This window comes from Grus americana, chromosome 26 (genome assembly GCF_028858705.1).
Source record: "Grus americana isolate bGruAme1 chromosome 26, bGruAme1.mat, whole genome shotgun sequence".
Classification (NCBI taxonomy): Eukaryota; Metazoa; Chordata; class Aves; order Gruiformes; family Gruidae; genus Grus; species Grus americana.
The window spans coordinates 2,142,262-2,203,209 of NC_072877.1; the positions used below are offsets into that span (position 1 = coordinate 2,142,262).

General features: G+C 53.0%; 4 protein-coding genes and 1 long non-coding RNA gene across 10 annotated transcripts in view; 3 read left to right on the forward strand and 2 right to left on the reverse strand.

Moving 5' to 3' along the window:
- Positions 1-3,557, forward strand: part of STC1 (stanniocalcin 1) — an 8,576-nt gene extending 5,019 nt beyond the window's left edge. Inside the window, 1 exon segment of the mRNA XM_054804392.1 lies at positions 2,417-3,557. Coding sequence (XP_054660367.1) covers positions 2,417-2,687 — 271 coding nt within the window. The 3' untranslated portion in view covers positions 2,688-3,557.
- Positions 3,558-20,633: 17,076 nt separating this feature from the next.
- Positions 20,634-22,808, forward strand: NKX2-6 (NK2 homeobox 6). The gene is made up of 2 exons (XM_054804355.1): positions 20,634-20,766; positions 22,216-22,808. Exons 1-2 carry the CDS (start codon positions 20,634-20,636, stop codon positions 22,806-22,808), a joined length of 726 nt encoding a protein of 241 aa, XP_054660330.1.
- A 4,151-nt stretch (positions 22,809-26,959) lies between these two features.
- NKX3-1 (NK3 homeobox 1) lies at positions 26,960-30,243 on the forward strand. The gene is made up of 2 exons (XM_054804393.1): positions 26,960-27,909; positions 29,808-30,243. Exons 1-2 carry the CDS (start codon positions 27,342-27,344, stop codon positions 30,215-30,217), a joined length of 978 nt encoding a protein of 325 aa, XP_054660368.1. The 5' UTR covers positions 26,960-27,341; the 3' UTR covers positions 30,218-30,243.
- Positions 30,244-42,437: 12,194 nt separating this feature from the next.
- On the reverse strand, positions 42,438-56,371 carry SLC25A37 (solute carrier family 25 member 37). 6 transcript variants are annotated; one of them, XM_054804618.1, is made up of 4 exons: positions 56,103-56,371; positions 48,627-48,855; positions 47,064-47,120; positions 42,438-45,946 (listed from the first exon to the last, which is right to left on the reverse strand). In XM_054804618.1, the coding sequence occupies exons 1-4, from the start codon at positions 56,307-56,309 to the stop codon at positions 45,426-45,428; spliced, it is 1,014 nt and encodes a 337-aa protein (XP_054660593.1). In that variant the 5' UTR covers positions 56,310-56,371; the 3' UTR covers positions 42,438-45,425. The 6 variants fall into 6 exon arrangements, with proteins under 6 accessions (XP_054660593.1, XP_054660599.1, XP_054660594.1 ...); XM_054804624.1 differs by lacking the exon at positions 56,103-56,371 and adding an exon at positions 54,265-54,461; XM_054804619.1 differs by lacking the exon at positions 56,103-56,371 and adding an exon at positions 52,923-54,249.
- A 1,284-nt stretch (positions 56,372-57,655) lies between these two features.
- On the reverse strand, positions 57,656-59,740 carry LOC129196789 (uncharacterized). The gene is made up of 3 exons (XR_008574225.1): positions 58,777-59,740; positions 58,372-58,553; positions 57,656-58,273 (listed from the first exon to the last, which is right to left on the reverse strand). It is a non-coding gene; the product is annotated as an uncharacterized LOC129196789 (long non-coding RNA).
- Between the last annotated feature and the right edge of the window lie 1,208 nt (positions 59,741-60,948).

Consider the following 60,948-nt stretch of genomic DNA (forward strand, 5'->3'; position numbering starts at 1 on the left):
ACCAAGCTGCAATTTAACGTGTTGGCTGGCTGCGGCGAATGCCACAGCTCCTCTGGGGTGGCTGTTTGACTCGATCTAGAAGCATCTCACACCTCCAGACCTATCCTAGGACAGGAATGCAAGTGATATATAGATGTTGCGTCTCTGACCAGCATAAATTTATTATAGAAAACTCTATTGTAGATATTGTATCCAGAAAATCATGCTTGTGGGAAGGCAAAAATTACACTTGTGTGTCTTTCCCCTCTTCCCCCAAGCAAATTTGGAAGAGGCTTGCTTGAGCGTTCCCCGAGGGCTGGGACGAGGAGCCGGCAGCACTGTGGCATCAGTGTTTTACAGGCAGAAAGAGCAGTTTGGGTTAATACGCTGGACTGTAGAGTTAAACAGCCCTTGGCGGGGCTGTGGGGGCATTGGGGTGAAGGGAGGACGTGCGGACACGTGAGCGAGGGAGGACGCAGCGACAGCGGCAGCGGTGTTATACGTGTTGGGGATGTTCCTCTCCAGGGGACTGAGCCTGAACCGGAGCCGCTGTCTGCCGAGGCAGAGGGAACTCCTCCCCCACAGCCGCCAACCCTTGTCGAAGCCAAAGGATATTATGACATGTTGAGTAACAAAAGCAGCAGGATTTCCCAGCTAATAGTTTACATTGAGGTCTCCTAAAGCATCCTGCTTTCCCAGCCCCTGTCCCAACATAGCCACAGAATAAGAATGTGCCACTTGGCCTGGGACACTGAGAGGAAGTAGTTAAAGGTCATAGCATCTTCCTGTGATTTAATCTCATGGCAGGAGCAGGAGGAGAGGAAAGCCTTGCTGCCTTTGCTTGCCGTCTAGCTGCTGAAAGGCACTAGCGAGCTGTTTGATTGCAGCTCCAGCTATGGAAACCACCAAGCTGTGTTTGTCTGACGGAGGCGTAGGCAGCGCAGCAGAGGAAGGTAGGTAGGGTCTGTTCCTCCTGTCCTCTTGCTCTGGGACTGATTTAAGCTGGATGCGTGGCTTGCACAGATGTATTCATCATCAACTACTGTGCACGCTTCAGACCTTAATATTAGCACTGCGGAGTTGTGCTTGCACTGTGCTCCACCGTGCCAAAGCCTGGTCCTTTTGTACTTCAAGTGCGGCAGAAACTTTAACCTCACCTGACCTCCACTGGCTGCTCTAAAGGCCAGAGCTGAGAGTTAGGAAAGGAGTTTGAATGTGAACTCTCATTTCCCTCTTCCTTCCCCTCCTCCACCTGCAGGTTATTCTCTTCTGTGCTCCTGTGGAAAAATGTCATGGTGACCTTAAAGGCTTAAAATAAGTTCCCCGACGTCCTTTCAGGCAGAAGTAGCCCAGCAAACATGGGACTGCTCCTCTTTTCCCAACTGTCTCTCCCTAGGCAGATGTTCTCTCGTACAGCGAGGTCCCGCTTGCCAGCTTTGCTCTCCCCGCCCGAGCCAGCCGTGCGCGCGGGGCTGTGCCGATTTTGCCTTAGCCCTGCGGAGGATCGTTCCTTTGAGCACTGTTCTCCGCTCGGCTCAAGCAGCGCTGGGGAAACAGATCAGCACATTTTCCTGGCTCCCTCCTCGAGCAAGGAACGCGTACTCGAGGCTGCTGGAAGGCAAAAATGCAGCGGCAGGCTGTAGAGGAGGCAGGCACAGGCGACAGGGCAGAGCATAAGGTCCTCACTCGTGATTTAATGCATGGTCAGCTTGTTGGAAGTGACAACTGATTGTGTGTCCTAAAGATCTGTCCCCAGGGAATACGTGCATCTGTCAGGCTCTGACTTGGACTGAGCTTGCTTCTCGCTCTTCGGGTCCCTTGCTAAAGGCTGTGCGCGGAGGGGAAGGGAGAGGGACAAAAGGGAACGGTGCCACAGGGATGGACACGTTCACAGGAAGGGTCGTGCTGGCTCGGACCGGTGGTCTGGTTAGTCTGTTATCCTGTCTGGTGACGGGCAGTATCTGTCTGTTAGACAGATGCAATTATTTTTCTTCCTAAAGCTCTAGAAACTCGGGTTGTTTAGCAGAGAGTAAAACACGCGCTTAAGCCAATTACCGCATCGTCTTAGCTCCTCGTTCTCACCTCCTTCCCGATCCGCCAAGGTAACACCCAAATCACTTGTGCTTCCAGCCTTACCTTTCGGAGCTGGAGCAGCTGCTCGTTTAGGACGACTAAATTAGCAATTTGACGGGTTGTGTTCCTTCCGAGCATCACGGGCACAGCATCTCCAGGTCCAGGGCGTTTGTTAGATGCAGTGAGAACACACACATCGTGCACCATCGAAAATCAGTTTCAAACACACCCTGAATGACTTAAAATTCTGATTCTCGTAGTTTTATCGCTTGGACTGGTCTTCTGGCTTGAGGTCAGCTCTTACCTCGTTTCTTTGGTGTTGCGGGGAGATGCCTTGGAATAACGGCTGGTAACTCTCATGCAGGTATTACAACAAGCTGGTGAGAAGCTTATTGGAGTGCGATGAAGAGACTGTCAGCACCATCAAGGACAGCTTGATGGAGAAGATCGGGCCCAACATGGCAAGCCTCTTCCACCTGCTGCAGACAGATCACTGCGCCCAAGGCCACCCGCGCGCAGACTTCACCAGGAGACGCATCACCGAGCCGCAGAAGCTCAAGCTCTACTTCAGGAACCTGCGAGGTGAGGGGTCCGTCCCGGCCCACGCAAAGCGCAGCTCCGCCGAAAGCGCGTAACGCCTCTGGGGAGCGACAATGGGTGTGTAAGGGATGCTAAGCACTACCAAAGCTGAAGTCTCTCTTCTAGAAGAGTAATGCACCCAAACCAAGTGTACTGTAGCTAGTTTTAATAACGACTAGGAACTGGTTTTAGATTTAGTCATTAATATTTTCTATTCCTCTCGAACAAAACTTTTGCATGGATCTGTGTTCGGTGTCTCAGCTTTCCTGCCGTCAAAATGTCTGCGTCTCTTTTTTTTTTTCCCCACAAAAAGATACCCCGAACGATCTTAGTCTTAAATACAACCGTACAGTAGTCAGGCCTTCAGACACCAAACTCTAAACGTACTGTAGCGCTAACACCATTGAAGTCTGAAGATTTGGCACCAAGGAAAATAGCTTATTCTCTCTTGTAGTAAGCTGGTAGGCGACGATAGATGCACTAATAACTATTGCACATCCTAAAGATGTCAATGGAATTCGTGTTATGAATCTGTGCTGGCCATGGACGAATATGAATGTCATATTCCTGGTCTCTTAGTGTCATACAGTCCTAATCCTTCCCACACAGCTCCCTTAACCCCTCGATTTACCAAACTCGCTAGCTGTGGGTGATTCTAGTTACCGTGACCTGGCACCACAGTGCAAAATGAGTTAAAGCTGCCCCCCCCCCGACACACACCGAATCAGGAAAGGAACATTTTGTACTACGGAAATGATTAAAAGAGGTGCCAGTCTATGGTTGAAGCTAGTCAGAAGGTTACATAATCTTGCATTGTATTTAAAAGCTAACATCTATGTACTGTATTTAACTGTCTAAAGCTTTAAAAGAAATCTAACAAAAACAAACCCTGTCTTAAGACTAGAGTATTAAAGGTCTTGCTCTAACTGTGGTATAAATAGTTTTAAAATCTGTCATGTACTGTACATAAATTCCACGAGAGTCTGCTTAAAAGGAGCAGAATATAATAACTTTATTGCATAAACTTAGTTTTGTAAGTTAGCTATTTCTTTTTTCCTGGAAACAGTATCTCTGTCATATTCAAGAGTTCACGTTCTACTCTGTGGCCTTTTTATAATGGAAGAGAGAAAATGTTTAGGACAGAAATTATTAAGACAGGGCCAGAAACAAGCCTCTCTTCTCATAGTTAAAAATGGGGGGAAAAAAAAAAAAAGAAAAAAAAAAGAGTTCAGACTGGCCAGTGCTATCTCCCCAGAGCTGCTGTGAGACGTGGCTCTAGCCAAGGCAGGAGCGCTGCTGGAGAGCTGGTCGGGGAATTACCGGGTGGCTGACGGAAAGCTGCTTTGGGATCTCGTAGCTGCCACAGGGTAAAACTTCCTGTAGAAAGTTGATTTCTGGGGAAAGGCAGGAAAAAATCCTTGCATCCTCTTAAGCTTCAGAAGTAAAGCAACGTGCCTGCCTTTGAGAAGACACACGCGGTAATGCTCTCGGATCTGCTTTTCCCCCCGTCCACCTCTTCGGCAGCCTCCGCGAACAGGAGCGGAGCAGCCGGTCCCGTGGCGGTAGCCGGGGGCCTCCCCCAAACGCCGCTCTCCGCACAGTAGTCCGGCCCGGCTTCCGTGAGCCAAAAAAAGCCACATTGTGGCACGCGATCAACAAGGCCAGTTCCACGCTCCAAATCTATCCCGTGAAGAGTCCGTCTGCAGAGTGGATGACTCTTGCTCAACTAGCTAGAGAGCTAATAAAGGAGGGATCTATTTTTCTTTTCAAAATCTAAAGCAATATAACTTTTTTTTTTTTTAAACCACAAAGCCTTTAAACAATAACTTGCTGCTAATATATTGAAACCAGATGCAGTGGCAGTATTTCTAATATTGCTGTCTTCATTAAATGTAGCCCAAAAGTGCTGTCATAAAATTGTAAGCGGCAAAAAATGTTGCTGACGGTAGAGGGTTGTTTTTTGTTTTTGTTTTCTTTTTAAATACTCTGAATCGTGCCGTCCAGGGCAAGCAAGATGCAATATTGCTCGTTCTTAAATCACAGTCAGGTATATAGAGTCCAACACAAACAAGTTTTGCAAGGTGAAAACCAAAGGCCCCTTGAATATCCTGACCCTAAAAGTTCGACTTATGCTTAGGAGCTGATCCCAGAACTGCGCTCGTGCGACTCTCCACCCTGCAGCGTTACACCTGGGAGGTGGGGATTACTGAACAGAGTCTGCTGAGGTTTGCGTATCGAGTGCGTGCTGCTGTTTGGGGGAATAGTTACAAAAAGGCCTTTGCCTGGCTCGCAGCAGCGTCCGAACAACGGCCGGGAAGCAGGGTGCTGTTCTGGGTACCCCACTCCGTGGGCTCGCACCAGCAGAGCTCGCTGCGGACATCTAGCAGCCACGATTTGCCATGGAGATGCCACTAATGGCAAGTGGCTTCTCTGCTCCTTCGTGCATCCATTTCCATAAATCCCAAAGAAGGAGGTTTATGAAGTCGATTTGGGGCTGGGGAGGAGGGTTACGGTTACCCCAAACCCTTTGTCTTTGGGTTGCCATCACTGACTTTCTTTTTCCAGTAGGAATTTAAACTTGTCCCCTTAGTATGGGTGGGAAGATGACTGGGAAAATAATTCCCCCCGACTCGATTTGCTCTGGTATCACGGGCAAACACCCCCCGTGCAAACCAAAGCTCTGCCCGCCCGCACGGGCGCTCACCCACCCCACGCCCCGCGTCGGGGAGAGCCTCAGCTCCGCCACGAGATTTTTGAGCTGCTTTAATACGTCACTTTTTTTTTTTTTCTTACGCTAAAGTAGTAAGGAAGCCGCACGCACGCATCCGTGAAGTCCAAAGGCCTGGGGCTCACCTTGCCTGACTTTCCATCGAGCCCAAGCTGGTCGCTTAAAGCTCGCTCTTATCAGGGGAGGGGGACGTGGAGATGGGGAGGGTGCCTGATTTTAGGTGGTGTGACTCAGGTGAGAGAGGTCCCCCTGGGGATGGGGAATGATTCTCAATATCGAGTCCAGCTATTTCACGTTTTATTTAATCTCTAATGCTTTATTTTTTTTTATTTTTTTTTTTTAAATCTTGCGTTCATTGCAAAATGATTTCTCTTGGGGGCGGGGAGGGGCTTATCTAGAAATGTTTGCATGATTCTCATTGTGATTTGTTTGCACTTTAGATGTTTTGTGCCATTATAAATTTGCATTATGTATTTATAATTTAAAGATACTTAGAAGGGGGAGAGAGTTTGGGTTTTTTGTTTTTTGCTGAGTACTGGAATAAACAGTGAGCATATCTGGTATATGTCATTATTTATTGTTTAAATTACATTTTTAAAGCTCAGTGTGTTCATATAAAGGTTATTTGAAACATATCATAGTAATGAGAAAGATGCAAGTTATTTTCTTTGCTTATTTTTATAATTAAAGATGCATAACATAATGAGGCCTATGTTGGATTTTTCTTCTGCAATGAAATAAAATGTCAAATTTAAGGGGTTTTAGTGTCTGACTCTTTTGTTGAACCTTCCTGTGACCACCAATGACGGTGCTGCCAACGAACAAGTTGTTACGCTTACCTTCGAGCAGCGTAGCTTTTACGTCTGTTCCGGATGCCGAATATCTCGGGTTCAGATCCTGCGGCGGGGTGAAGTCAGAGGTTCAGCTCCCAAACTCTTCGTCTCTTGATGCCGCTCAGCGGGGAGGCTGGAGAAAAATCCTCTGGGTACGTTTGGTCTGACCAAACCCTTCGGTCCTGGGCCGCACGATGTCCGAGAGCAGCTGTGAGTCCCAGCACGAGTAAAGCTGTAGTAGTGGTTCTCTTTTCCAATGGCCTGACCTTGTAAATTGTATCTTATTTAACCTGATAACAAAATCAAGGCAGAACCATTTTTTAACGAACGCATCCAAAACAGCATTGCAGGAAAAAGAAAATACTTTGATTTTTGGCTTTGATGTATGTGGAAATGTGCATTTACACTTCATTCAGGAAATCTTTAATTGCCAGTGGAAGATCAAAAAAAGTTTAATACTCAGAGTTTAATAATCAGAGGAAGACTGGCAGACTAATTCAGACTCACTGCTCCAAAAACTACTGCAAAGCTTAAAAAACTATTTCCTCCCATCACAGTAGAGTAAGACTTGTCCAGGAGAACCAAAGAAGAAATATTAGCAATACAGGTGGATTAAAAAACCCCCTCTTCCTTCTTGTTTTGCCCAGCAACGTCGAAATTACTTTCAAACGGGACTTTTGTTGAAACCCCTTTTTACTCGAAAGCTAAGTTCGTAATAAGGCACAGCAACTTACTGAACTCGGAATTCAGCGTTCTTTGCAAGAAATAAGCTGCTGTTGGTCACAGCACTGAGGGCTGATGAGCCAGAGCGACGCTTGTTCCCCACGTTACGAAGGAGCACAAAACCGGTTCCCACCTATAAACACGAGCCCCTGAGCCCTCCGACGTGCCGCAGGTCTCAGAAACGGATGTCACCCTCTGATTTTTTTTAATTTGCTTCTCCGCGAGCAGGAATCCCCAAAGCGCTTGCTGAACACGTGCATCCGCGCGCCCACCTGTAAATCACCGGCTGCTCGGGAGCCAAAGCAGCCGAGGGAACGGCGTTCCCTTAGGAACGACAACAGTTTTAGGGATGAGGAGTGAATTATATGTTGCTTGAAACACGGCCAGTTACATTTCTGCTCTTGCAAAAAGTGCCTTGGAACTAGTGCAGATGCCGCGCTTCCAAAAGCTGGCCCTCCCAGCTATTTTGTAATTAATAACCACTATAAAATAATGACTGGCAATACAATGTACTATTCACATGAAATCTTCATAACTCTCAGCCTGTACGGCTTCCTTGTCAGCAAACCCCATCCCTGAAGGGAAATTGCTCTTCAAGAACTGGAGGATTTTGCTGCCCCAACGCATGGAGTCCCTTAGAAATCATAATCCATAATAATTCTCCACAAGAAATTCTGTTTGAAACCCTGCTAATTCTGGGTTGGTTTGGGGTTTTGTTTTTTTTTTTTTTCTTTCTCCCCTTAGCTCCCCCCCGAGTGCTAAAAACCTGAAAGGAGTAAATGACACGAGAACGCTCCAGCGAGATCAACGGTGCTCCTCCAGAGAGAGCAGCATTGTAATACAAGTTGTCCTTCCTCCTCCCAAATTCAGGACTGACCTCATGGTGGGGATTATGGATCCTAGAGGTAAAAATGTCAAAAATTCATTTACATAGCATGTAAAGCAGGCAATGCGAGTCAAGTGAAGTCCTTTAAAAAGTACAACGGTATTAATCAGGCTGTTTGGAGGGTAGTAGTATTAGTAGTATTCTTATTATTGGTATTATTATTGGTGGTATTATTATTATTATTATTGGAATTTTCATGGGAATTTTTTACCTGCCCTCCCCAACTGAGACAGTATTTCTGAAGTGCAACAGCTCCTCAAGAGTTACAAAAAAAAAAAAACACCCCACAAAACCCCCCGACATGTTTAGACCGGTGCTGGTAACTAGGGGCTTGATTTCCGAAAAGCTGGCAGCAGCGGGAGTCTCATCAAAACAGGCACCGGACCGGCCAGACTGGGCAGAAAACAGCTCCTAGAAAAGGAAATCTCGGCTCGGTGCAGAGCTCGGAGTGCATTAAAGTCCTGGTTATCATCTTCAACTGGAACAAACAGCCCAGGAGTTAATTTGGTTTGGCCGAAGCCCAAAGTACATGATTGACTGATGGTCTTGTCTTGTCCTTTTTTTTTTTTTTTTTTTAAAGTTTCATTACAAAACAAGGGGAAAATCATTTCAGATTTTCCTGGTCCTCACCCTTCCTGCTTGCTTGGCTGTTCTGAGCAACGGGGGGAGAGAGAGAAAGAGCGAGAGCGGGAGAGGAGGAGTGTGATCTTTGGCGCTTCAAATGACCCTGGGCAAAGCAATGGGAGTGAAATTTGGGAACAGGCTTCGCTTCCTGCCTCCCGTGAACTTAGAAAAATAAAAAAAAAAAAGCAGAAAAAAAACACCCCACCAACCCTTCCACAATATAATAAAGGACATTGTCTTTGCCATCGTGATTCAGCCAGTACAACCGGGAATGTGAAAGAAGTTTTAAAAAAAAAACACAAACCCCACACAAAAAGTGACGTAGGATGCTAAAAATATAATTAAAGTGCAAACAAATCGACTCCGCAGTGGTCGTTCCCATCGCCTGTGGTTCAATGGGAGAGATGCAAAAGGCAAAGGCAGAAGAAATGCGAAAGGCAGCAGCCTTTGCCGTGTTATAAACTGGGGAAGTTGCAGGACACCAAGCTAGACAAATGCAATCGAGATTTTTTTTTTTTTTTTTTTCATATATTTCAGTGTAAAGCAATGGCCAAAAATTATACGGATGGATGGGGGGGTAATACCACTCGAAATCCCTCTCCTTCCAAGGCCTGATCGGAGGGAGGGATACTTGGCACGTACGGAAAGCTGACAGACGATACTGCGCGACACCGTAAGCCATTCACCAAAATCACTTTCTTTCACCAAATCAGCATTTTCCAAGGACACGACTCTTCCTCGCCTCGGTCACGACATACAAACGTGCATTTTCAAAGGCTGGGCTCCTCCTCGCAAAGGCCAAGTCAGGCACTGGAGATCACGTCCGATAATTTCAGCTGTAAATTCCCCTTATCTCGGCGATGGAGAGGGATCCACGTCGCAGGCAGCTGGAGAACCTTAGGCAGAAAATACCTGCGAGAGACACGGGGGTTTTATTCCAGACGACAGCTGGAAAAACAAGTAAAACCTGTATGAGCTCATGGGGGGGGGGGGGAAATTATTTTCAAATAGATGGGTTTGTTGGTTTTGGGGTTTTTTTTTGTCTTTTGTTTTTATTTTTAAGCAGACTGAGATGCCAGGACAGCCCAGATTGATCCCTGTTACCTGCGCCATCCCGCTCCCCCCCGGCTGGGACAGACGCTGCGGGTCCAGGCACACACAAACCCAGCCGGTCATAATGGTTATTTAAAGAGAAAAATCATTTTATGGAAACTGTGTTCCCTGTATTCTCAAGCTGGGAGAAAATTCCAGTTGGTTCCTTTGAATTTCCTTCAGGGTTATTTTTCATCTGCAGGCTTGGAGCGTTTCGTGCTGCGAAAACAAATCCCTGCTCTTCTCTCGATGTGCTGTTTGGCTTGGAGTAATCAACCGGGCTCAATAAAATCATCAGCCATCTCCAGCCAGTCGTACGAAACCCTAGCACGATTTTGCTCTCAACCGGGGAATTTAGACAGTCCGAACCAGCAGAAAGCGCCCAGCTATTTATTTTTATTACTGTGCTGATAATTAATCCTAGAAGTTTTTTCAGGACTTTAAAAAAAGTCTTCTTCTGAGCTGTTGTTTGCTTAACTGTTTCACATATGTGTCTTAGAATCACTTTTATTCACTGGCCATGATTTTCATGGGAATGAGGTGTCTGTCTGTGGGATTCGAGTTCACATTCGTGGCTAATTATCTGAAAAAAAGTCCCTTTGATCTTTTCCTAAATATGCCTTTATTCCTACAGCCACAACGAAGAGCGCAGCCCCCACAGGGTCGACTCTAGAGAAGCCGCAAGCATGAAAATTTAAAAAAAAAAAATAAAATTAACTGAATCTGAACAATAAGAGAGGAATACAGATGTTTTCTTGGGTTTATCACTCCTCCATCACATCTGCTCGCCCCACAAGTTCACGCGAGCATCGCTCAACTCCCTGCCCCGCCAACCTTCCCCTTCGCCCTCCGGCTCCAGCCACGCGGCCGTGAATCTTTCCTGCCCGAGGTAAATCTTTCCTTCCTTTGGGCAAAGACACCGTCCTCAGGAAGAAGGCGGGAGGAGGCTGAGAGTCCCGGCGGCTCACGGCAAAGTGCGTGGCTGGCTAGGTGGAGCTGCCATCGGTGAGTCAAGAGAGCCCCAACGACGCACGAGCGTTTTCCTCCTCGTCACTCGCACGGGCGCCGGTGGGGACGGACACCCGAGCCCCGCTGACACGGTTAAAGCTCTGATTGATGGGGCTGGAGCGGGCAGATGTTTTATCGCTGCATCAGAGGAAAGGGCTCCGGGCAGATCCACCCAGGGAGCCCCCAGGGAGATGCACCAGCCCCGGAGCTGGATTCCCAGGTCAGGGAGCAAACTTCCCTTAAGGATGGGGAGTGGTACGCTCTGGCCGAAAAAATGAGATTACCAGAAGGACAATATTGGTTTTTCCTCTGGTGTGGAAAGGCGTTCTGCTCTGCTCCCAGCATTGTGCGGCTTAATTCTTCCTAGGGGTGTATTTGGAGTTCACGGAGCCTGACGCTCACCCCGTCGTTAGTCGCTAATCGGAGTCAAGTACGAGGGACCTTTCGCTTGAAGCCTCGGGGCCCCTCGGTGCTCCGGGGAAGACCAGCATCCCGAGGAATTTTCTACAAATACTCTGGATTTTCCAGGCATCCCCTTTTGGGGCCGCTCGGGACACTTTGACAAAGCCGTGGTTTCGGCTCCCGGGTATTCAGCAAGGCTGAGAAAGCAGCTCGCCACCAGCTGAGACAATCCCGGCCCCGAACATCAGCCCTTCTCCCGCGCAACGGGCCACAGCCACCACCCACGTCCCATTTACGTGCCATTGAGTTGCCAGGAGCATCTGGCTGCGACGGCTCCCAAATTTCACATCCAAGCACAGCTAAAAAAAGTCACGTTAAGTGTCGTAGAAATCCTGCACGCATCGGTGCCCGGCTCAGCTTCACAATGTCCTGCTCAATTTTGCAGCAGCTAAAGGGTTTCATCTGCCGTCAGAATAGCAAATATCCCCCTGCTCTGATATTCAACCTGCTGGAAAAAGCTCGTCATTCGCCATACAGAGAGCAAAATCTTCCCTATAACCTGAATTTCCAGCAATTTGCTAAGAAGACACCGACCAAAAGGCCGGTGGAAGCCGCACGCATCGCTCTGTGTGGCCGGGCTCTGGCAAGATGCACCACGTTGGTTTGTTTTCCCTGATATTCAGCTGATGGGCACGATATGAAAGAATGAATGAATAATACAGTGGGGTGGGTTGTTTTTTTTTTTTTCTAAATTACATGTGTGCTCAGAGAGGTCTGATGGGCTCTGGCTGCTTGTCACGCAGGCGGCAGTTCCTCGCCGAGGTTGTAAATGTTGTTTTAATGCGGTAATAAGTTTCTCGCACGCTGAGTGAAGGATTAGCCACGTTGATTGCCCCTAAATGCCTTAAAAGAAATGAGCCAACCGTCCCAGCTTACTGCCACCTCCGACGTTGCAATGCCCGGCTGAGATTTGAGCTCCCAAAAAGTCCCGTGTGCCCTGGGAAAAGTCTAACCAAGCCAAACCGAGGATGGGTTTGGTTTAAGCAATAACAGGAAAGAAAACACGGAGATGCTCTCTTCTGGCAAGGCATTGCGGGCTTCCGGCTCAGCTGCAATTTGATTTTAAGACAATTATTGATGAACCCTCAAGAAGTTTGGGATTCGGTCATCGTGGCAAAGGGCAAAGCTCGATGTTACTCCCTACCGACCCCCCCCCCCCATCTGCCCTGCTGGGAACGGGGCGAAAGCTGCGTCAGCCCTTGCACAGCATCACTCCGGAGGATTTCTCATGCAGCTCTGGGGCTGTCAGGAAGTGATTAAGAAAGCAAAGGAAATAAAAGCAAGTCAAAGAGTTTTGATCCCGTTCACCCTCTCCCCCCCACGGCGTTGACACCGGAGAGCAGGATTATTCAGGGTGCCCTTTGAAGCCGTGCTTGCGTCAAAGGACGGCACCTGAAAACGGGGAATCGTCTCGATTCCAGCCTGGATTCAGTGGCAGAGAGGAGCGGGGGCTGATTTGGGGCAGAGCCTCATCTCTGCAAACTGTTGCGTGGTTTGTTCAGCCGCTGCCGCCCCAGCGCAGCCGCCTCTAACACGGCGCGTTTCCCAGTGCTGCTGCGGGGGTTGCACTGGGCAGCAAGAAAACCAAAGCCGGTCCGCGCGCTTTCCCCCAAGCTGGGCTTAGAGCACGTCACGGCTGAGCCAGCAAAGCGCATCGTGATCCGCATCCCCATCCCAGCCGGGGAACGCAGCCCCACCGCGTTCAACCGCTCCCGAAAAACTGCTCTCGAGTGTCACAAAAAGACGCGTTTCAGAGCAAACGGGCAACCAAAAGGTTGATTTCTCCAAAGCCACCCAAAAAGCCAGGGGTATTATTTGCTTTCCTCCCCGCTCTCCTCCCGGGAGCCTCTGATGTGTTTTCAGCTGGTTCGGCCGCCCCCGGAGCCGGCGCGCAGCCTGACGTCACCCCCCCGCGCTGCACCTCCAGCTCCCATTTATGCTGGCAGCGCTCTAAAGATAGATCCGAGCAAAGATTATCAGCCCGAGCGGTATTAATAGGAGGCAGCTGCTCTATAAAGAAGCTTTTAAATAATGTAAAGAAACTTCATCGTATTTTTAAAAGCCTTTCGAGCGAGCCAAGCTACCCCTCCTCTTCTCGTGCACCCCCCCTGAGCCCACGTGCACCCGCACCCGGGCGATGTGGTGGCCCGGGAGGGTCCCGATTTGTCACCCTCTTGCTCAAAAGCAGCTCTGCCATCGGTGGGGGCCGGGGACACGGCTCCATCCTTGCTTCAGCCCAAAGGGAGGGTGGCAGCAGGTTTGCGGGGCCGGGAAAGGGTGTGCTGACCCCCCCCCTGCTGCAGCGCTGGGCCAGCTTAGAGCAGCGACCTCTCAAAAAAAGCCCTCAGCAGAGCTGGTTTCAAGGAAAACACAGTGAGATGCCTGAAGCAGCACCGAGCAGAGCAAAATGCATCCCCGCGGGTCAGCGGGGCTGTGCCCAGGCTCTTCCCCTGGCTCTGCAGCGGGGCCGTGCGTGCCGGACGGCCACGAGCCTTGGGGTGGGCTCCTGAGAGGGGACGGCGTCCCGCTGCCGTGTCTGCTGGCCCTTTGAACGGCACGAAGGGAAATAACACCAGAGCTTGGTCTTTCCCCCAGCCGGCGCTGGTTCCCGGGCCATTTCTGAGCCAACTAAATGGCTCCCAAGCGCAACAACAGCCGGCGAAAACTGTGAAAGGCAAAAAATAAATATTGTGAAACTCGCGGCTGTAGAAACCAGCTGCCGATCGCCACATCTGGCCACCGGGGCAGGACCCGCTCGGAGGTCCGAGCGGACAGAGGCAGCGTCTCCCCCGCGCTCCCCGGGTACCCCTTGGCAGGAGCCGTGCGGTCCCCGCAGCATCGCCGTCCCTCTGCTCGGTAACCTCATCTCCCTGTTAACCGAATAATGGAGCGAAACCTTAGCTGCGCTGCTCTCAGCCTGAAAATAAAACAGACAGTGCAGATTCCTGCTAAACGCTGCACCGGGAGGGCAGTGGGTACCATGGAGATGCCATCTTTATATAAAGCCGGTGGGCGTCCGTGTGATGCCCAGCGCAAAAGGGTCTGGGTTTGGGCTGGGGCAGGAGGGAAACGCGGCAGCAGGGGCACCAACGTGCTGCTCTGAGCCCACAAGAGCTGCAGGGAGGACGCCGGCCTCTCCCCGCCGTGCCCGCGGGCAGCAGATGCCTGTGGTTGTTAGATGCCTGCAGCATGCCGTTACTTTTAAAGGCCAAACCAGGGCAAAATTTATTGCCGTGATGTGAAACCAGATGAGAGCAAATCCTATCGGAGTGGAATAAACGCTGCTCCCTGCGCAAACGCAGGCAGCAAGGCTGGACAGGCGCAAACGAGAAGCGGAGAGTGGGCACGGCCGCGACCCGCCGGCATCTCGGCTGCCTCCGCCTGACGCAGGGGGACGTGTCCGGGTTTGGGACTGGGCTCTCAGGAGGCTCCAGCTCTCCTGGCCCTCAGGCCAAGTCCCGTGGAGGAGTTTCTAACCCTCGGCAGGCACAATTCACACACTTGGGTTTTTAAGGAGGCTCTTCCTTTTGGCAGCCTTTCAGTCGAAAGCGGAAAGTTACACAGCTCACCCTTGGAGCTGATGGCCGTATCGTTAAGCATGATTTTTTTTTTTTTTTCTTAAATTAAATTCCAAAGAGGACGCCGCAAACGCCAGAACCAAAGGGGCTGCTTGGGTTGACCTCCGACTGCTTCGGCACGTATTTCACTCAGGCTCAGGAAGTTGCTCACGGCCAGTTTATATATTTTAAGGGCGGGTAGATTGACAAATAGGAAATCTATGACATGTAATAGCTGATAATGCATGATGCATTTCCCCCCTGCCCTGTGAATTATTTGAGGCTGCGTTTTATTTAAATATTATCACGCCTAGGATTTCAGTGTATGGCGTCCACAGATGACATCAGAGAGAAAAATATTAAGCAATTCTCCTTATTTTAGGAGCTTATTTAGTCCAGATATTTTAAGTTACATTTTTGGCCCAGTATCCAAGCGATCTTTCTTCAATCTAAACAAATGTCTCCCATTAAAAAAAAAAAAAAAAGCAAAACAAAACAAAACAAAACCCAAACCCAACAGATGTGGCGAGCCCCGCAGTTGTTCCAAAGCAGAAAGCAAACCCAAGCACGTTTGCCAGGCCCCGTCCGCCCACTTAACCGAGCCTGTCAAAACCAATAATAAAGAACACTTGTGCAGTGCTTGATGTTTGCAAACCACAGGGCAGCCTGCGATGGGGACAGAAGGAGAGCACGGGGCCAAGGAGCAACCCCCTTTTTTTAAGTGAGGATGTTGAGGTTTGGGGTTCGGGGAGGTGAAATTGGGAGGTCGGGGGGGGGGGGTAACCGAGCTCAGCTTTTCCCCCATCCCGCACACCGCAGCTTGTGGGCATTTTCATAACACCTCTCTCCTGCGGCTCAGAGGATGATGGAGGATTTTACACCCCGCTTGCACGGCTGGAAGGCGGGGGGCACACCGCTGCAATGCATTCAGCACGCCGCTTTGCACACGGAGCATCGAGGAGGCACCGACCAGATTCCCCGGGGAGCAGTTGTATCCCAAACACCCCAGACATTTCCCATCGTGTCTCATCCCTGTTTTCCTTGCCATAGCCAGGGGTTGGTTGGTTTTTTTTTTGGCTTGCCACCGTGCTCACAAACCCCCTCAGGCCCTCGCTCTTGGGGGGCTAACGACCCCCTCGGCTCCCTCCCGAATAACCCAGCCGGGAGCACCGCAGCCTCGCTGCCCAGCCAAGCAGCAGGATGGAGCTGCAGGAAGCCGGAGGATGAGTTTGGGATGCTCCAAGCCTAACAGCGGAGCTGCTGGTGGGACAGATGCTAGACCGGGCTGCTGCTGGGACTCCCTGGGAGCTGCGGAGGAGGCTGGAAGGGACCAGCGTCGGTCGCCCGCGTTGCCTCCCGCTCTACCCTCGCTGCTCAGCGAGCTGCAGGGTGATGCACTTTTTTTTTTTTTTTCCCCCAATTATTTTTTTTCCCAGCAGCTCTGCTCCCTGCCCACGGCGCTCAGCCACGGCTCTTGTGCCATCTGCCGACCGAAGGCCGCCGGCTCCGTGGCCCCGCCACGCCGCAGCACCCAGCACCCAGCACCCAGCACCCACTCGGCCTGCCCGCACCCATCCTCTCCCCTCCGGCAGCCGCAGGTGCGTCCTGCCCTCTCCTCGCTCCCGCCGCCACCTCCTGCCCAGCCCTGACTTGAAAGCATCCCCAGGAATTTGCCTAAATCCCAGAAACACCCAAAGATGTGAAAATTCTGCTCCATGACCATCCCCCTGGGCGGCACGGAGGGCAGGGGACGGGGCAAGGCTGCACCCCGGCTGCTGTCAGACCTGCTTTTGCAGAGGGCAGAACCAGGAAGGGTCTGCCCAAAATGTCCAGGTATAGAATCATAGAGTCATTTAGGTTGGAAAAGACCTTTAAGATCATCGAGTCCAACCGTAAACCTGACACTGCCAAGTCCAAATGCTGGGAAGTCTCCGCGGGGAGACTCTGCACCTCAGATGCTCAGCATCTCCAGCCCAGGCGCTGCCACCGGCCCCGGCAATCGTCCCCAGCCCTGCGCATCGATGCTGCAGCAGGCAGAAATGCAGCAATCTGTACGCCCGCTGCAACCCAGGGGATCGCACTCTTCGTCCTGGAGATACACGGGGGAAGGAGCCAGGTAGCCCCGGTGGTCTCATGAAGGATGCTCCCTGCAGCTCTCTGGTCAGAAAAAGTGACAGACAAGTACCCAGAATGTAATTTTGTGAGGTCACATTTCCTCCAGCTGCTGGGGGGGGGGGGACGGACACTGAATTATTCATGACGTTTCACCAAAATAATCCCTTTTAAAAATAACTCCCCTGCTTAAAAGATGGCGAGAGCACTTTTAGCACTGACCGGTATTTTTATCTCCCGAGCGTGACACAGCAAAGCCCCAAACCTCAGCAATTCCCAGCCCGTACCCACTGCTGACCCATTCCCTCTGTAACAGCGGGGGTGAAGGAGCACGGGGGGATTTTTCCACCCCCCCACCCCCCCTTTTCAGTGCTCAGCTTTGGCGTTTTGAGGAGCAGCAAAGCTGCACATCTCCGGTGTCCAAGCAGAGGGCACTGCTGGCTAATGCTTTGGGCCAAAGTCCTGGCACAGAAAAACCTCTCCCGGAGCAGATACCGCTGTAGCAGCAGCTGAGAAACCCTCTCTCCATTTAATCCCCTTGATTTCAACAGGTTTCCCCCAAAATCCAGAAATAATAGATAGAAAAATGGTCATAAAGTGCAGTCCAACAGAGCGGAGCGCCAGGGAAGTGCTGCCTTGTCTCCAAAGAGATGCCTAAAATGGGGCAAAAAAGAGATAACTAGAGGGCAGGGGACGACAGCCGGCCCCAGTTGGGGCCGTTCAGCCTTGTGCCTGAACTGCCTGCGCTTCATCAAGTCAGGATGGCCTTCCACCCTGCCTGCACCCTGCCCGCGCGCTGCCCTCACCCACTGCCTGCCTCTGCCAGCGCGGCAGAGACGTGGCCTTCGTCGTGGAGCCAGGCAGAAAGCAGATTCTCCGTGAACACTTGCTAAAGTTTCAAAGTTATTTTTATCCTACAAATCCTGAAAAGCAGCACATTTTTCTGGTTGGTTTCCTCCCCCCCCAATGTTTATTAGAAAGCTTTGGAGAGGGAATCTGCTTTCCCTCACCCGCCTACCGCTCGCTCTCTGCCATCACTTCCATTTTCTCTGCTTTTTGTTTTACTTCACTGATGAAAAAGGACAGAAAGTAGCTGGGGAAAAGAAGAAGATGTAGAAAACCCTTTTAAGTTTAATTTCAGCTGCATCACAGCATTTGCGAACTCCTTAGAGATGTCTACACACGTGCTCTGTGCTTGCAACCCCCGCCCCGTCCATCCACCTCACTCATTATTCCCTTTATTCCCATTATATCCCCATTATTCCCGTTATTCCCTCGTTCTGAGCGCTTTAAAAACAAAACCTTCTGGCAGGGCAGGAGTGCCTCGGGAGGGCTGGCTGCCCCATCGCGCTCCAGCAGACAGAGTCAGGTTTCCAGGGCCTCGGATGCTCCTCCGACGGCACATCGGGATCCTGATGCATCCCAGCGATAGCTGCCAGAAATCGGATACTTTGGGAGCCGCCGTGGTGCTACTGCCATAGAAATCCTCCCGTTTAAACGCCCGACGGCGGCTAGAAGCAGCTTTCTCCTGATTTCATCTAACCTAGTTAAAAAGAGGAGTAATGTCCCTGGAGAGTTGTAATAAAATTAACTTGCCAGTCAAAAAGAAGCTGGTGATTTATGACGGCTTGTGATAGATCCTCTTAGTCTCCTTCCCAGAAACCCCCCAGTGGCCTCTCGCTGCCAAAAGAGGCCGAGAGCCGCGGTCCATCGCCGGCACCGCGGGAAGGGCCCGAGCCCTTGCCAGTGCCGATGTCCGCGGCACCGGGCGAGCTCCCGGGCACCGGGCAGGGAGCGGGGCCAGGGCTGGGCAGGCTCGGCAGCGGGTTTTGGCAGGGCAGCACCTGCGGAGATGATTTACAAGCCTCATCCAAGCTTCCGGATGCTTCGGAGGCCGTTGCGGCTCTGCAAGCGAGGGAGGGCTGGATGCGGCTTATGGGGGCACACGGAGTGGGATGGGGAGCAGCCAGTGCAGCCCCCCGGCTGTCGCAGGGCACTAATCCTTCCCTGCTGCCCTGTGCTAAGCTCCGTTTTCCTTTGCTCTCCCCCAACTCAACCCACCCGGTGCCTCATCTCTCTGCAGATCCTGCGAGCCAAACTCCAGCCTCTCCATTAATCTTGGCCGCCCCGAGTCATTAGGGGCGGATAAAGCTACTTACCCCAATTCCTTCCTGCTCGTCTTGATCCCAGCCAAGCATTTTACCTTGGCGCCGGCTGCCTCCCGCCATCAACAAGCCAAGGTGTAATGTTACTGCCTGTTTGCTCTCGCCTTTTGGTGTTTCGAGTCCCAAACAAGCCATTTAGACGTGGCAATGAATCCGGCTGGGGACTGGGAAGGGGCTTTGGGAACGGGGCACAGCCTGGACTTGGAGAATGGGTTTGCAGGAGATAATCTTGTCCGCGGGGACGATGACGACGACGACGGGCTGCAGGGAGCACACAGCCGCTGCGGTGGCCGGCACGGGGAAGAAGCTGCAGCTGGAGGAGTCTGGGCTGGTTGAAGTGCTGCAGTGTCATCCCTGCATGGGATTGGAAATCTTGGGGTCTGGGAAGCAAGTGCAACAGCCAAAAAAGAGCAAAATAATCCCTCCAGGTATCCTCTCAGCGTGTGAGTCACACTGAAAAATTCACACTCTTACCAAGTGTGAGGAGAGTAGGACGAGGCCCGCAGCAAGGGATGGCAGGACTTAAAACCATCTCAGAGGAGAGTGAGTGCTCCTTGGGAGGGCAGCCCAAAGGAAACTGCTGGAGCAGGGCCTGAGCTTTACCCCCACCAAAGGGATTTAGCAGATGCTGAAGGAGGGCCGCGCCGCGGGCCTGCAAAGGCATCGCCACACGCTGCGAAACCCTCCCAGGGAAGGTGAGTTCGGTGTTTCTCACAATGTGTTTGGTCACAATTCCTACTTTACGCTAGAAAATAAGGCACGGTGTGCAGGGATCTCACGGACCACAGGAGCCGGGAATGAACCTGTGCATTACACAGAACCGAGGACCGACCTGTGGAGCCGTGAGCACTTTTCTCCCCAAGCCACTGTATTTATTTTCCCTCCTGTTCCAGCCCCTCACTTCCTTGCCTGCATTTGGGTAGTTTATTTATTCAGCCTGCCCTAACAGTCTGGTTTGGCTATTTCGGTGGTGCGAGAGATACCGACCCAACCCAGACAAAAACTAGCTCTACTCTGTCAGGGCTATCAGCAAACACCAGCCCCTGAGGCCGGCCAGGAATTTTAATTGAAATAGCCGGTCACTGGGCCCAGATAAGGCCCAGCATCACCCCACGGCCAGTGGGGCTCCCCACTGCCCCACGGGGCTACCAGGACACGGTCCCGCTCCCCAAATTCATGCGAGGGGCCCCGGTCCCATTCCATGCCCCAGTGGGGGGTCTGCCAGCTCGGTGCCCACCCACCAAGGCAGCACTGGGACAGACTGGAAGGGAACTGGGGCCCAGAGCTGCTCTCGGTGGGCAGCCCATGCTGGTGGGGGCTCTCACAGCATCCTACCCCCCCCCCCCCGCCCGCAGGAGCTAGGTGGTCTGCGCTCCTTATCAGCCGTTATCTCCCGAAGTCGCTCGCTAATGTGACCTTAATGGAGCTAAAATCGACTCGGTTTGTTTTATTGCAGCTTAGCCCAGATTCCCCCCCCCCCCCGCTTCTCGCTTCCCCTTGTTTTGGAAATAGAGAGGGGAAGGGGTCTGGCTCCTTCCTCGGGAGCTGAAAGGGGGCAGCACATGGGGAGCCGTGTCCGGGCCGGAGCATCCCGGGCGGCTCCCCCGGGGACCGACCCGCCTTCCCCTGCTCCCCCCAACCCCCGGGGACACCCCCCCCGGAGCCCGGCCCGACGGCGGGGGCCGGGGGTGGTGCCTGGCCCGGCGGCGGCAGGAGGGTCAGAGCCGGGGAGCGGGTCCCGGAGCGCAGAGCCCCGCTGCGGGCACGGCGGCTGGGGCGGCCCCCCCACCCCCCACGCCCGGGCCCTGGAAGATGCTGCCCACCCCCTTCTCGGTGAAGGACATCCTCAACCTGGAGCGGCCGGGAGCTGCCGGGGGACCCCGCACCGCCCCCGGCCCCCGGGGTGTCCGCAGCCCCGGCGGGGAGGACGAGCCGCCGCCGCCGCGTAAGTGACCCGCGGGGCCGGGGGACAGCGGGGCCGGGGGAGCCCCGCGGAGCCGCTTTCGTTCCCCTGGGCTGGAAAACCGAGGGCAGCGGAGCCGTCCGTTGTATCCTCGCACCCTCCAACCACGATCCCGCCGGAGCCCACGTTCCGTGCTGCGGCCGTGGCGAGTTTCCTCCTTCCCCCCCCCTTTTTTTTTACCCCAGCGTTTGGGTTTTGGGGGTTATTTGGGGCATTTTCCGGGTCCCGGCAAAACCGCGCATCCCTCCCCGTGCGCCCCCGCCGCTCCGGCTGCCCTCGGGGAAACGAAGCGGCCCGGGCGAGGTGGATATAACCGCGGGGTTTTTTTCTTACGAAAGGCACAAATCGCCACCGCTTTCGATGACACAAAACCCCGTTTCGATGCTCTGTAAATTGTCCCCGCTGAGGACGGGGACCGCCGCGGCACGACCGGCCCCGGGGGCGCGGAGCCGGCAGCGGGGATGCGGCTCCGGAGCGGCCCCCGAGGGGGAAATCGGACGGGCCCCCTCTTCTCCCCCCGGCTAAAAATCCGACAGTTTCCTTCGCTCCTGTTTCCCTAATGCCCGTCGGCTGCAGAGCGGAGAAACGGGGAAACCAGTAGGAGCAGAGCCTGAGCACTGGGCGGCACTGGGATACAGAGCTAGAGAGCCGGAGAAGGCGAGAGGAGCCCGGGGAGGACTCTCCGTCAGCTTCACAACTGCAGACGGAGCCCTCCAGCACCCCATTTCCCCGCAGCCCCCCCTCAAATTCCCTGAGCCCCCGCTGTGGCTGCCAGGGTGCGGAGCGCATCCCAGCACCTGGGGAGCGGTCGCTGTGCGAGACCCCCGACGAGCTCGCCTGCAACACAAAACGCCAGCAACTTAAAAAAACAAACCCTACAATTACTTTGCGTCTTCTCTCACATCTAACAATTTTTCCTCCTTCGTTCCCAGCCCCTTCGTTATTCTGGTTTTGCTTAAATTTGGAGAGCTGCGGAATTCCCCTTTCCTCGGGCGCTGGAGGTAAATCCTGCCAGAGCTCTGACTGCCATCACTTCCATCCCTCCGGAGCAAGACTGTGGGGAAGGGGATTTGTGGTTTGGGGTACTCAAACCTACAGCGTACCCCACTTTCCCTGGGCCCCTCCAGGCTGGGGCTGCCGCGGTGGCAGCACCCACAGCAGCACAGGCGCCGTTAGGAGGGACGGAAAGGAGGCATTATCCAAAATTCATGTAACAGCCAGGCTTCTCATTCCACCAAAAAAAAGGGAATTTTCTTGAATTCCCATTAAACACCACAGAAAAGTTCATATTAAACTTGTCAACTATCAACCCTACTTCATCTTATTCCCAAGGGGCCCCATTCCCAATTTGATCCCTCCTTTGGAAACAACCCTCGCTGGGAACAGAACAGGACTTCGGTCTCACTTCGCTTTGGGTTTTTCTTGCTGCAGGAAAATGTTTGCTCGCTCACCCTTTTGAAGCAGATGAGAAGCAAGCCGACTCCTGCCACCATCCCAAGCAGCGACAGCGGAGAAAACCCCGAGTTTTATTCTCCCAAGCTCAGGTATTTGAACTGGAGCAGCGATTTAAGCAACAGAAATACCTCTCCGCTCCGGAAAGGGAGCACCTCGCCAACGTGCTCAAGCTCACCTCCACGCAGGTGAAAATCTGGTTCCAAAACCGGAGGTACAAGTGCAAGAGGCAAAGGCAGGATAAATCCCTGGAGCTGGCTGCCCACCCGCTGCCCCCACGGAGGGTGGCAGTGCCCGTGCTGGTCAGGGACGGCAAACCCTGTCTTGGGGGCTCCCAGCCTTATCCAGCCCCATACGGCATCACCGCCAGCCCTTACTCCTATAGCTCCTACTACAGTGCCTATAGCAGCAGCCCGTACGGTGCCAGCTATGGGGGGGGCTACACCGGGGTGCCCCCCAGTGCCACCCCCAGCAGCCACACTGTGAACGTGAGCTTGGGCATGGCCAGCGCTGCTCAGCACCAGCCCGCGTGCTTGCAAGCCACTGTGCAAGCGGGGATCAGGGCTTGGTAGATGGGCATGGAGGTCAGGACCGCCTGAAAAGCGCTGAGGAAAGCCGCCCTCCGCTCCAGAGCCCAGCCGTCGTCAGGACAGGAGCTGAATCCAGAGGGTTTCTGCTGCCTCGGACAGTGGGACGTCTCCAGAGCATCCGTCCCCTCCAGGCAGCTCGTGTGGTCACATCTCTGCAAAGGCAGGTCAGGAGAGAGGGGGACGCTGCCGCTCCAGCACTGCGACTTTGGGGACCTAATGGCTGAGGGCATTTATTTATTTAAACACAAATGTTTTGGAGTCTGGCCCTTCCTGCTCCCAGAGGGTTTGATCTTCCAGGATGCCAGTGCACGGCCGTCACGAGGGCATGAACGCTGGTCTTCTTCCTAAGGACAACTGGAAAACAGGGTCTGTGCACATCGCTGGGCGTTCACTTTTTTATGAACACTATTTAAAGCTTTGAGTTCCTCTAATCTTTTGAGATACATTTCTGATTTATATTTCTTAATATCTCCCAGCACAGGTGTTAATTTCTGTCTTTATCATTATTATTATTTGCAAATAAACAAATTGATGAAGTTGAGTGTTTTCACTCTCTCACCATTCCCCACTTAGTATTTTGACTTTTCCTATCCACGGCTTGCATTCGAGCATAAAAATCTGATCCAAAGGAAAAAAAAAAAATCAATCTTAATACTAATAATTAACCCAGAAAGATAATTGCCTTGTAGTCCAAGCTTGGGGAGCTCCCAAGGTTTAACCCCCTCCCTAACTCTTGGCAAGTGTTCTCGGCTCTCTGTTGCTATTCCCTCCCTGGTAAAATGGGTTTGCAGGTTCGTGGTGGGGCAGCTCCGCGGTTACAGGATCACACCGTGCGTTGGTGCCACCTGAATCACACCAGCACCACCGGTGCTGAACCAAGAGGTGCAGGATCCCCCAAATCAGGATCCATCGGCACCAAGGGCTTTGCCGATCAAAGGACTGTACGTATATCTGTATCTATGTATCTGTCTCTATATATTTATGATATAGAAGGGGTGAATGCTGCTGCAACGTCCTGGGGCAGATCGAAGGGGAGCACAGCCACATCCCCAACAGGCGGCACGAATCCACAGCCTCACACTTGGACAATAAACCCAGTGAGACCTCGTTAGAGCGACCCACGCATCGGGCTGCCCCTGGCCTCCCAGTGCAGGCTTTACTCGTATCGGGGAGGGGGGGAAAACCACACAGAGGTCAATGCCTGATGCACGATACTGGTTTAACAGAGATCTTTCCACTACAACGCCAAGAGATCCCCCGGGCGGAGCCAGACAGCAACCCGCACACAACTCCCACCGCACGGGACAGGGAAAATGTCCCCTCGCAACCTCCGTCCCCCCTCCAGGCTGCTGCCCCCTCCTCCCCGCTCCTTTCCCCACAGTGTCTTATCCTCCCGGCGTTTGGTGAAAAGAGTCTTGCAGGAGGCAATTAAGCTTTTATCTCTAATCCCACTCAGCCCCATCGCTCCGGCTTTCACTTGCTTCCCAAAAGGGACATCCCTGACATCCAAATCAAACCAGAAAAACGCTCTCGGCGAGACAGCTTGCTCGCCGTCCTGCCACTCCGAGGCTTTGCAGCCCCACCGAGATCCTGGAAACGACCGGGTAAGGTGACAGCTACTCTGGGTGCTGCCCCTTCTCCTCCCCCTCGTCCATCCGCACTCACTCAGGGCTATCTCCCAAAATCAGCTGGGTCTTGGGTCTCTGTCCTGGCTTTGGAGCAGCCAGGGGACACGACAGGGTCCTTGCACCAGGAAATGCTGCTGGCATCGGGGAAAGCCCCGGCAAACAGCAGCATCCCCAATGCATGGGCTCACCTGCAAGTCTTAACAACACTGAGAGTTTTTTCCTTTGAGGTTCAGCGACAAAATGAGGCAAATCACATAAAACTCCCCCCAAATAAGCACAGAAAGCAAAGAAGGAAATTGCTTAGAAAAAAGAAAAAAAAAACAACCTGAAAATGGGAATCACGAGCACCAAAGGCATCGTTTATGTCCCTCCATATGTTTTGGAGGGGCTTCCCGAAGTTCCCCGTAGGGATACCCTGAAAACCCTGGTGCTGGCCAGAGCCCCTCTGTCGCCTGCCTCTCCGCGGCACATGCCGGGGCCGTTGCTTTAAACCTCCCGTTTCCAGCCCAAATCAGAAATTACCCGCTACACCAACCGCTGCCAAAACGAGCTTTCCCAAACGCACACACGAACCAGCCCACGTTTCCTCAAAGCCTTCTCCTGGCCCAAAACTCCTGTCCCGGGCCAAATTACTCACTGCTCATCAGCTACGAGTTATTTTCACCGAGCGAGCAGAGGATGCGGGCGCTGGAGGTGCAGGGACGAGATGCTTGACCACGAAAGAGCCGTGGCATGAGGCTGCCCAGGACAGACCCACGGACGGAGGGGTCAAGCACAGGGACAGCACCAGGAGCTTGCACTAATGGTTGTGGTAAAGCTCTGGCTGCAAAGCAGAGGTGTAACAGCCCACGCTCTATTTGCAGGAAAATGCTGAATTGAAGTGAAATGATCCTCCTGGAAGGAAGGGAATCGCCTGGCTTCTGGGAAGAGGAGCCCTTCTGCTGGGTCTTATGTTCGTGAATTTGTGCCAGAGCCCAAAATAGTTATGGACGCACAACAGGCTGAGCGCCTGGGCGTGCAGGCACGTGCCGATCCCTGCCAGCACCACGGGCAGCTGAACATCAGCAGGGGTGGGGTCTCTGCAGGGGGAAAATCGCCTCCCGAATTCAGCACGGAGTGTCCCCGGGGAGCAGCACGGCTTCCTGACCCGAGCGAGCATCCCCGCATGGCGCTGCACCCACAGTCACGCCGACGTGCCCTCGGCAAGCCCAGCGGGGTGCGTGCTGAGCCCCAGTCCTGCCAGGGGACCCACCGGTGCCCCTCGGGGCTCCCCATCATCCCGAGCCCCCCCCGGGCAGCACAGTGGCATCCGGCTCAAGCACCGGAGCGGGTGGGCAGGGAGCCGTGGGGCAGCCCCCCACCCACAGCGGCACCTCACGCCGGTTCCCAATTTGCTCTCCAGAAGCGAGGCCGGGGGGTTAGAGGGCCGGCGGCCAGGGCACGGCTGCAATAATACTCTTGGGATCCAATTGCTTCATAAATCTTTCCAAATTCCCTTTCTCAGACTATAGGAGGTTAATGAGGCTGAAGTATTGAAGCTACTGGAGTTTTCCAAGCATCCGGTGAATACAGGGGGAATTTTCTAAGCCAGGAGCGTCAGCAGGTTAAAATCAGGGTTTGGGGCACGTCCGCCCAACCTGCTCTGGGCTGTGGGCTGCTGTAACCAAACACCCTCCTGTAAAATCAACAAAGTCCTCAGGGGATTTCAAGCAAATCTATTGTTTCCCCTTTTTAAAGTTAAGAAAAAAAAAAACCCATGCCCGGGCTTTTCGGCTGAGGAAGAGGGGCTGAGTTTGAGTGGAGGCTTTAGGAACAGAAGAGCTGATTAGCGCTACGTTATTTCAACAGCAAAAGGAGTTTGCAGGCAAAGGGGCTATAGGGGGTGACTATATATACATACGTGGGTCAGAGGGTGCCTGCAGTCCCCGGGGATGCTGCTCATCTGCACCCACAGAGCCAAATCCTGCTCCCACCAGATTGCTTTGCCTTATGATGGGGCAAGGTGATTTTTTAATCACGCGCTGCCCCCATCCGAGGGCGTTTCGCGGCTGTTTGTGTGGCGAGCAGGGAGTTGTTTTCCAAACAGAAACTCTAGAAGAACAACTACAAATAGATACTCAGGAAAAAAAAAAATCTGTTAGAACAGAGCTGGACTCATGGTTTTTCTTGGAATCGGGAAAGTTTTGCTCCTTTCGGGTGCCTTTGAACACAGGGCCTTGCAGGATGGCGTATAAAGGCACTACGGCTGCTTAAATAAATGCCGTCCCATTCCACAGCTGGTGCAGGAATGAGTCTGAGGTTTAGGCTTAAATTTTCATGCGAACCCTCTGCCCCTTTCTGTGCAAGCATCTGCCTCTGGATCCGCCCTCCCTGTTGCATCTCAACTTCCATTTTAGAGCCCTCGTTAGAGCAGCTTCGCAAAGCTGATGAAAATGTCTTTGACATTCCCCCCCTGTTTTTCAACAAACTGAAAGTGCATCAAAGTGGAAGGTTTAGAAGAAAACCCTCAAAGCCGTCAAAATAAAAAAAACCACAAACCAAAACACAATCCTTTTATTGTCTTCACTTTTTTCCCCTGAAAACAGCATTTCCCCAAAGAGCTCTAGGGATTACTCTGGGACGTAAATCATTTCCTTAAGTAGGAACAAGCAGAGCATCAGCTCGTTGGAGCTGGGGTGGCGGATGCAGAAGCGGTCCCCTCGCAGAGCATCCCTCCAAGGCAGCGATGCTGCTCCCCGTTCCTCCTGCCAAAACCCCCACCCTGGGAGCATTTTGATCCTAAAAAGGAGGAACTCACTTAGGCATCCTTCTCTCATCGTAACAGCTCGGGGGGGGATTTGCCAGCAAAGGAGCAAGCGGGGGGCACGGAGGAGGCTGAGGTTTGGCCATGACCCCGTGGATCCGTGGGGAAGGGCGTCCTGAGCGAGAGGGAGAAGCAAGCAGCCAGAAAACTCGTGGGAGCCAAGACACAACCGAAGGGCGTAGACTCCTGCCAGGGATCTCCAATCAGGCCCGGGGAGGCTTGGCTGCCTGCCCTATAAATGCAGAGCCGGGAGGGTGGGAAGCCAGCGTGCCTCTGGGCAGGGAGAGGAAGAGGAGGATGAGTGCCGGGGTGCTCCCCGCAAGGAGGCAGAGAGCACCCAGCAGCACCCCAGCAGGGATGAGCCGGACCCCGATGGCAGCCCAGCAGACCGTGCCGGTCTCCTCCAGGCCCCGGACATCCTTCCTCATCCAAGACATCCTCTGGGACGGGGCAGAGCGGGGAGCACGGCCGGAGCGGGGCAAGAGCGGCGGGTTTGGCAGCCCGGAGGACGGGGAGCCGGGGGCAGGCACGGCGCAGGGCAGCGAGGGCAGTTTGGCCCCGGGGGCTACCCCAGGGCACCCCCCCGGGAGCCCTCGTCCCCCAGGAGCATCGCCAGCCCAGGTCCGAGGAACACCCCACGAGGCGGACGCAGGTAAGGGGGTGGAAGCTCCTGGCTGAGCCCGTTGGCCGGGGAATGGATCAGCAATGTCTACGCTTGGGTCAACCGAGGGGCAGGATCCAGACCCAGCCGCCTCGAGCACCCCAGAGCCAAATAATCCGTGCTTTAAATGCCAGGGAGTAGCTGTGCTCTAGCAGCGGGAAAGCAAGAGAAATAGCAACTGCGTGCAAACCTTTCGCCAGGCGCTTCAAATAACTCAAAGGCCTGGATCTGCCTAAAATGACATTTTGAAAAAAAACAAACCAGTCAATGGATTTCTGCGATATCGTGGGAAATAAAGTTCCCTCTTCATGCAGAAGGTCCCCAGCGAGGGCACCTTAGGGCTGCCAGCTCAGAGAGGCAGTTTGTGCCCGTCCTTCAGCGCCGCGATGCTGCCGCAGCCGAGCTCATCGGCGCCTCCGGTCCGGGGATATTTGGAAAGTCCCCATGTTGAATTTGTGCCGTTTGCAGCAGGGCTCAACTTTCCCACGTGCCCAGCAGTGTGTTCCTGCCTGTACCGCTGCACATCGCCTGCTTTATTCATAACGATCCTGCTCCTCTTGCCCCAGCATCCCTTTCTAGCATGCAACCCCTAAATTCATTGCAGGCAATGACGTTTCAGAAGCAACATACCGAAAATCACACTCAGAAACAAATTTTTTTGACCAGCGCCTCTCTGATTGTAGCAGCGCGAGCGCGGCCGGGGCTGGGGAAGGGCTCAGCCTCTCCCTGCCCAAGCAGTCCTGGGCTGAGCTGCAATAGCCAAAAAGGCAATTTGGAACTCTCTAGCGACCGGCTCTCGCTTGCTAAGAGCCCTTGCCAGGGGAATTTTGGCTTTACGTTTCAATTCTATTAAAAGAAGCTTCTGTATAAAAGCAAGTTCAGAAACAGCCTCCAGGCTGATTATTACAAAAATCATTAAAAGCCGTACCAAATCCCGCAGAAAGTGGCTAGTGTAAATCAGCGCGGCTCTGGGGATTTTGGTGGCACTACCATGACTTACACAAGCTGGGAATTAAGCCCGTTGTTTCTATCTTGAGCATTATGTTCACATCTTAAGAAAACATACTAAGAAATGACTAAAGGAAAAAAAAAAAAAAAAAGCCTATTTCCATCCCAAGCTGGGTAATACACAAAAAGGAACTAACTGCATAAATAAATTGACTTGAGAAGTTTTAACAGTTATAGGTGACGCTGCCCAGGGAGCTCAGCACCTTCCTGGGTTGTGGCTCAGGCGACCGAGTGGTGCCACGAGAAATAAGTTGGAGGCAAACACCGAGACGCGGCTTTGGAGTTGTGATCCCAATCCAGGTTGCAGCTTTATGCCAGGCCTGAAGTTTTAAAAATCCACCCCAAAATTTCTTGGCATTGCCTTGGAGTCGTGAAAGAGAAAAGAGAGGAATTTACTTCTGATGCTTTCTAACTGCAGCCTGCTTTCGGCTGCACTGATTTCCCATTTCTGAGTCCATAGCTTGAGGACAGAAACTTATTTTCTCAGGGGACTGGGATTTTTCCACAGACAGAGGAGGACATTTCAAAGAAGTGCCTAATAATACGAATTCTGCAATAAAAATCTCAAGAGCTGTCAATGCCATAATGTGTGTAACAATAGTACCTTGAGGTTTTAGGCAGACCTTCACCAGCATTGCAAAATATCCCTTTGTATTATTTTAGTCCCTTGAATGTATGTGCATATTGAATGCATGCTGATATGAATTAAGAAAGTGTGATTTAGGAAGAAAAAAATTTCCTTATATGACTTTAAGACAGTGTTCACTCCATTAAATGAAAATATTTCCGAGATAATATGAATATTCTGCTCTCTGGAAGGGAAAAAGCAAGGGATTCGGGCAATTTCCAAGCGGGTAATTCTCAGCTCTTTCCTCCTGCAGATGTCACGGCGGAGACCTACCTGTCAGACTGCGACCCCCCCCTGCAACCCCTGCCCATCGCCCAGCGCCCCCCCAAGCAGGCGAAGCGTTCTCGGGCAGCGTTCTCCCACACCCAAGTCATCGAACTGGAGCGGAAATTCAGCCACCAAAAATACCTCTCTGCCCCCGAGCGAGCCCACCTGGCCAAAAACCTGCAGCTTACCGAGACCCAGGTGAAAATCTGGTTCCAGAACAGGAGGTACAAAACCAAGAGGAAACAGGTCGCCTCCGAAATCAGCAGACTGGACACGCGTCTGGCGGGGCAGAAAGCGGCCGAGCTCCCCGGAGCATCGCTGCTCGCTCTGCGGGGCGGCTGGCAGTACCTGCCTTGCCTCTACTACTTGAACGGCTGGAGTCCCTCCTGGTGGTAACCGCTTTTTTAAGCAGAAAGCATCTTTTTCTCTCTCTCTCTCTTTTTTTTTTTTTTTTAATACTGTGTCGCTCTTTCTAGCGCTAATTAGGGGAGGGAGACCCCATTCGCAGTAACGATCAGCATCCTGTAGTTGCCGCGCAAGCCTCTCTCATCGCTAACAGTAAAAACAAAACAAAACAAAACAAAACAAAAAAAGCCCAAGATTTTCAAAGCGTGTAATTCAGCACACGTGATAGCACTGCTCTGGGGTCGATCTGCAGCTGTAAAATATCGCAGGCTCTTTTGGGGGCAGAAAGGGATGGTCCAGCCCCGGAGACGGCGATCGCCCCTCTCTGCCCCTCCTAAGCCGCCTGTGCCCCCCTGGAGCCTTCACCCCTCACTGCGAGCAAGCGGGCAAAGAGTGAACTGCTGATCCCGTGCTGGCACCAATACGACCCCAGCACGGCCGCTTCAGCCACCAGATGCCATATGACCTAAAAATTAGGCTTAAAAAAAAAAAAGGCAAAAAAAATGTGCATTTCTGCCATTGATACCAGAATTGCTAATGGTCCCAGAGGGGGCTTAGACCCCCCCTGAGATTTCTGCGTGCTGTTGGGCAGCACCACAGCCTCCACCTGGGACAAAATGCTTTCAGGGAGAATTAATCCCCTTTTTGCCACGAGCGACGACAACCCGAAGTGCCTGACGGTCACGGAGCTGCAGCCGGGAACCAGGTTTGCCGGGACGTGAGCGAAGGCGGCCGCCCCAGCCGGGACGGAGCCGTGCCAGTTCCCCCCACCCAAACCCGTCCCTCTGCCCTGCCACGGCCGAGACGCCAACCGCTGGTGCCTTAACAGCCTTGAGAAGCTGAACCAGAAAGCCTCGGGAACACGGACAATAGCGCAATGACAGATGAGTTTTGCATATCCGGGTGTTGATGCTGTTTGAACATTCCCATGTAAGCTATTTAAAACAGCAACAGCTCAAAGAGTTCGGCGCTGCCGTCAGCTTTCAAAGCGGCAAACTCTCTGCAAGTGAAATCAGTCCAAGTCCCAGCACCGAGGCATCAGGGCAGGAAGAGGATGATACCTTTACAACTGATTTTTTAGTGAGATGACAACTATTTGCACTAGCAGAGTAGCAAAGATTTTTTTATTTTTTTTTAACTAAGCATACTTAAAACTTTAGATGCCACTAAGTCCATGGGAGAAAGTGTAGAAATTAAGGAGATTTCCAAGAGAGGAAACACATCAACTGCCTTTTCTCAGCTAGTGTAAATCAGCATAGTTCTGCTGGAACAAATTTAATCTTCTGAAACAACGATACACGGAGGCTTCTTCCCTGCGAACCCCCAGAAATGCTCCCGAGGTGCCTGTTAGAATTAAAAATCACAGCGCTCCAATTCCCTCCCGCAGCAGGGAAACACAGACAGTAAGGTAACGTTAAGGAACTGCTTAGATCTGTCCCTTTGAACAACATCACTTGGAAACTGATCTTCCGCCTTGCCGATAGATCCGGATCTTGCGAGCTCGCAGGCGCAGCAAAGGCGAAGCTGGTGGGGGGTACGGGGACGCAGCAAACCTCCGGGGGAGGGAGGGCAGGGAGGGGAGAACGCGCAAACCCTTTGCAGCAGATACTCAGTTGCTCTTGCTATCACAGCTGTTTGCCCAGTTTGGAGGACAACCAGTTGCTTTCTAATTGTCTGAAAGTAACCCCTAATATCTTGAGATAACATTTTTCTTCCAGCTCCTGCTCTCAGATGCTGCATATCCCCCCCAGCCCGTTCTCCCGCAGCCGGCGCTCGGGAAAGAAGGCCATCTCCCCTGCGCTGTTGCAATGTGTTTCAAACCCAGCCCTGCTGCTTATCCACCTTGCACTCTGCTTATCCACCGCTTGGAACAAAAAACAAACCAAAAAAAAAAAAAAGCCCTTATGGCCTCGAAGCCAAGCCCCCGCAGGGCACGCATCCCTCCTGATGGCATCTCCAAGGGGAGAAAGTCCTGCTGAAATCCCGTGGGCTCACCCACACCCGCACCCTTGGGATGCTGCTCCAGTCAATGCAGAGACACTCTGTTTGCACTAAATACGCTGGCGTAGCAGATTTGACCGTCCTGGCGCTGCCCCTGAACAGGGATCGCGGGGTGTGCTTTGCACAGACGGTGGGAGAGCAGCAGGGACGGGCACGTTACGCTGGGAAGGACTGAACTGGGCTGGGAAAATTAGATATAAACTGAAAATTAGATATAAACTGAAAATTAGATATAAACTGAACTTCTTGGACGCTTCTTTGGGAAAATGTTTGTGTTGTAGCTACTTTTTTTTCCCCCCGCTCATGGTTTACAACCAGTAAAATGTCCTTATTGCTTCAGTACCCAGCTGCTCATACTTAACTTTGCTGGTATAAAGCGAGTCCAGTGCAAATAGTCGCTATTTTTGTACATATTTTTTTATACTATTTTATCTGGTGTGCATTGTCCTGTGGAATAAAGAGTGCAGAGTCTTTATTAAAAACAAGCTGCCTCTGTGGGTTCTTTGCTCTGGGTTCAGGTTTTCTTTTAATCGCCGTTTCTGTCACGAAATGACCCCGGGCGTCCCACCAGCACCGGCTTCCCACACAAACAACTTGTTGCAGATGCTGCACTCGAGTGAGTTTTGTGCAATGAATTGCCCCAAGCACCAGCTCACAAGGTTTTGCAGGTGGTAAATCACCGTTCATCACTATTTCTAGACGCTCGGCACCAAATGCTGCTCCATCGCTCAGCCAGCCAGGTACTGAGCACCACCGAGCATCCTCTAATCCCATTTACTGTCCGATGAGCATGAAACAGGCGACCGTTGCCCCAAAAGTAAGAGCTTATATAGCAAAGGACTTTCTTTATCACCCCCAAACTACCCGTAATCCCACAATTTAAGCACAATCCCGGTGGCCTCCAGAGTTTTGCACTACAAGCACTGGTCCCAGTTTGTATTTCTGCCCCTGCCTTCCAGTCCTGCAACCACATCAGCGCACTCAGGGGCAGCGGTGGGCTCCGTAGGACCGTACGAAGACGAATTCATCCTGGGAGCTGTCAGCGTGAACGCTTCCCCCTCGTACGGAGGCAGAGGGACTGACCTTGGGTCCCAGCCGGCCCGTCCACACGCTCCCTCCCCTCTGCAGCAGTGACTTTTCCCAAATGGAAAGCAAGCAATAACTCCCAACTTAATTTTGTATTCAAGTAGCTTTAAAAGAAAAAAAAAAAAAGCCAAAGCAGGCATCAAGATGGCAAAACGAGATCTCAGGGGAGCTCCTGTCGCCTTAGGAGGCTGGGGCTGGAGCCTCAGCAGCCAAATCCTCCGGCAGATGCAGCTCGCCGGGCTCCGCCGCCTTCACCCGGCTATTTCGTGGAAGGGAGCAAGAGCTCCCGTCCGCGGGTGACCGTTTGTCACAGGCAGTGACAAGCAGCGGTCCCCACAGCCAGGGCTGGAAGTCGGGTCTCCTCCCCCTGCACTGATCCTGCCGGCGGCGTGGTCCTGCTTACAGGCTCTGCCTTGTTCACAACCCAGACCAAAAAGCTATTGCACGCCAAAGCTTGCTGCACCACCGGCACCGTAAAGCGCTTTTTTTGCAGCGCGGGCATCTGCCAGAGCAGGTTCTGGGTCCGACATGGGTGCCGGTCGCAGGCAGGGATGGATGCAGGCAGCAGCTCCGGCTTCTGCACAGCCTCTGCCGTGGAGAAACATCTCGGCTGACTCAGCCCCGCGGTGAGCGCTGCCCTCCCTCCTCTCCTTCCCAACCCTTTGCTCTGCAACCCACAAGTGGTTTCTTTATGGGCAGAAGATAGACTTCCAGTTGGGTTTTCCTTTTTTTTTTTTTTTTTTGCCAAGCACAAAGCACGAGGACAAAAAGAAGGGCTGTGCCGTTTGGATAACCAAATCATCCGAGAGTGTTAAAGCATTAATCACAACAAGGGGAATGACATGGCAGGCTTTCCCGGTGATAAATATCCTCTTGATTAATACAGAAAAGAAAAATCACACCCTAACTATGGAGACGTGGAGTTTTAATCAGTCTTAACGAAGCAGAACTCCTGTTTGTACGCAACTAGAAACAGAAAGCATCATTTAATGTCTGTCAATTAGTGTCACGCTCCGCCGCTAACATATCCATCAAGATTAAATAGTGTCTAACGCTGACATAACATTTACACTTCTTTGGGCCAAATCATTTATTTAAAGCTAAAAAAAAAAAAAAAGAAAAGAGGCTGTCTTTGGATAATGTAACTGTTGACTAACATTTGCATGCAATAAACCACATACTTGGCAAGGACTCGCAGGACTGAAGCCAAGAGAAATCTTCAACTTGACCTACACAACATTTGCAAACCAGAGCAGTGGGAACAAGTTCGCTACATGGAGCTAAATAGGGGGTGGAAAATGCAAGGACACGCAAAGTGCCAGGCTGCACCAGACCGGTGTTTCCCCCCGGTTTTGGTACCAGTTATTACAAAGATGCTGTGGAGGGAAGCGCGGAAAAACTTTTGGCGACGCGCGCTAGGATGCATCTTTGGGGATGTGTGGATGCTTCCCAAGGAGAGAGGCAAGCTAAGCCATAAAGCACAAGGCTTAAAAACCCTTCAGGATTTTCAATATTTACTATTCTTATTCTGGATGCTCTTGTCATCCACAGAAACACTCCATCCCTGTCTGACCCTGCGGCGGGGAGTCGCACAGCCCGTTTCGAGGTGCTGAACCGCCCGCCTTGAGCCATCCTGGCAGCAGCCGTGCCAAAAGGGGGTCAGGGAAGCACGAGAAAAGCCGAGCGGCACAGTCATCGAGGCAGATTTTCACCACGATGGACAGCCGACTGGGAAAGAAAAGGAAAGGGGAGAAAAAAAAGAAAAGATAAAATAATGTACTTTGGAGATGTGGCAAAACGCAGCTTTGCAGATTGGCATTCCCATGGGAAACTCCTTCGCTGCCTCTCACAAAAATCCAAGGCACATTCCTCCTCTTTCTTCTGTTATGGTCTGGGCACCATTTATTAAGAGCAGCCAAAGGCGGAGAGAAATCTGCAGCGAATAGCCCTGGAAGTGCTTCCAAAGCCGTCTGCCTGCAGTAATTTATGGCAGCCCACTCGCAGAAGGGAAAGTCAAGAGATAAGACAAGTATTTTTACAGGAAAAGGAGTTAGGAGCGAAGCATATATGGGTGGGTTTTGTGTTGAAATGCTCTGGTCTTGGAAGAAAAAGGAAACGGGGCAAAGAAAAAGGCTTTTGGAGTCAGGCACCGGGTGTCTGAGCAGACGGACTCAGGCTCGTTGCTTTATCCCCCGGCCCAAAATAGGAAAGTCAGGGGGGTGCGTGTAAAAGGGGCACCATGTGTGTCACCCGCGGTCGCCTCACCGCAGCCATGGACCCCCCAGCGATGCCCTTCCGGGGGGCAGGGGGGAGCGAGAGGCACAGAAGGGAGCTGCAGCCTCCGGGCTCTGCCTCCAGCTGCGCTGCACGGGGGAGTCGGCCTTTCCCTCCGCTCCGAAAGCTGGCAGGGAGAGCAAGGACACGAGGGAGGCTCCGGCCACGGCGGGACATTCCCACTGGATGGTGCCGGAGCAGGGGGGTAACGCCGCAGAGTCAGCAGGGGAGGATGCTCACCGTGCTGCAGCTGTTGGGTTTGCCCAATTCTGTTCTCACCGAGGGCTTTTTCCAGCACGAGCCCTTGGGTTTCCAAGAGATACCAGCCACGCACGGTCTCCCCAGCTCTACTTTTCATCCAGAGCCTTTTGGGGCAACCAGATTTCCAGAAAAGCGCTTTTTTTTTTTTTCCCCCCAGACTCGAGTAGGTATAACCTTTGAGCGAGGCCAGCCTCGCCTCGGCCGTGCACATCCACGTCGAGCTCTGGCTGCTCCCCCTGAGCCTCCCAGAGATATATTCCCAGCTTTTAAGACTGAGTTCCCAACGCAGTTTGATTTTACATCCTCTGTGTCTAACAGTTTGCATCGCCGGAGCCTGGCGATGCTGGATCAGGGGGCTCAGCAGTGACAGTGCGAAGGAGGAGAGAGGGACCCCGTGTTAGCGAGAGGAGGTAAAGCCAGGGACGTGGGCTGTTCGGCAAAGCCTCCCGCGGTACTTTTCCACCGGTCGGTGGATCGCCCAGCCCAGGCGGCACAACGGGGTCCTGCTCGCGCCGCACCGGAAAGCGAAGGGATTAGCACAAGTCTCTCTGCAAACAGAGCTTGGGTGGGGGCACCCAGGGCTCCTTGCCACTCCCCTGAGAATAAATGGTTGGGTTAACTGGGAAAACGCGCCGGCCGAGCTCGAGCGAAGCAATTTTTCATTTGGAGCCACTTTCTCATGGGAGATGGCAGCGCGCAGGCTTCTGGGTTGGAGCTTTGCAGGATTTACACAGGACAGAGTAACGCTGGGGTACACCCAGAATAACTTCCTCCGCAGAAGGATGTCCAAATGCTTTACAAACATCGTCCCAACGGCCGCGCTGCTCGGTTGGGGCTGGGACAAAGCTCCCACAGGGCTGGGGCTGTCAGAGGAGAGAGCAGCCCAGAGGCTGCTGCAAATGCCAGATGTTCCCCTCGATCGTGCGCAGATGTTTTCCCCACCAGCCGGGTCTGAAGCAAGCAGAACGTGGGCTCCCTTTGTACCAGCTAGATAATATTAATCCTTTTTCTAGACTCTGAGCGCTGCGACGGCCGGGAGCTCTGCCAGCATCTATCGGATTTGTTTGCTGCTAGGTATCGTCACGTACGAGGCGGGGGGATGCAGATTGCTCAGCTCCCAGGCAAGTTTCCATGATGAAACCGAGTTTCTCCCAAATACCAGTGTTTTAGTCTGGATATCCATGCTGTTCCCCAGCAAGTAGCTACCTGCATTAACTGTGCCCCCCCGGAATGGTACTTCCACATTACAGCCTTTATCCTTCTGCCCTTTAAAAAAGGGGAATGAAGACAAACCTACAAGTCGGCACCAATCCTGCATCGCTCCTGCGGCAGGTCCCCAGGAAAGCCCAAGCATCCGTATAAAACCACCATGGGGACTCCGTTCCCTGCTCCCCAGAAACACGATGTATTTGATGACACGAGCATGAAAAAGCACCGAATCCAGAATGATTTGGGTCGTTTCCCATCGCAGGTCAAGAGTCAGCCACTCAGCCTAATTAACGGAGGGGATGGTGATGGTCACCACTAAAGCCAGCAGCAAAACTTCCCAGGCCCAGGACTGCACCCCTAAGCCACAGTCCATGTCAGCACAGACAATGTGGAAACAGTGGGGTTTTTCATGCCAACGAATAGGCAAATGGAGAATTTTAGGGCTCCTCCTGGAGCAGGACCTGGGGAGCCTTCAAGATGTCTTTGCAAGATCTGACTCAACACAAGGCAGCCCCACGCCTGGGCACCAGAGAGCAAGCAAAGCACCAGAGCATCATCTAAATCCAGGATCTGGCGCTCTCAGGCTTCACAAGAGGGACCAAGGAACTAATTTTATTTATGACCTACTCAATTTTCACCCCGATTTTGCAATCAGCTGGAGACGGGGGGCACTCCTTGCTCTCCACAGCTTTCCCACAGGTCTCCCCATTCCCAGCCCCAACGGCCTCTTGGGCATCATTTAGCAAACGACCAATATTTCACCCCTCCCTGCCAAGCAGCTTTTTGCTGGGTGTCAATGACACATCAACCCTCCTCATCCTCTATTTGCGCTGGTGAAAGGAGGAATTACCGCAGTATTTATCTACCACACTCTCTTTCACCAGGAGCCTGCTCATCTCCTTTGCAAAGCAGCCCCGGGGGCACCCATCGCTGCACGCTTCTCCTACCACTTGCAAAAACATCGCAGGGGGCAAAGCTTTAAAGCAAATAAAATAATAGAAAATTGTAAATGAAGGTGATTAACGTACTTGGAAGATCTGATTGACCAGTGGTTGTGTCTGGGCTGCGCTGGCTGTTGCAGACCTGCATCTCTGGGCAGGTTTTGGGGGTTCGGTTTCCTCCAGGCAACGGCAAATGGACTTTTGCTGTGCAAATCGTAGCAGGTGAAAAAGAAAACGGGGGGAAAGCCTGGCTTTCCTCATCCCACCAAAATGACTACTGTCGGGGCCTCTGTGCTGGCAGCAAAGCAGGCGGTGAGCGAAGCAAAGGGGAGGATGCTGCACTGGGGATGAATATGCATATTGGGGGTAGGGGATCTGCTTAGTTCCGGGACCAAAAGGCTCACGCCCCAACATCGGCAATATTTAGGGCTGGAATTACATTCCCTTCCTCCACAGCTGCCTGCAGCCAGGGCTTGGCCATGCTGCAACGCTCCGCGAAGGATTTACACCTGCAGAGCCCGGCAGAAAACACTTACCTGTTCTACAAACAGATCCCTTGTCTTTTAAAAGGAATTAAATCTTGTGGATAAATACAAATGTTTTTATTCCCTTTGTGGACAGTTGTGGCAGAATAAGATAGCAGGTTAAGGTGTGGCCGGAAAACCTTTCACTTCGTGGACTGCATCTTGTCATCCAAGGTAAACACGCAGCTTAATGAACTTTCAAGAGGGAAAAGGTGAGATATTTGCCTTTATGTTCATTACCCTTTAAAGCAGAAACAATATTTGAAGAGAAACAAAGAATCGGGCAAACTAGATAATAATCATATGCGGTGAACAAACACAGCCTAGATCCTGGATTAATCAAATGACTTAAATAAAAATCCAAATGCCAGGACTTTGGCGGCTCAGGGGAGAGCACCTGCGTCCCGCGGGGCACGTAGCCCTTGCACCCCCCACCGTCCCTAACGTCGCTGCCAGAAGGTCCCCCCGGACGGCATCCCCTGGCGCCGTCCCCGCGATGTGGCCATCACCATCGTCACCATGTCCCAGGGAGCGTTCGTGCCCCGGCGTCCCACGGTACTCAGGACCGACGCTCAGGGTGCACCTTCCACCCTCCGGCAGAGCCCTCGGTCACTATTTCTCCTTTCACCCACACGAGTTTGAGATATTACAGCTGTTACTTCATTTTTTTTTTTCCCCTCTTCTGCTTGTCTTGTATACTTACAGAGCCCTAGGAAAAACACCAGTTGGGCAGTTTATAAACGACGGGCTGCACAGAGAAGGGAATTTATTTGTTGGTACCAACCCCAGAGTCCAAAATACGAACAAGTGCTGAACTCAGCAAAGCAAACACCCACCGCCACATAGACCTTCGTTGCAGGAAATCCTGCGAGTTCAAGGAGTCGCTACGGTCTGCTGGATAAATAAGACGCATTAAAAAAATACCCTCACGAGATATTTACACAATAACCTGTACCGGTTCCAAAGAAACCATTAGTGTCAATTAGAAAATCGGATGTTCCCAGGGCAAAACGCCACCCAGCCCAGAGGGAGAAGGGGACATCGGCGTGTCACGGCTCTCGGCAAGTGCCACATGCCCACGGGAGGCACCTCCAGCAGCTCATTCCTCCTCCCGGAGAACCATCCCGAAAGCTGGGGGGTGATGGAGGAGCTGGGGTGATGCCCTTGGGCTTTGCTTGCTCTGCTGCTTCCCGCTGCGGCTCTGCGTACCCGGACGCCCGGGGGATGCGTCCCCTCCCGCTCGGCTGCAGGAATTCCCCATTTCCACTTCACGGCCATCAGCGAGCCAGGCAGATACCAGAGGTTTAAAGCAGAAAGGAGGGAGAAGAGATAACCATCGACGTGATATTTTGCAGAGGTTCTTCAGCCTTTCTAGTAATCTCAGCCAGCCTCTCCATCCAGGGAAAAAACATCCCCTTTCCCGACCGCAGCCTTTTCCCGCTGGGAAAACTGGGGCTCAGCCCAGGCGTTCTCGGCTCTGCAGCCACCTCATGCTTTCCCAACGAAAAATACCTTTTTTTTTTTTCTTTTTTCTCCTCAATCATCAGCCACATTTTCCATTATTATTTGCAGCACCAGTAGGACGCGGCACAAAATAAGCATTTAACGAAGTCAGACAACTTTCAGGCAAACCAAAAGCGGAGCAAACATAAGAAAAGTTTAAATTACTCACCAGGCAAACGGAGGGAGAGCAGCCTGAAGTCCTCAGAGATGCCAGGGCCAAAGGACATCAGTCACGTCTCCCTCTTGGGCAGGCGAGGAAAGCGTCTTGCAAGGGCACGGAGTCTCGTTCTGTCAGTTTTTAGTTTTTCTGGGTGTTTTTCCTTTATTTCAGTAGACTTAATTCAGAGCTCGGACAGCCTTGAGTAATTCAGGGGTAAAAATCCCTTACTTCCCCTGGGTCTAACAGAGAGGACCTGGGTGGACAGGAGTCGGTGTTACCAGCAATTTAGCTGCAAGTTTCATCTCGTAATTTGTGTCCCGTGTAACCACGCACCATCCGAGCACAAAAGCTCCCTCCTGTGCAGACACATACTAGGGGCATTTCTCACTTCTTGGGGAATTACTGGAGATAAGATGGGGCGGAACGGTGACTACAATAAAGAGGAAGGTAGGAGTCCTCACCAGCCTTCACATAAACCCAGCATTTAGTGTTTAAGAGGTCGGCATGAAGTGTGTTACACACCTCACCCTTCAGGACTACACACGTTTACTACACAGGGGGAAGGGGAGTTAAATATTTGCTCTACAACGCAAACAGAAATATAAACCTGTCAAAAACATTTTGCTGAGTATAAAGAGCACTTTATCTTTTGATCTTGTCTCTTAAGCTCATTAGCCAGGCGAGGCAGCCTGTTCTCCACCCCAGCACATGGACAGGCCGTTGCACCTCCTTGATTTTTCATTGAAGATTAAAAAAAAAAAAAAAAAAACAAAACAAAACAAAAAAACCAAACACCCAAACAACAAGGAAGAGAGAAAGGGCAGAAGAGCTGAGGAAAGGGAAGTCCTTTTTCCTTCAGGGTGGACCAAGGACAGCAGCATCTTGGAGTATAATCCTTCAGAGCCACCTCCAGGTTTTTAAGGCTGGGGAGTCACAACAAGGAGTTCCAGACTCTTCCTTTGACATCAGGGATGCACAGTGCTTGGTAAGCCGAAATGTTATTGTAAGATAACCTGGTTCTCATGCTAGATTTGGAGCAAGGACCATGCAGTTCTGCCAGGTTTATTAGAGGTGAAAAGGAGGAAAAAACTGCAAGAACCCCAGATTCTCCTGACAGCATTGGAGAGAGTCGAATTTAGAAGTACGGTGTGGTAGACTTTGGCCCCAACGAGACCCACCATCACCAAAAGAGGTGAGGAATTCCGAGCGTTCGCAAAGTCCGTGGCACAAACTGGCTGCTGGGGCACACCCCCCCCCCCCCCCCCCGTTATCCCACCCCACAGCGATGCCGCTCCACTTGCTGAACCCTCACCCTCCTGCAGCAGCGAAGATAACAAATACAGTCGATTTATCATCTCAGCCGGACAAGAGCAAAGCTACCTGCATCAGACACGAGGCCAGAACCCAAAACCCTCCTGTGGAGCGACCTCACAGCCAGAAACATTTTCCACCTGGAGCTGAAACAGTCACTCCATGCTGGAGATTTCATAATCAAAAGGTTTTGGTTAAGCTTCACTTCCCCCCCCCCCCCCCCCCTTTAGAGCCCCCACTTTGGCCAAGCCCCGGGGGTCTCATCGACCCTGGGCAGCTCAGCAGCTCCGATTAACCCAACGTTGCTGAGCTCAGCTTTAACAGCAGCGTTCCTCCCCCAGCACCAGCGCTGTGCAGAAGCCGTACCAACGAGTGTGGGCTTTTTCCCTTTTTATTGAAGGGAAAGGTAAGCTCTAAAGCAGCTTAACATCTTTCTGAGGTTTTTCCCTTCCAATTATGCAGCAAACGCTATCGAAACCTCAGCAAACGAGCAGTTTCCCAGGGCCTTCACCCCATGCGTTCCTCCAGGTGGGAAGAAATCCCAGTTTGGGAAGAAATTTGCTGCTGAACAAGCCACAGTCTGGGTTTGCTTTGCACGCCTCAGGAGCCAAGCCACTGCCAAGAGGACTACGTTGCAAAACTCTGCAGCGGCTCCTAGAGGAGTGCGAGCCCAGGATACAGATACCAGCTCCTGCCAAAACCCCTCCCAGAACTCTTTTCTTCCTCCAGCCTGATGACGAAGGGCTTTATCTGACTCAGCCGGTGAGGTGCTGAGCCTGCCAAGTGCTCAGGCAGCACTAGAAGGCACCATTCCTCCAGAGATCAGCCCGCCCGGCTGCCACCGCGCAGAGCCATCGACACCCTCCTGCTGCTCAGCCCCAGCCGGATCCAGCTCGATGCCCAACCACACAGCTAAGGAAAGCCACAAACATGAGCCTAAAAAGGACAAAAATCAGAATATTTTATTTCCTTGAGCTCCAGTGATACAACTGTAGCAGCATTTCACAAATGAACTCCTGCATTGTTAAATATACATTTAAGGAAACACATTAAATTCCAAGGCAGGCAAAAAAAAAATAAAAATTAAGAACTGCGGACAAAGTTACTCATCCTCCCCCTTAAATATGTGCGTTTGTTGCAGACAAAGCAGCAGTACATGTTTCACATACCAGGTTACAATAAAACTTCAGACTCGCAGCAAAACTCTCAAATGCAAACCTAGAAGAGAGAAGGAGCAACGGCTTTGGTGCAGGGGCTTTCACCTGGGGATCCAGCATTACGTACAGCAGGAAAGATTTTAAACATACAAGACCTCTGCAATTATTAGACCAACTGGGCACGTTCCCAGCTGCAGAATGGAAATTCTGGTTTTATCGGGTACCCGGGGTAATCTGTAAAGAGCTCTATAAACGTACAAGTGCTCCTCATCCACTCTCAGCTCAAGACGGAGCAAGTTCCCAAGAAAACTTGGGTTATAATTATTTACGTGCTCAAAACTCAGGACACACTCGCATTTTTCCAGCTAGCAACCGAAATGAGATGCTACCTCCCCCTCCAAGTACGATGCTCAGCTGGCCAAAACCACAATCGCCCTCCCAATCGCTCCACGGCCGCGGACTCTGTTCCTCGGGCAAGTCCATCCTTCATGTCCCAGCTACTCACAGGTTACTCCCAACATGAGATGAAGTTCTCCCAGAACAGCCACGGTGAAGTCAGAAGTATTAAAGCTAAGCGACCAGAGGAAGAGGATGACGCACTGGGGACCGCTTGCCAAGTATGACTCCTAGCTACTGAAGTCACACTGAAAGCTGTCGCCTTCCACATTATGCTACAGTTTGCCTCTTTAATATTAAAGTGACCCAAAATTTTCATCTAAGTGTTTATGCCCATCTCCGATGGAAATATTTTGTGCAGTTCTGGTTCCTGTTAGTGACTCTCCAGTTTCTAAAGTCAATAGGAAAAGACATCCAAGGCTGACAGACAGCTCAAAGACCTCCAGCCTCGAGGATCTCTGTGCAGAGAGCGCTGAGGGCTTTCTCCAGCCGCTCCACCGAGACCGGTGGCCTCAAGCTTACAACTTTTTACACTTTTAAGACACAGGGTGCATTTGACACAGTGATTCATTCAGTTTAAATGACAAAAAGGCATCAAGAAGCTCATTTCATCATTGCCAGTGGTACAAGGTTAATTTGCACAAGGCACACGCACCACCCCCCAGAGAGGTGCTCTTTGATTTACCTTCTCCAAAGAACGGACCAAAAGGATCAGCTCTGCTTAGTGTCATCCTATGCAAGGCACCCGGCTGACGGGACACGTCCAGCGACACGTGCCAGCCCAAAAGCTGCCCTCCACTTCGCAGCTCTTCCCCCCCAGACCCCACAGCGAGCTGAAGCCACTTCTCCACAAGCTGTCCCATGTGCCAGCTCGAGACATCAGCCGCTGCCAGCGCAAGTTCCAGGGAGGAGGGAGATTTGTCAGTTGGTGTCCTGTAACGTATATTAACACATCCAGGTCCCTAAAATCCCTCATTAGCTACTGATCACCCACATAACTGGCTAAAGAACGCATTTTGGTTTGGAAAAGCCATTCCTAGGAGGAGCGGGGCGTGCAGCGAGGCTGCCACCCGCCCCGAGCAGGCACAGCTTTGCTGGCCACTGCAGCGCTCAGCATCCCGCAGCAGCAAAACCAAACCCGCTGCATGAGGAACCTCTCTAGGTTAGGTTTTGGGGTTTGGTTTTTTTTTCCCCCCCCTCCCCAAGAGAGATGAGCAGCAGCTTATTGTCAAGCACCGGCTGGGAGGTGGCTCCGGTTTGGCAGGGAAGACTTTCCCAAGGCTTTTGCCGTCCGCTGCTGGTTCGGTGCTGCCAGGATGCGACCCTTGCGATGCAGTAGCCGAACTGTAAACAGAAGCTCTGATCTCCCCCCTCCGGGAGCAGAGCAGCTCCGTGCACCCCGCTTCGACCCTGCAAGCGATGGAGACGTGCACGGCCGCTCCTGAGAGAGGGATCAGGGCCTTAGTGAAAAAGTATGAATAAATTAAGGGAGGATGAAGGCTGTTCAGCTATCACACCATAAAAATGTACCTTTAAGAAAAGTGTTTGCAAAAAAAAATACTATTCTTTAAAATCTACAGGGTTTTTTTAAGGATTTCCTTGTAAAAAAATGGAATTGATAGTTTCCCTCTCCCCCCCCAAAGTGACCAGGTATTTTTGGGGTGTCCCTCCTTGGTGTCCTACAGTTTCCCAAAGCGCATCTCCATTCCTCCTTCCCCCACCCCAGCAAGTCTCACAGACCACCAAGTACCATGACACCCACATGAGAATCCAGGCCACTGTTTGGGGGCTAAATGCTGTATAATTAAAGCCAATCTGGCTATAAAAATAAATGCTTTTGTCTTCCTTATACAGGATAGAAGAATTTAGCCCTTTTTAAACAGCTCAGCATCTAGCTGTAATAGCATTTAAAAAACAAACCAAATGCCTACATAGAAAAATAAAGGATAAACATTATCCATCTATTTTATATTTATATAAAAACTAAGTTCTGTGACAGGATATTTTGCTTCTTCACTGTAAAAAAACCCCAGCCTAGGCCGTATAACCTAAGCCTTCCGGTGAGAAGTAAACTACATCTTCAAACTTACTCAGAGAAAAATATCAGCTAGCAATTTCACTTCTCCAAAATAAAGTTATTAAATATATATATTATTATAAGTCTTTATAAACTATTTCATTGTTTAAGCAAGGAGGGGAACACGTGACTGAGGACCACTTTAACCCCCTCCTTCCCTGGGGAGGCAGAAGCGGACATCAGCTGTGAATCCAGCAGAAACCTGGCACGTTCCTTAGCAGAGACCCAGAGCTCGCTGGCTTGCAGGCACACGGACACGCACGGAGGGGACACGGGGGCTTCCACTCACTCTAAGTCCTTCACAAGGACGTTCTTTTTTCCAGCCTGTGCTTTGTGAGAAAGTACTTGAAGAATTCATACACCGACCAGGCGATGGCCGTTGAAGGCATCTGGTATATGACACGTGCCTGCACCCCTCTGAAATACCCCGCAATGCCCCCCAGCTGATAGACAGTCTTGAAGGCGTTCACCATGCCCGAGAGATGTCCGCTGATGTTCACCGAGCTCAAGGCCATGTTCTCCTGGGTGTTGAGCAGGGTCTTGCAGACATCCAGAGGAGTGGTGGCGGCGGCGGCCACGGCCCCCGCAACGGCACCGGAGACGATGTGGGAGCGAGGGTTATACTCCCGGTGTGGGTTGATCTGCTCCTGCATGAACTCGTAGGTGATGAAGTGAATGGCCTGGAAGGGGACGTTCATGGTGAGCTGGGTGGTGTAGCTGCGGTAGAAGGCACCGAACCCCTCCGTCCTCTGCACTGTCCTTATGCATGCCAGGACGGACTTGTAGGGGGAGTTGAACATCTGCATCCGCTGCTTCACCACTGGTCCAGGCGACGGCCGCAGGGAGGCAGGCAGGGCAGGCAGCACCAGGCAGGACAGGGAGATAAAAAAAGATCTATTGGCCAAGGCACATGGCTCCTGGTCATCACAGCACCCAGACTGAACCCTGCTCCAAGTCCCAACCATCCAGACCCAACCTCCCCTTCAAGTCCAAAGTGACAGGACATAAACCTGGCATTTCTGTAGCCATGAGCTCCTTATCTGCAGGCTTTCACCAAAAGGCTGCATGTGTCCTCTGCTTCCCCCAAACTGCCCAGTGCCCCCAAAAAACCCAACGCAACAAGTGAGGGAAGCGGGTCCGAGCTCAGCCCCAGTTCAACAGCTCTCCAATTCCATGGGCTAACGCGCTTCTCAAGCTTAATTAAGGAACCTTTACTTCTAGCTAGAATGGCATTGAGACAGCCTGATAAGGACCCTCAGATGCATCGGTGAGGATGCAGAGCTGTCACGCTGAAACACTGACATACCAAGAGGACAAGGGCAGGAAGGGGGTTAAATAACTGTACGTGACCTGGGAAGTGTAACTTGTGTAACATTGACTTAAGCAAAAGGCCAATTAATTTAATTTGTTTCAGCAGGATTTAATTAAAGGCATTTTAAACACTAGAGACAGTTTCCCCTCCAGAAAAACCTGTCTTTGGACCAACACATTAATTGTCTTCATTTTAGTCGCATTTCACTGTTAGTCCCCCTCGTGCCAGACTCTACCTACCCGGGACGGCTACGCAACGGTCCCACCGGCTGCTGTGCTTGTCTAACATGAGGGAGCTCAGCTGTGTTTGGGTAGTCCAAAGGTTGCGATAAACCATAACCACTTCGATAAAGATGCACTAGCAGCGTAGTAACAGCATTGTGCTAGTAAAAGTGACACCAGTTTTCCTGGAAAGTCACGATATGCCATGTAGATGCCGTGCAACTCCCTGGCCGGCAAGGGAAAACAGCCAGGCAGAATTTATCCCTTTACACTGGTCTGAGCTCATGAAAACCTGGGCAGAGTCACTAAAGCAAAGGGTTTGAGCTGCTGAGATGGCTCAGGGTGTCCTCGGTGCCTTCCCCAGCTAATGGGGTGCAGCACTTCCCACCAGCACGGGGCATTACCTTCAGCGGGATTCATCACTGCGTCGTGGAGCAGCGTGGCCACGCTCCCAGCTATACCTGCAAGACACAAAAGCACCATTAAATAAAAAAAAGGATCAGGAGGCCAGGGGCTTGCACAGGCGGTGCCACCCGCAGAGGCAGCAGCCGACGTTGCAGGCAGCCCGCGCAGCGCCGAGCTAAACCCAGCTCTGCAACGAGCCCGGGGGTGGATCCAGCAACACGGCTCCTTCCCGGTGCGGAAAAACCCATCCAGAGCAGCCTGACAGAATCCAGGATCCGTTCAGAGGATCGCAGCCATCGGCTTTGCCGTTCCCTACGACAACTCACGAGGCTTTGCCTACACAAGACGCCAGCAGCTCGCTCAGCCTGCGCTGCGCAATGAGCGGTGTTTAGAACTGGCTCAGCGCATCCATAATTAGGTGTTTTCATCCATTTACTCAGTCTAGTTTTAAACACTAATTGCACAGATTCTGCAAACATCCAGCCAGCCATTAACGATTCTGCAGCTGGCTCTAGGACAGGCCTCTCGAACCACACCTTCTCCTTTGATGTAGGTTTCCATCTCCAATTCTCTCTTGCCCAAATGACTTTTGGTCATTTCTCATTAACACAGCACTTCGGTTTTCCCGCTGGTACTGAAAACCTGTAGCTACTTGAAAGGTAAACACAGGAAGCACATTACTAGCAAAAAGCAGCAAGCCAGCAAGATGTTATACACCCTCGACTGAGCTGGTTAAGTCAACGACTGCCACAGCGGATTCCTACCGTCGCGTCATGTCAAGGACCGGGCAGAAACGTCTTCTGCACAAACCCTTTTGTGACGCCCCTGGCTGCTCGCTTAGAGGCTTTCTGCTGTTACAGCGGTATTGCTGGACCTAAACGCAAAAGCCTTCCTGGTAGAAGCAAAATCTTTAACAAAGCACGCGAGCACAGAGCGCGCTTGACCACGCCGGAGCTCCAAGGGAGACGACATGGAACAACCTGTACTTCTTCAAACAAAGCCAGAAACGGCAGCCTGCCGCTGCGTCTGAACAACTCTTGTCCAGCGTATTGGAAGCCAGAATCATTTGAGATTAAAGGGCAGTGCAGAAATCTAGATGAGACTAAGGCTTCGGAGGGTGCACAGCATCGCCATCGGGGGTCTCAGGCCAGGAAGGGCTTCTCCGCTCTGGTGCTGCCAGCCAGCCCAGCCCCCCCCGCCCTGCGGAAGGGAGATCTACCGAGGGGTCAGGCGTCCTAAGACAGGGCACAGGTTTCAGAGGGGCACGGTGACCAGCATGGAGCACTCGGCTAGAAGGTAGGTGCCACACTTGCCTGCCTGCCCCCCCCCCCCCCCCGGCACTCCCAAAGCGGGTGCCGAGACCCACAAGCCTGGGGTTACGTTGGCACCTCGCATCCTCCCAGGTGGGTATTTACAGGGTCGGTCTGAACGCAGGCTGCCTACAGCAGATCTTCCAGGAGCAGAGCACGGTGAAGGATGCCAGGCTAAGCGTGTGAAGCAAGCAAGGGACAAAGCTGTTAACTGCAAGCTTTTTTTTTTTGTGCGCAAAAAACCAAAAATACCATTGGCCAAGTGGCTGTTTCCTCCATGCTGGATAGTATCGCTTAGAGACTTTTTCATTTTTTCATAGCAGGCAAAGTACATTGCGTGGGCAGGGCCAGCCCCCAGCATGGTGACATTAATTCCACGTAAAGGCCTCCAGAAACCCTCTGTAAGGACAATCTTCTTCAGAGCTTCGTACACGCTCCTGTACTGGGCTTTGGGGTCCGGCTGCAAGCTCTGCATCCTTGTCTGCAACAAAACACACGAAGGGAAAGGCCTCAGTTACCCATCCTTAATGCAACAAGCACAAGCCATAAAGAGCTGCAAGACGTCCAAGATCATTAGAGGGGTCAATAATTTATTCCCCGGTTGCACCCACGCCAGGGCCCCCGCGCTCTTTATCCGCGCTCTGCCTCAGCCCAGCGATATCGACTCCACGCTCCCATTGCGACACCCGAACGTTACGAGGCTGCTCAGACAAGCACTCAGCGGAGGGAAGTGTAACCTCTGCTCCTGTTCATGCACGGAAAGTCCAGGGAGTTAAGCTAACGCAGTTGTTCAAAAGCCTCGGTGAAGAAATACAGCTAGGTCTTTAATTGCCTCTTGCTTACAACACTCACATCTCTGCCTCGGCTTGTTCCTCCTGCAGTCGCTCAGCTGCTTTTGACACCTGCTCAATTGGGAAACGCGTTTCCTAGAAGGGCGACTGCGAAAGCGGGGTACCTGCAGTGCGTGAGACAGGTAAAGGCCACCGCGTCCTCCTGCACAGCCCCCCAGGACAGACCCAGCGGGTGACTCTCAGCCCATCTGCCCCCCAGCTCCCGGTGCCCTGCAGCCACCAACGTCCTCAGCCGGGTGGTTGCATCTGTATCTTTGTTCCACAGTCCTCGACGGGCTTTTCTTCCACAGATCTTTGAAGGCAGCTAAGCTTCCGGCATCCAAAGCATCCTATTAAACTCGCTGCCATCACTTCATTACGCACCATGGGAAAAATCACGTCTTTTAGTTTGTTTCAGGCTTCCGCAGACCAATGCCGTCACACCCCAGCGACACCCAAAGCCCTTGCAATGACGATGCCAACCTGCAACGGGTGTTTGCAGGGCACAGACCCCAGCCACGGGAGAGACACCGGCAAGGCTTCAACCTCCGCAACCGCCCCAGCGAGACCGAGCAAACCTAAAACATCGAGATGCAAAGATGCCCACGGGTCCTGCAGGTCTGCAACACGGCTGATGCACCCCATCCCACCGAAACCGGTCTGAAGGGATAGAGCCTGTGGTGACAGCCTCATGCCACGCAAACACAGAAGGCTCCTGGGAAAGGGCACTGCCACGGGAGACGAGTGTTTAGCAACCTGCAACAGGCTCCATCAAATTAATGCTCTTTTAAGGAGCATGAGAAGTGCAATTAAGAGGCCATTCGGGTTTGGCAGGAAGGATGCTTCCCACCCCGTCAGCTGGGACAGCCCATCTTCAGAATAACGTTTCCCCCAAATGATTTGGCAGCGTGCAGACACCAGTGCTGCCCTCACGGGCAAAGCCACAGGAACGGCTCCGTCCTCGGCAGAGATTCAGCGGCCCTGGAAAAAGCAAGGATTGCCCGTGCCACCTCCATGCTTCCCCACCGGGGCACAGCCCTTCAAGCCTATGGATTCACCTCGGTAGCCGGGAGGCAATACTACAGCCAAGCTTTCAGGTGAGATTAAGCCAATAAAAATGTTTCAGGTTTGGACCTTTGATTCCCCGAACCACTCTAGTTACTGGAAAACTGAAGAGCCCTTTCACAGGCACTCTGAGATCAAGGAAGAGATCAGAGCTGAATTCAAGACTTTAACCCAGCATAGTAAAACCAAGCTATGAAAGCAGCAAAGCAATATGTGAGGCTAAGCCAAACAAATTATTGCATTTGTAGTAAATATTCTAAAAAAATTGCACAGGAATTACATTCGCAAAGTGACTTAGTTCAGCAGCTAGCTGAATTTCAGAATTAAGCATCAGCCAGTGGTCGTGGCATCACCCTACAACAGGGAATTTGGCAGCCTCAAGCAAAGCTTCCTGTTTCAGAGCACCAAATGCATCGTAACCTATGAACAGCGCTGGAACTAAACCCAAAGGCTCAGGAAAATCCTCCCATAAAGGCAGCAACAGCTCTCAATTATCCTGGAATTTAAAACCAGGTTTTAAATCTGGCTCACAGCCCTCACTGACCGGGTCTAAGGGTCTTGCAACCCCTCCACGGGTCTCCGCACCTTCCTGTCCCGTGGATGCTTGTCAGGAGGGGCTGGATTTTGTGATGCCCCAGAGGAACTCCCGGCAGCCGCCCTGCCATCAGCGTGACTCAGCACAACCCACCGCCGCCAAGCCGGTCACATCCAGCTGGTTTTGTGTTGGGGTGGTTTTGGTTTTGTTTTTTTTTTTTTTTTTTTTGCTCTGCTAGTTTTAACTTGAAGGAATTGCTTCAGACTCCAGAACTGACCCCAGATCTCAATCTCACTCCAGCCTATAGCTGGGATGCCTTCGAAGCAGCCGGTATAACTTAAGCACGCAGCAGCAGCAGCTCCTCAGAAGGGTAACCAGGGAGAAGTGCTCCTGTAAAGCAATATGCTATCAGCCTGGCACGTGCGGGACCAAAGCGGATGGTGCTGTGTGGTTGGGGACTAACCCTGAGTATCTCCACCCGCACTGAGAATCAGCTGCTTTCACATGAGAATGGATAAATACCCATTTTTATTTCTCTGTTGATCATCTGAGCTGTTCCGGAGGGGTTCAAAAGCTCACACCACACCCCGGAGCGGACGGTAAGTATATGTTGTACCCACCTAACCCACGCACGCCGCAGTTTGCATCACCACCACAGCCAGGTCCTCAGGCTTGCACCTTTCATTAAAGCTGCAGACGCAAACAGGACAAACAGCCCAAGGAGTAACCAACCCCAGGATCTCCTGCGCGGCGGCTGCAATGCAAGAGGCACAGAGCTGAAAACAGGTTCAGCTCTGTTTTGCTCAGGATAAGTTTATCACTGTGTGAACAACGATGATTTGCTATGAGCTACGCAGTCCTCACCCCCCCCTCCCCAGCTCCTGGCACCTATCTGAAGCCAACAAGCTCCTCCAGGAGCCTCACGCCCCTGTTAAACCAGCCAACAAACACTTCTCCACCTACTTAGATTAATCCTCATTGCATAAGGCAAAAGTGCACCGGCAACCGCAAGCCTCCCGGTAGTCCTGGTTTCAGCTTGGGCATAAGAAGCAACACCAAAAGTCATGGCTCCAGGTTCACCAGGTCACCTGCTGCTTGTGGACCAAGCGCCGTCTTTATGGATGCTGTCTGGGGGAGAGCACCCAGCCTTCCGCTGCCGGGAGCGCAGGAATAGTCCCGGGTAGTTTTCTATCCAGGATTGTTTTACTGACAAGAGTCACGTCTAGTTGTGCTTATTCCTCGCAAAGGGTCACCGATTTGACATGCCACTGTACAAACAAGCTCAGATATAATTTGCCTTTGTTTTTTTTTTCTTGAACACGGCTTTCTCAAAGTTCAGCCTGCACGTTCACGTGACAACCAGCCCGGTCTCCCCGCAGCTAACAAAAGACACCGAGAACCCAATATGCTCTTACCATGAAATAAGCAGCTCTTCTGCAGCAACCTGGTCAGATCCTGCTGGCCGGAGATGGCTTCGCTATCGCACGACCCATGCCTTGCCCGAGCTCTGAACTCCCTTTTCTGTTTTGCCAGGCTGTTTTTCAGCCAACGCAGCTCCCCGGAGAAGCAACAGACTTGGTGTGATACCCACCCGTGTCTGCAAAGGCCCGTGGACGGGGAGCATAGGGACAGTCGCACAGGTTAGCCGTGACTTCCCAGCACCCCAACGCTGTCAGCTGAAGCAAGAGGAACTGCTGCTCCTGGACCCGTGTCGAGTCAGGTGGATGCAGAACCTCCCACCACCAAACGCAAGGCAAGTGTCCCTAACCCCAAAGTCTAAACGAACCAGAGTAAAACAGCTCACAGGAGCTCATCTGCTCCACCACCCCTGCTTGTGTGCTTTCAAGACCTTAGTTACAAGCTGGGAAGCTCCAAAGTCTACTTGCACCAGGCAAGTCACCCACAGTTGACTGTCCTAGCTGGAGCCACTGACGCACTCGCTAATCCCTCCCAACGAGCTCCATCGTACTTGTCCTCCTTTCCTCTCCACTCCCCTCTCTGGCATCACAGATGTAGGCTAAATGTCTCTCCTACCCTTCACCCCAGGAGTCCCCATTACAGTATGGGACCTCCCGTACCCGTTAGAAACCACGCACAGCCACAGCAAAGTCAACTTACAGACATCTCGTTGCACCGACTTGGTTAGGAGGGGTTCAGGTTTTCATGGAGAAGGACCACGACAGGGTTAGGGCTGGAGCAAGGACTTTTTGTCCTTAGTACAACTGCCACCCACCGCGAGGGAGAGAGGTTCGAGCCCAGCACATCTCCAGTTTCTCACTGAGCTGTCTCATATCACCGATTAGTTCCCAGGTGAGAACTGTTCTTCACATCCTCAAGGCAGCTACTTGACCTGCCTTGGGAAACCAGCTCCAGCAGCCTTGCGGAAAAGCAAGAGGCAGCTCCAGGAGAGTCCCCCAGAAACTCCCTTCTGCAGCCATCACAAGAAGTCCTCGACACGCTGATCCCCAAAATTCATCTGGAGACTGATCAGGCTTGCCAGGACAGCTATCCTTCCAGCAGCTACAAAACCAAACAAGCCTAAGCACCACGAGAAACACCATGAGCACACATCTAAACCCCACAGTTCAAGCCAGTGTTTTACTCCAACCACAGCATTAAACGGAAAAGACAGAGGCCAACGTGCAGTTAAGGCTGAAGCTGCAAGGAGGTCTTTACCATTAGAAGGAAAATGATGGAAGGAAAAGACACCAAGCAAGCCTCAATGATCACGAGCCTCCACCTGAAGCTGTAGTTGCTAAATACAACCTGTGACACATTTGCCCTCAAAACAAATAGCAGCGCTGCTGCAAAACGCACAGCCAGCCAGCGGCGCTTTGAGTTACAGCAGGGTCACCGCAGCCAGGTGCCGCTGGAGGCTCCACGCGGGCACGTGCATCCCAGATTTCCACCCTCCCTCGTCGCATCCCAGCGGGTGTTGCACCACGAGCACCACCAGCACCCCCGGGTATTTTCTGTGCTGTCACACAAGCGTACCCACGAACTCCAGCGAGGTCCACAGGGCACTGTTTGAACCGCTCGCCTTGACTCACCTCAACAGGCCACCACCATCGCAGCCCGCCCTACCCCAACCTCGTCAAGCTCAGGAATTGTGCAAGTGTCTGAAGCAAACGATTCCCCAAATTAAAACATTTTCAGTTTCTCTTTGAGAGGAAATGACTCGCTGCAACCAAAACATTTCCTCTCCAGCACGATCAGGTGCCCGAAATGCCTTGCTGCAGCATCTGCAACCCCCCCGCCTCCTCCACGGGCTCTGCTCAGCCGCGACCGCTCCCAGTAATTATTATCCAGAAAATCAGAGTAAGGAAGGAGCTTTGCTGCTTTTCTGTAGCAGTGTGGCACGTTTCCCACGGAAAAGTGAAAGCCAGCTGCTCTTACAAGCTGAATTAGTGTTTGGTTACTCCCATTACAAGGAAAAAGCCCTTTTGGGGTCAGTTCTCACCTTTTCCCGCAGACGGACTGAACAGGCACGGACCAGCAGCGGGTGCCCGTCGCGGAAGCGGCACCCAAAGCCTGCAGCTCGGGATTTCACCCTGCTCCCGACACACGGGGTGACCTTGGCCGCGCTCCACCGGAGTTTTCCCACAGCCAGCCAACAGCCGGAGTATTTTATCTGCTCCCGCGCACTTCAAGGCAGTTCGCTGAGCGGGATTATTCCCAGTGTAAGGCATTGCCCTGGCACTCCCCCAGCACAGGCGCTGCCAGCCCTGAAGCAAGCGGGGAATTCACTGCCCAGTGAAATCAGCACTTTTCCCTTCCTCCAAAGCACCTCCCACTCCCAGAAACTGGGCACAACTTTTGTTTCCTCCCTCTCCCTTCCCCCCGCCGAGGAAATGCCCTCATAACCCCGTAAAGTCCGGAGTGACCACACGCTGCTCGGACCGTGACTTGGCACAAAACACCAGGCTCCTTTGTGGAAGGAGCCGGTGCAGAAGCAGGCACGGACCCCGCGGCTCGGGGGCACCTGCGATGCGGAGCAGCCCAAACCCATGAGCCAGGTTCAGCAGGCGCAGACCCAGAGGGAAAACACGGGGGAAAAAACCAAACCAAAACAAAAAAAGCAGAGAATATTTCATTTGAGGGCTTATTGCAGCACAGTGGCAAGCCTCCAGTGCTTCAAAGTGAAGGCATTTCCTCTCCTCTAACTCTTTCAGGGAGCCCTGCGTTGAAAAGGGGAGACATTAGAGCATCTGCTCGCAGCCTTCCCGGCCGGACCACAGAGAATCCGTCAGCACCAGCAACGCACTATCAAGGGCATTTGGCCTTCCCCAACCGTATTCGCTCTTTTTTTAAGCTGCCAGAGCAGCACATTGGCAGGGCAGAGGGAGGAAAAACCCTTCGTGACGCTCCCTACCACGCTGGTGATGCTGTGAAGTCCCCTCGACAGCACCAAGAGCCTCGAGCAGCTCGCCCGCGCCAAAACCCCCGCACCCGCCGGTGCGTCGCCAGCTGCGCCAGCCCCTTTCTAAGTCCCGACCCAGATAAAGCCACCGCTCCCACGGGGGACACGTAAGGTCGGGTCCGCGCCGCTCGCGGCCATCCTGGTGCGCAGACGGACAAACCACCCCGTCCCACCGGCTCTCCCCTCCTGGGTTGGGATTCCAACGCTACAGGAGGGAAAAGCCATCCGGGGGGGTCCCGGTCCAGCCCCGCGCCAGGAGGGCGCCGGTGGCACCTGCCAGCCCGGGGAGCGGCACGAGGACTTTGCTTGCTGCGGCGGGAGGCGGCAAGGCCCGGCGCACACCTTTGCACCGTGGGTTGCGCAAAGCTTGCCATGGCGGAGGACGCTGGGGCTGCCCGGGACGGCACCGGAGGGGCTGCAGGGCCAGGTCCAGGGTGGGTGCGCTGCTCCGGCTTCCATCGGAGACCTCAGGGGTGACGCCTCGGGGACCCTGCGCACCTCCAGCCCGCTGCAGCACCCCGCGCCCCGCTCACCCCAGGCACCTCTTGCACGCTCCCCAGCGGCCCCGTACAACTCCGCTCCTGCCAAGCGACAGTCCCCAACCCGGGAGCCCCGTGCGCTCCCACAGCCCTTGCACGCTTCCCCCCTGCTTGCACCCCGACACCCCGTGCACGCTCCCCGCCCTTGCACGGCTGCACGCCCCCAGCACCCCACGCGCGCTCTCCCGCTCGCACCAGCGCAAACCCCAGCACCCCGCGCACGCCCTGCCGGTGCACTCCCACACGCCTCCGCTACCCCGTGCACGCTTCCCCCGAGACCGGCAGCCGCGGGAACGGATCCCGGAGGTTCCGGGGACCACCCCGACCTCCGCTACGCACCTTGACCGAGTCCACCGGGTACATGACCGTGTGCTCCATGATGCCCGCCACCGCCCCGGCCATCATGTGTGTGCCGAGCGAGGCGCCGCTGGGCAGGCTCTCGTACTCCTCGCCCTCCATAGGCGGCGCGGGGGCGGCGGAGGCGGGGGGGGGACCGGGCCCCGGGGGTGCCGCGGCGCTGCCCCCCACTCCGCAGCTCAGCTCCATCCTGCCGGTAACGGCGGGGGGTGGGGGGGGTCCGCACGGGTTTCGCCCGCCGCCCCGGCCCCGCTTTAAAGCCGCGCCCGCGCTCCGCCCCGCCCCGCCCCGCGCCCGCCAATAGCGAGACGCCGCCCGCCGCCCCGTTGGGCCACAGCGGGGCCCAGCGCATGACGTCACAGACCGCCGGGCACCGGGAGGGTGATTGGCAAGGACGCGGGCGAATAGCAAAGAGCGGTGGCGGGATGGAGGGGCGTGATTCGCTCTGGCCGGCGGGAGGGGGCGGGGCGGGGAGGCTGGCGGGCGCGCGCAGGGAGTTAGCGGCGCGCGCCGCTGGTGTAAAGCGCCTGGTCCTGGTCCGGGCGTGCGACCCTCGCGTAAGCGTGCGATGGGGCTTGCGCGAGCGTGCGTCCTCGCGTGCGAGTGCACCCCCCCGCCCGTGACTGTGCCCCTTGCACGAGCAGACACACACCCCCCCCCCCCCCCGGCACGGCCGGTGCGAGCGCTTTGCCCCCGTGCGAGCACAAGCGGGAGAGGGCTCGGGCAGCCCCCGGCCCCCTGCAGCCCCCCCGGCCCGGCCCGGCCCTTCCCGGCGTGTCGGGGTGCAAACCGCTGCCCGCAGCGCAGGGCCACGTGCCCTGGGGGGCTTCCGGGGTGAGCACACACACACACACACACACCCCCGTCTGCACCCTGCTCTGCGCCCCCGGGGTGCCGCGGGGCGAGCCCCGGCAGGCGGGAGGGGAGGAAGGCGGAAATGGCAGCATTACAGGAGCCAAGGCCGTATCTTTCCTGGAGGACTGCGGCAGGGAGCAAAGCAGCCCTCGGCACGTGCGCGTTCCACTGCCCCAAACGGCCCCGGATGCTCCCCAAAACCCACGCGAGGCCGTGGGGCCAGCGCGGGTCTCGTGCGGCTGCCGCTTTGTCTCGGGAGTTTTGCTTACGAGAGGGTTTGGTTGTGCTTTCGGGGTTTTCGGGGTGCCTCAGCTCGCACAGCCTGCTGCCCTCACCAGTCACCCCGTCCGGCAGGGCCAGGACGGCAGGACGAGGCGCCGTGTCAGCTCCCCTGCATTGGCTTGAGCCTCCGTACGGGGAAGCAAAGCTCACGGAAAGACTTAGCACAGCTTTCTGCCCTTCCCTGCAAAGGCTTTTTGGGAAGGCGGGATCCACAGCCAGCACCGTCCCTCGCCACAGCTCCCGCTCCACCGCAGAGCCATTAATCCTGGCCCGTCTGCAGGAGGAACGAGCTCACCCCATGCCCCCGCGCCCCCAAACACTCCTCCTCCCCTGTATTTCCGATGATCTCTGTGTCACTGTGAAATCAACCCAAACCAACTAAATCTGACAAACTCAAAGAGATGGAGACAAAGTCTTTGTGGGCCAGGGCTCCAGGAACAGCACCGACTTTATTTCATTCCTCCTTGAAGGATTATTTGGAATTCGACCTTGCTGGGAAGGTGGCGTTGTGTAGCGTGTACCGAAATCAAGGTTAACCATTTGCATGAAGCACCATGATAATGCAAAGCAATTTATTGCTGCTTGAGCCTTGGGAAGGAAGCAAGAAAACCATCCTTCAAGGGCCCAAAAGAGCAGAAAAATGAAGTGCTTGGTTTCCCTGTTAACCGTGAAATGAATACACGTGAGGTGAGAACAGCCTGGTCCGTTCTCATCCTCGCCTCCCATCCGGGTACCTGGAGAGGGGCTGCAGCGGAGCAGCGCTGGGGCTGTGTTTGTGCTGGGAAGCCTCTGTTCTCCATGGGAACACGGTGCCGCTGGAAAAAATAACAATAATAACAGCGTCACGCGCGTGACTCACTCCTGATTGATTTTGGGTACCTGGCAGCATTTTCTGCACCCGGAGCAGCGCTTGTGCTGGGTGTGGGAGAGCTGGAGGTGAGATCTGGCCACCATCCTGGCGTGTCCAAGCCATTTCACTGTCCCATGAGACCACGTGCCATCAGCTGTCCCAAAACCTGCAGAAAGCAGAGGCTATAACAAGTCCTTCAACAACGTGCAATTTAACACAGCAACTGCTAAATCTCTCCTTCCTTCCCCCCGCCCCCCATCTTACCCCCTGGCAGAAGCCACTGGATTTTCACAGCTTTGTTTCCTCCAGAAGAGACTAACCCAAATATCCATTGCTGACAGATGGTTTGACACTGTGTTCTCCAGCTTAGATGACATTTCAGAGCTAGGGAGCCACGTGCGTACATGTAATTCCAGCAGACAGCACTCCCCGATGATCACCCGGGTCTGCAAGACATAAAACAAACACGGGCACGAGAACTTCCTTTTTGTAAGGCAGCCTTATTCAAGGAAATGCCTGAATTAAAACTCGAAGAGGAACACTTTCCAGTATTGCTCCACGTCGCTTATCTAGGTTTTCTACGCCATAAACGACAGCCAAGAGCAGCTAATCTCTTTGCAACGCTTGTGGCAGGGCAGAGGAGGGTGGGGAAATTACAGCGTCACTTACCTTAATGAGCGCTTTCCCCAACAGTCTTTGGTCTTGCTCCCCAATAAGAAATAGTATGAATCAGCCTGAAATATGGTGCTGTTTCCAGGTAGGAACAGGTTAAATTTTAACCCTGAGGAGCAGCGTCACGAGGAATCCTTTCTGCTCCTGCTCTGTATCCCACATCAGGGCCACCCCGGGGCACAGGGAGCTGCCAGAGGTGCCAAAGCAGAGACACACGGACTGAGGATTTTCCCCATGTTCATGAAGAAGGGACAAAATTATTCAGCATTTGTGGAGGGAAAATGGGGCAGGGAGTCTGGTGTGGGTTGTGGTTTTGTCATGTCACACGTCCCACGGGCAGGAAAAGGAACAGCCTGTGTCTCTTGGACGGTTTCCTGCCATCCCTGCCTGGCAAAGAGGAGTCATCCCTTGCAGATCACCAACAAAGTGAACACGATTTACAAAACCTTCCTTTCAAACAAGCTGGTCTTGTGCAATGATTCCCTTGCTGCTTCCCAAGGCACAACCACTGCTCGGTGCATCCCGTCCCGGTGCCGGAGCTCCCCAGGGGTTAACAGGTCCCCGAGGTGCTCCCGGAGCCCCAAACTCCATCACAGCAGAGAAGCAGCAAAGGGCAGAGCTATCTGTGCCGTGGAAAGCGCAGCCTGGCTGCAGGCTGCACCGAGCACGCTCATTTACACACCAACGAGTCGATGCGAAATACACCGCCCGCAATCTGCACGCACATTGCATCACTGCGAGCAGCTAAGTAAAAGGATGATTCAGACCCGCAGATCCGAGTCCTCACTGGTACGTAACCTTCTTCATGGGGCCTCTGCACCATAGGACAGCTTCTAACCAGCAGAAATATTACACGCTGCCAGAAACGGAACGAGAAATGAGAAACAACCTGCAAAATGAAGTGAAATGCTCCTGGCTTTTGTAAGTCCCTGCCCAAACGAGGTGCCTGCAGCCCCCAGGCCATCTGCCCGCCGCTCCACAGCTGATTAGGGGGACCCGGTTTTGCTTATCGCGGTCCCTCGCCGGGCAGGAGGTGCAGGACGCCACGGCTGCACCCACGCCGATAAGGCAGGAGTGTCCTACTGGGAGGCGGACACCTTTGGGGAACCACAGAAATTGGGGCTTATCAACAAGATCCAGTAGGATATATTTTTTTTTTTTTCGCTTTCCGAATCTACATGTTTGCTAACAGCTGAGCAACACCTTGTTTTAGGGTGGGTTTTATCCTTTTCACAACCTGCCACCACCAGCACGGGGCTGCCGGCAGCGGTGCGGAGCCGTGGGTGCTGAAATGGGGGTGAGAAAGGGGGACGCTACTTCACCTCCAGCAGCGCGATGCCACATAGCAGCAAATTACAGGACTTTTTTTTTTTTTTTAATTTAAACGTTGAGCAGCAGGTAATTGTATTTTTACTTGTGGAAAGGAAAAGGCACCCGTTACGGCATGGCGTAAAGCGTTCGCTTTAGAAGAGGGATCGTGTCGTATATATCTGCAATCTCAGAGGATGCCCTGGGAAAGGGTCTCTGACGCCAGCCGGGGTTTTCCTGCCCACCCAGGCGCATTTTACGATGCTCCTGGGAAGAGGCGGCCGCGGGGAAATATCAGCCGCTAGGAAACCCGATGCGTTCCCGTTATTTTTTATCTCTATATTAGCAAACGCCGTAAAAATAAGCAAACGGTATTGTTTTGTCTTCGGGGTGGACTGACCCACTTATTTGAACATCAGCGTAAGGGCATCCCCTGGTTTTAAGCCCCTGCTGAGCACATGGAGATGTCAGTTGGTAGATTAGTACTGGAAAATCAAGAACGTTAATCCCTGCTCCGGTACAAACTCAGAGCATCTCTTTCTGCCTTGATTCACCAGAGCAACATTCCAGATTACCAAGGTATTTGTTTCATAGCCGGTGTGTATATAACAGGTTTCTATGTAACGCGTCAACCGCAGTGATGTCAGCGGGGGCCGTGAAAACAAATGCAAAGAAAATTAGAGGGAATTGAGCCCTAATGATGCTGCGGGGTTATTCCTATGCCAAAACAGCCGAAATCTGAAAACTCAGCACTGCAGCTCCGCCGAAGCAACGCAGACAGATCCAGCGCCCATTCACGTTTATGCAACCTCAGAGGTAAAGGAGGTGTGGATGCGAGGAATTTGGCCTGTGGCTTTTATT

Coding starts and splice junctions, on each gene's coding strand:
- NKX2-6 (XM_054804355.1), top strand. CDS start 20,634: ATGCTGCCCACCCCCTTCTCGGTGAAGGACATCCTCAACCTGGAGCGG. Junction 20,767..22,215: donor GGACGAGCCGCCGCCGCCGC/GTAAGTGACCCG, acceptor TTCTTGCTGCAG/GAAAATGTTTGCTCGCTCAC.
- NKX3-1 (XM_054804393.1), top strand. CDS start 27,342: ATGACCCCGTGGATCCGTGGGGAAGGGCGTCCTGAGCGAGAGGGAGAA. Junction 27,910..29,807: donor ACCCCACGAGGCGGACGCAG/GTAAGGGGGTGG, acceptor TTCCTCCTGCAG/ATGTCACGGCGGAGACCTAC.
- SLC25A37 (XM_054804618.1), bottom strand. CDS start 56,309: ATGGAGCTGAGCTGCGGAGTGGGGGGCAGCGCCGCGGCACCCCCGGGG. Junction 47,121..48,626: donor AAACAGCCACTTGGCCAATG/GTATTTTTGGTT, acceptor TGTGTCTTGCAG/GTATAGCTGGGAGCGTGGCC. Junction 45,947..47,063: donor AGTGATGAATCCCGCTGAAG/GTAATGCCCCGT, acceptor CGCCTGGACCAG/TGGTGAAGCAGCGGATGCAG.